Source organism: Corvus moneduloides, chromosome 6, assembly GCF_009650955.1.
Source record: "Corvus moneduloides isolate bCorMon1 chromosome 6, bCorMon1.pri, whole genome shotgun sequence".
Lineage (NCBI taxonomy): Eukaryota > Metazoa > Chordata > Aves > Passeriformes > Corvidae > Corvus > Corvus moneduloides.
This window is the reverse complement of record NC_045481.1, coordinates 15,338,425-15,410,513: the sequence shown is the minus strand read 5'-3', so window position 1 is coordinate 15,410,513 and position 72,089 is coordinate 15,338,425. Positions and strand designations below refer to the sequence as shown.

General features: G+C 42.8%; 1 protein-coding gene across 3 annotated transcripts; it reads right to left on the bottom strand.

Annotated features, from left to right (window-relative positions):
• Positions 1-18,844: 18,844 nt before the first annotated feature.
• Positions 18,845-71,709, bottom strand: PRIMA1 (proline rich membrane anchor 1). 3 transcript variants are annotated; one of them, XM_032112566.1, is made up of 6 exons: positions 71,452-71,709; positions 64,795-64,945; positions 40,579-40,708; positions 29,140-29,234; positions 26,070-26,289; positions 23,210-23,291 (listed from the first exon to the last, which is right to left on the bottom strand). In XM_032112566.1, the coding sequence occupies exons 1-5, from the start codon at positions 71,542-71,544 to the stop codon at positions 26,165-26,167; spliced, it is 594 nt and encodes a 197-aa protein (XP_031968457.1). In that variant the 5' UTR covers positions 71,545-71,709; the 3' UTR covers positions 23,210-23,291; positions 26,070-26,164. The 3 variants fall into 3 exon arrangements, with proteins under 3 accessions (XP_031968458.1, XP_031968457.1, XP_031968460.1); XM_032112567.1 differs by lacking the exons at positions 26,070-26,289; positions 29,140-29,234 and having other exon boundaries at positions 18,845-23,291; positions 71,452-71,697; XM_032112569.1 differs by lacking the exons at positions 23,210-23,291; positions 29,140-29,234 and having other exon boundaries at positions 26,184-26,289; positions 71,452-71,703.
• Between the last annotated feature and the right edge of the window lie 380 nt (positions 71,710-72,089).

Here is a 72,089-nt window from a genome sequence, read left to right as displayed (position 1 = left end):
TCTTCCTTAGTATGTTTAAGCAGCATCAACGTAGCTCAGAAAAAGTGCAGGAGTGATTCCCAAAGTGTCTTTGAAAATACCATCCTTTTTGTGCTCTGAATACTGCAGAAGCTTCTCAGAACAACTTTTTAATTAAAGCAAAAAAAGTGCTACTCACCACAGAAGTGAAGTGGCCTCCTCTTTGCCTTCTAAATAGGAATTATGATTTCAGCTCCTTCATCACCACTTCTACTAAGCAAGAATCAAAAGCAATCAAGTCTGAAGGACCATAGGAATCTCAGATTAATACAATCAGCCTGACAGTAGGGAGACTTCTTATTTTTTTGGTATCAAAATAGCAAATAATAATGCCAAGTAGGTTTTTTTTTTAATTTTTTTTTTTTATTGCCACTTGCTTCACACCATTAAATGCTTTGGAAGAAAGGTACAGTAACTGCAGCTATTATGGTTAAACTTTAGATGAATGTACTTGTCAGAATATAAATGAAATCCTATATCACTTTGCTCATTTTGTTTTGTTTTCCCCATCCTAAATGAAATTACAGGGAATTAAATTTTTGAAGCATGACCGTTGCACAGAGAATCATTCAGCTAAGAGCTGGCCACCTGCAAGAGGTTCTCTTCTCCCTCCCCTTAAGCTTGTTATTTATTGTCTCTGTTACTAATTAGGTTTCCTGACTTAAACTTAGTTTGCAGATGATGGATTTTAAAGAATATTGTAAGGGACAGGACATCAAGGTCAATATTTGAAATTGGCAGAGAAGTAACCTTCAGAGGGCTCATGCTCTGTGATAGCTCAGGAGAGGGAGAGGCTGTGAGCTGAGTGGACAGTCTTGTTAGTGGGTTTTGTAGGTTTTTTGAGGTTTTTTTTGAGTTTTCTGGGTTTTTTGGTGGGTTTTTTTTCACCCTTAAACCACAGCATGCAGCAAATAGCACTGCTGGTAGCGACACCATGGTTATGAAAGTTAAAAGCCTGACTCAGTAAAAGGAGCACCTGGTATGTGAAGGGCTTCCCCAGGCATCTGGGAAATGCCTCAGGGTGGAAAAACAATATATTTTCTTGCAATCTAAGGGTAAACTGACAAGGAGCACAGGGGAGAGGGAAGCACTATAAGCATTTTAGATAAACATTGACTGCTTTGTTGCTGACTGAGAATTCAGACAGGAGCTTTGCAGGGCTGAACCAAGAAGAGTCGTAATTGGATCCATGGCTAATTCTGCAGCAGTGAGGTGCAGTAGCAGCTTATCTTTCATATGTACAAAATGGAAAATTCCACTTCAGTCCAGTTCTGGTGCTAGATCTACTTTAAATAACTATTTTCTCCTCCATTAGACCTAATGACTTCTTTACAGTCTCTTGTGATAGAAGGCACTGCTTGGAGCAAATAGGGTGATTGGAGTATGGTTCTCCACTGGTTTCATGGTTCAGGGCACCCTCTCAGGAGCAGAGTTTCACCATTTGGCCTACGGGGGCTAAGAGGAGTATTGTCTGAGTAAGAGCCCAGGGTGAAAGGGCAACAATTATTTTAGACTACATGTACTTTTGGTGCAGTTTCTCCTTCTGAGAAATCTGAGCTGTTTGTTCAAAGAAATTGGACAGTTTCCTTCCCTGACTGATGTGGTGGTGCCAGAATTTTTCTTCTTTGACTTTTACAATACTTTTCCTTTTGACAAGACAAACTGAGGCTCTAACCTGTGATCAGCCCAGAAGTGCTCAGGTAGTTGGAATAGATTGATCATTGTAGGCCCCTTCCAACAGAAATAATATATAGTATAGTATAGTATAGTATAGTATAGTACTCCTATGCTATTCTATTCTACTCTGTTCTAAATCCAGGGTGCCATGTCCAGGGCTGGGAATCTGTGATGATTGTTACTCGAGGCTCTTTTTTCAGCATCAGCTGTGATCACAAAGATACACAAACTCTTGGCTAGATCTTCGAAGACTTATGTAAGACTTCTTCCTATGCAGTGCAGGTGGCTGGGGCTAGAGCCTTGAGAATCTTCCCTAAAAAATCAAGTAAGTTGTAATTGTTATGACTCATTCATATACAAAGCTATAGCCAGGATGACAATCTGAAACAAACTTGGAATCACCCTTCAGCTGGTTTACAGAATATTCCAGTAAATCATGCAGTACTGATGGAACAACCCAGGTATTTCAGGTGGTTTTTGCTCCATACTTTCTTGTGATATCTTGGTATTTATATATGCAAAGTCTCTATTTTTCACACTGGGATTAAGTGGAGGGAATCACTCATTTCAATCACTCTTACATTAGTAATAATTCAGCTCTCCCCAGCAGGTTGATTAGGTACACTGGGCAAGAGAGCTGTAGGATCTGCTGTGACAGGAGGGAGTGACTGTTTGCTGAAACACTGCTGTCCACGGAGGTTCATTTGGGAAATGTCAGCAGTGGGTGAGATGGAAAGGATGTGTTTGAGAGCTTAGAAGCTAATGATGGGACACGCTTCTTGCTACAAGAGGAAGCAGAGGACTTGGAGTAATTATTTCTGTTTTTATTCCAAGGCACTGCTCTTTATTGGATTAGCCAAGCTAAAATCCCTTCTAAATTAATGCTCAGGAACAAAACATTTGTAATAAAAGAAATAATATTTACGTAATTAAATTTATTTGTCCTCAAATTATCTGATCTCCTTTGCCATCACAGAGAGTCATATTTTAAAATTTGTATACTTTGATACTACATTCAATTCCAGCATATACAGCTTTAAGTTGTCACTGAAGTACTGAAACAACCATTTTATGCTTTTGTGAGGTAAACTGAATAAGGGACTTGTATAGATCTACTCTGTAATATACAAATAGGGAAAAAAATTGTTTAATCTGTGGTATTCGTTGAGATACAGTGATTACATTGACTCTAGTAATTGTCAGCAGCCAAATGACCTTCATGGGAATGCCCTGGGATAGGACATGGAGAAGAGAGGTGTGACTTCCATCTTCTTGGTCCCAGACTAGCACCAGTCTTAGACAAAGCATCTGTGTCTCAATTCCTTCATCCTTGTGCAAGGGAGGTGAGACTAACCTCCCTCAGAGCAATTTCATAAAGATGAGGTTTATATTTGTAAAGCCCTCTGAGAACTGTCAAAGGAACTTGCCCACCCCCTTGTCTCTGTGTAAAGACCTGTGCACAAAAGATGGTTCAAAAGGAATTCGAAGGGCCCAAGAGGTGGAGGTCTGAGGTAGCTATGGGGTCTCAATGGGTTAGTGGAGGAACTTCCATATGGACCAGTAACCAAAACAAATAAAGCCATTTTCACAGTTTTTAGTAGATTCCAGTACTGCTAGAGAGGAGATCACCTACTCAACAAACAGATAAACTTTTTCTGGATGTCTTACCTGACTTGGAGGGCATACCAAATGAAATGAAAAAGTAGATTAACTCACATACTACATGGGGCAGAAGGAATTTAATTTATTGAAACTTTACAGATTGCATCATGTTTTGAAATTCAGAAGTGAGCTTACAGTCCAGATTGAATCTGACTGTACTTCATGCCAAAAAGACTGATTATAGCCTAAGAAGGCAACTTGATATGTTTTCATAACAGTATTTTGTTAGCGTTAACAGGCAGCCAAATGCCAAACAGAAGATTAATTGAAGCAACAGTCAGGGAAGAGCTGAAGTTTGGTTGGGAAGTCCTTAATGAGCGTAATACAAATTGTGCATCACTGTCAGTGACCCATAAACATTTTTGAGATAAAATATTTCTTCCTGTTAAGAACCAAAGAGATGTTCTTACATTTAAACAGAGGGGGAAACACGGAAAGGGAGGTCTTAGTAAAAAAAAGGCAGAAGAAGGAAGCATGACAGACTGTGGGAGTAGCTTGCATTTTCTCTAGAGGAATGGCTTTTAGTTTTCTGAACATCTGATGCCTTCAGTGTTTTGTAACACTAAAGTTCCGGACCCTGAGCTACCAGTGGTCATTCATGACATGGTACATCTGATCCCTTTAGGGTAGTTTGTATGCCTGAAGTAGCTCCTTGGTATATGTAGGACACCCGCCTGTGACGCAGGAGGGGAACATTAAGTTGCTGCTTCTTCTCAAGGGAGCTGTAGCCCATCTTCCTCCTGAGGAAGGGACTGTGTGCAGTCCCTGTTGTGGGGCAGGATTTCCTGACTGGGGAAACTTCTGCTAAAAATCCAAACTTCTTCCCTCCTTCAAAGGCTTGAAATATAGTTACTGGCCACCCCAAAAAACCAAAAAGAGGGGAATTTCCAAATGCCAGAACAAAATCCAGAGCTATTTTTTTACAATCATCATCAGTGGTAACTCAGCTTTGGGTTGGGCAATGGAGTGGGTTCAAAGCAGGAGGGATGACAGAATCCAGCCCATGAAGGCAATCCAGTCTACATTTTTTTCTCCAGATATGTAAGAAAATTGGTTTTTTGGGGGAAAAAATATTGCTGCTTATAAAAGTAGATGTTTCAAATTCCTTAGTTTTGATGAGGTATTTTAGTTAAAGATTAAGGCTTATATAAAATTCTGACCCTACAGAAAATATTTTCTCCTCACATCCAATTTCTACTCAATTTTCCTCAGCAGAACAACTTCAGGCCTCGCATGGCAGAGGAGTAACATCTATTAAGCTTCAGTGGCAGGAAGCGATTAGCTCAGCAAAGATGTCACAGGGTACCTTGCTTGCAGGCATGTGTGTAGAGTAACAATTCAGAGACAATCACTTAAAGCCCAGAACAGGCAACTTCTTGATCAATGAAAAAACACACTCAGAAAATTAAATTGCTGAAAGTCAAGCTTGGTCATTCATCTTCTATAGAGCATGATGGAGTAAGAAAAGCAATAGAAAACAAGTCTCTAGACTCGGAAGGCCTGCTCCCTGCTGTGCTCCAGATTTTCTGCTAAGTGCCCTCTGTGCCAGCTCTTGCAGGTGTGTGAGTCTGTGTTGCAACAATTTAATTACCTATCCCAGAAACAGTGCTGGAGATGCTGTGCACTTCACCTAGGGAAAGTTCCAAGCTGGATGCAAGCACTTTCCTCTCCTGATCCTGACAGAGAGGCTAAAGCGACCCAATGCACTGCACCCACTTTTCCTGCCATGACTAGAAGAGCTTCTAAGCTTTTAATCTCAGAAACTTCCTTGGGGGAGGGAAGGAGCAGAAAAGTACTGAACAGACAGCAAAGCCTTTTGAGGTCTGGCACGGTGATGGTCTCAGGGGTGGAGACTGTGGCACCCACTGCAGTCTGCTGGCCTGCCTGCTCCTCAGCTTCCCCTCCGTCTTTATGGGATGAGGGTGTGTGACTCTGGTGCTCAGCATGGGCTGACCTCACTTGCCTGCTTGCACACCTGTGGGTGTGGTGTGGAACGGCCATCCTGGAGGACAGCTGCTTGTTTCCTTAGTGCCACATAAAGTCAGTGTCCATCGGCTTCGGGGGTGACTATGGGATGGAGAAGAGGCATGATGGATGTGCTATTCAAATATATGAATATTTATACAAAATATAGATGCATGAATGAGTTATTGCAAGGGAATGAAGTCAGGGCACGTAAGGTCCTTCTACAAATGTGTACCCATTTTTACTCTGGCATGAAAATGGGGGTGTTACTTTCAGTGATGATTCACTCAGTGCCAGCTAAGGTACCTCTGTACACTGCTGCACTCAGAGCACAGACGTGTCTTCACTCTCTAACTTAATGCTTTTCAACACACAGGGCCCCTGGGAGCCCATAGAATACTTTTTGGGAAGCTGTGAAAGCTGATGAAAACAAGCAAGCTTGTATATACCTGCAGCAATCCTTGTTTTTGATGTTTCTAGAGGAGGCTTTCTGCAAACAGGACTGACTGGCTAGCGCTTCCTTTGGGTTGTCTGTTGGATGTCTGCTGGGGGTCTGACTTTGTTTGTTGTGTCCATGTCTTAAGAGAACAACATGACAGAATGGAGATTTACACAAAAGTAAATGTATCCCTATTTAAAAAAAAAAAAAAAAAATTTCGAAAGGAAAGTTCTTTTGGAGTGAAACTAATTGTTAAGGGAGGAATAAAGGAAAGTGTTTACAAATTCTGGGTCATTAGTTCACAAGAGAAGAGAAATTGAATTTATGTAATAGGTCACATAGGTCACACTGTTCAAATGTCAGATTGTGACCATTTAGAGGAAAATTTTATCAGCAAAATGTTTGCAGAAGAATGTCCAGATATCAGGGTTTGTTTGGATAAGAAATAATGAGAAATCTTCTTGCATAAAGAATTAAAGATCCTAAATGAAGAAACAATGTCAGGTCAGAACATCAGCTGCTCAACTAATTAGCTTAATGGATTTGGCTCTCCCTAGAGAAGAAGTGGTTCTGCATCATTTTTCCTGGTGGTTTTTTGCTTGTTTGTCTTGCTGTTGTTTGGTTGTTTTTAATTCCACATTTGAGCAGTGTTAATTTTCATCTGATTTTTCTGATCCTGTGTTGTCTCACTACCTCAAAACTTCTGTAGAACATATTCATGTACAACAAAAACCAAGCCCCGCTGACATTAAACCATAAGACACAGTTTTAGTTTTATGCCTGTTGAGGCACAGTGGAAGTCTAAGAGGCTTTGCCAATTTTGCTGGATATATTCACATTTTGACCTTCCTATGCTATGAAACTGATAAATATAGCAAAATCGGTTTTCACATCTTTAGGGTAGATAATTTTCTGATCGAAATGCTTCTCTGAGGCATGTTCTTTTTTTTTTTTATGAGCTTTCTCCCCCAGCTAGAAAGAAAAATAGAAACCTTCCTGTCCTAACTGGTTTGGACAAGCAAATCAAGAAGGGCTGCAGATGTTTAGAGTGGTTACAGGAAAATGCCAGCGTATATGTTCTCCTTATCTCTAGGAAAGTTAGGGAAAGATACACAGCCTTTGAACCGTATCATCCATTGAAAAAGAAATGCACTTCTTCCAACAGGAAAAAATGCCAAGGGAAAAAGCAGCAAGAAGAGGCACTAATTTCCACCACAGACAGTGACTGTATAAGGCAAGTGCTCAGGTGATGTCAGAAGAGCAAAACAAGAATCAAGCAGTGAAACACAGCAGAGCAGATCAGAAGAGGAGGGCTGTACATCTAGTACTGCAGTGTGGAGATCCTCCATTTACTGAACATTAATCAGGCAGTGATTGATTTTTAAGGAAAGACTGGGTACTGTGGATAAAGGATCATTACTATAATAATGCAGATAAACTGGCGCCCTGGAACCTGTCTGGAGAAGTGTTCTGTATTTGCCTAAATAATGGAGATAAGGTAATGAAAAGCTTTGGGATGCTGGAACCGTCCTTGTGCTGCAGGCGGAGGGCACAAGGCTGTGAAGGAGCAACCACAGCTGCATGGACAGGGAGAGGGAACAGGGCAGATACTGGCTTGAAATGGGACCACTTTTTCTTTCCTGACAGCTTGGTGAAAGGAAAAAAAAGGATCTTTGCTTTCAGTAAAACTGAAGATCCTTTGCTCCAGTGGGAGGTGACCTTTTACAAGGTGAAGATCTCAGCTCATTTCTACGAACAGAGCAGATTTATGGCAGTTGCTCTATTTTGCATGAAGTAGCACAATTCTATGGAGGGAGAGACTGCAGCATGAAATCATTAGTGGGGCAAGACTGTGCACTATTTCTGTTCTTCGCTGACAATCAGAAACTGATAAGTTACCCATAAGACAGTTCTCTTTTCATTACCTTGGGGCTTTTTTGTGAAGAAAAAAATTGCTATAATCACGGTAGTATATATATGTAGAATATATATTTATCTATAAAACATGTAAAGTGGAAAAAAAAAGCCGCTCATGATAACAGAATCAACTAGTAAAAAATCAAAATATTGAACAAAAGAGAGAAGGGAAACCAAAAGGGAACAAAATTTTGAAGTGTGGTATCAGTTCTGTTGCTGCCATCATTTGAACTTAGTGACTGAGAAATGGGATCAGAAAAATGACCTTTTTGCCAAGTTTATCTTTTACTACAAGACCCACTGCCAGTAAATGTAAGGTACATGTCCCCATGGGGAGCTGAAGGAGCTCTGCCTGAGCAGTCACATCTGCCTTCAGGGAGGTGGTGGGGTGCATATGGAAACAATTAGTCCCCTGGGGAACTGGAAAAAAAAAATTCTTCAGACTCCAGCAAACTGTCTTTGTGGGCCCTGCATTGATGTCTCCAAAGTAGTTGCTTCAGTTTACCTCAGCTTTGAGACTCTATTCTGATGCTGGTTAAGAGAGAGAGCAGACACACTTTCTGTGACCCATGAGGGCTAATGCAAACTCAGCAAGAGGCGATTTGTCTGTTACCACTTTCATCCACATGGTCCAGGGAGAAACTAAGGCTTTGATGTTTCACGGATTTTACAGGATACCTAGAGTTGGGTCCCTTCCTCTGTCCAAAGCCTTCAAGTGCAAGCTAAATCCAGGAAACATTTATCCTTACAAGAAACAAATAAACAAACAAACAAAATGATGTCCTCTACGATATGACATCCATGTAGGCAAAGAGCAGAGAAGAAATGAATGGTTGCATGAGCTGCAGTGCTGTGTCTGAGATGAGTATCTGGGTACCTGCAGTCCATCAGAGCCTGACATCATCCACAGGCTCTTGTGCCAATAGGTAAGGACAGAATAGCAAATCTCTACAGCCTCACCCGGGTACCCTCAGCGTACCAGATGTCACAGGGAAAAGCTCCTACCACAGTCCAGAATTCCATAAATTCAGTTTCCATAGAGCTGGCAATGTCTCCTGAGGCACTGCTGGTTTGTGGATGCAGGAGGGGTCCATTGGGGTTCTCTTACATTTATTACAGCAGAGAGAGGTTTTAAGTTTGATCTGAAAATGTGGCTCTTAGCTAAAAATCTGTCTTTCTGTTGATTTATTTTGAATCATAGAGATGAAGAACCAGGAAAAAACTAACACCTTCCTTTACCAGGCTAGTTTTAGATTTCAAGGGCCCAGTGGCCTGTATCCTTTATTTTACCAGTAAAACTGATTCCCTGAAAGTTGTACCAAGAATGCACAAGCTGGCTTTGTGCTCACCATTCAACATCAACCCAGAGAGGAGGCCACGATCTGCGCCATGACTTCATCTAAACAGGACAACTTTTCCCTCCAGTGCTTTTCCAGAGCTGTGATGTTCTCAAAGGGTGGCTCCATGCAGCACAAGGGGCTGTGAAGCTGAGCCAAACTGGTAAGGTGGTGAGCAGGATGGGATGCTCATTGCTCAGCTCTCTTGAGTCAAATATTCAAATAAAAAAAATATAGGCATCTGCTGAGAAAATCACATTTAATTAGAAGGGAATAAAATGAACATGCAGAATAAAAAGGAGACCAGAGCTGCTGCAGAAAGGATGTTGAATGAATCCATCTGAGAATTCTCTGAATGATTATTATTAATAACACTGAGCACTTATGTAGCATTTTTTGGGTCAAGTTCATTGCTGTAAATCATCACGACAAATGCAGAATGTAGGTTATTCTTCAGCATCCAAATGTCACGTCTAATGTATATTTAGCTTAGTTATCACTATCATGTGATAAGGGCGTCAATTCTGTCTTTGTTACTGAAGGGCTTTTCCCCTCTATCCTGCAAATAAGAATCTCACCCCTTAGTGCATCACCTGAATCTGTTTCCTGGCAAATACAGTTTGGAATAAAATATACAGAACCTAATATGGAATAGCTATTTTCATCTCCAGTGTGTAATTTTAAAATGTGTTCCTTTATGCTAAAGGGTATTTTAGAAAACTCTTTTATACTTTGGTTTCAACAAACATTATGTTTCCTACTTCAAGCCCCAGAACCCTGTGTGAAACAGCACTCAGTCCCTTTGATCTGGAAAGCCTGAATACGAACCCAAGCTATTACACCAGCCAAGCTGTTACACCAGCCAGGTCCATGGGAAACCAGGGACTGAAATAAGTACAGTTAGAATCATAGAAAGTGTTCCTGTAAAACCCAGGAACCACACAACTCTGCTCCCCCTCCTCAATTCTTCAGGTCTGGCGGCTTCAGCAGATCCTTAATCATTAACAGCCACGATCATATGCTGGGCACCGTGCTTTCTGCAACACCTTTTATAGTTAGAATTCTCTTCTCTGATCTAACATCAAGGGTTTGCAGCCTCAGCTGGTGATCTGTTTCATTCACACACCTTATTTGCAGTCCATTGCCTTAATTCAGTTACAGTTGAAAATGAATACAGGTCAAAGCGAGACTTTACATTATGATATTTTTCGAGACATACTCTGGAGACTGATACATAATCTGACAGAGAGAAACTATCCTGAAGCAGATCTCACCCTGTATAGACAAGTTGTTTGTGTAAGCAAGAGACCAGTTAACAGGTTGGAAAAACAATTGTGAAACAGCTATTTAAAAAAAATCTGTTCATGCTGCAAATAACATCAACAGGAACATTCCTGGAATAAAGGCATATTTTCCTGGAGTAAATGTGCTTGAGAGTTTGAAATGTTTGGGAAAGGTGGGTTGGTAGCTAGTATATTTTAAATTCTCTTTTTCTTTTGATTTTTTAAAAAAATTTCTTCTGATTAAATGCAAGTCAAGGCAGAAAATCCCTGAAAACACAAAAGCAAACTGAGTGCTGGTTGTTTTCAAGCTTTCCTAAGCTGATGGAGTGTCATGTTGTTTTCAGCTGTTCGGTTCCCTTGGAGAAAGGGCACGTCTGTGCAGTGTGTGCTGAATTCAGGTGACGGTGACAGACTGCAGCCGTCAGAAAGGTTGGGTTGGCTTTTTGGGCAGCTCTGGTCATTGCTGTTGACAGCGTGTGACCAGCCAAGTTGGGCAGACGTGCAGCTCCACACCCTGAGGCAATTCAGCTCAAAGGGTGCTTGCTGCCTCGCTTACGCCTCTGAGTTATTTCCCCTCATATGAGAAACTGCTCAAAACAGGAGGAAAAAGAGATTTGAAGGGGGTGTCCTATGGCTGCTGCACTAACCTGAAAAAGAAGGATTGTAGGGAGAGTGGCTTCATGCTGTAATGTGTTTGCAACCTGCATTTCCATGTTCACTTCAACACTGGAGTGCCGGCTTTGCCAGTAAGCTGGGCTGGGACCCTGGGCTCCTCTCCCATGTGCTCTCCACACCCCCCTGAGGTCCCAGTTTGGGTTTCTGTCTCCAGAGAGAGTAGCTGAGCCTCCAAGCTGCCATGACCCCACAGCTGCTGGGAAAGCCTGTGCTGTGTGTGCTGCTGCTGGCTGGGAATGAGGGGGAAGCACCGTGGGCCCTTCGGTTGTCCCCTTCAGTGGAAGCCTGATCAGATTGTGCAAGTGACCTCAAAGGAATTGTCTGCCCAAGAATTATTATTTTCAGAACAACATTCATCTAGGCAGGCTGAACTAAATTGCATCCATGTACACACACACACACACATGCATGCACATGATGTTTTCATCAAATTTCCTAAATTGTATATTTCCTAAATTTGTATAAATACAAATTGTTTTCTTTAATTAATCTACTATGTTTTCCAGAATAAAGTTGCATTTTCTTTACAAGTTTGTATGAATACAAATTTTGGATGGACTGCTCAGGCTCTGATTATTGATTATAATCACCTAGTTTTACATTATTTTCCATTAAGATGAGTATCTGACATCACTGGACTGGATACCATCCACCCTGCCAAACTGCCTGAGTGCAGCAGCATCTTCTCTCTCAGCATCAGCAAATTCAGCCCCTGTGAGCCATGTCCTGTGTTACAGCACTTGTCCCTGTGTGACCAAAGAGAATGGGGTTGTTCAGCCCCCAAGGCACAGGTACTTTTTTCAGGGTGAGATGGGTTGCCATCTGGAGTTGCTATCTTTCCTAATTGAAAACAAGGTTCTGGAGAGCTTAGATATATTAAACACTACATTTTTTTAGTTTGGTTAAAGTTAGACGAGAGGAATCCTGCCTCAGGTGTTCAGGCTTCATAAGTCAGGCTTCATAAGTCACAGGTGTTGAAAATAAACCTCTTCTCCCCTATGACAAATTAGAATGCACTATTATTGATATTCCTCAAGGTACTGACAGCAGAAGTGGAACCAATTCAGATCACATGGTGCTGGGCAGAGAATCTGTCACCATGTTTAGACATCAGCCAGCACAGTAGAAATACCAAATGGGAATTCATCATGAGACTCATCTTGGTAAGTCAAAACTCTTTAAAAGACTCTTTAAGGGAGTGTTGAATTTAGAACATTGTTCAAATTGATGATGAATTAGTTTCCTGTTTGTACACTAAATAGCATTTCAGAAAAGGCACTTTTTTTCCCTCAGAAATGATAAATTTTAATTCTAAAATTGCTCAGCTCCATCTGGTATCTTTTCAACACAATTCCTACACAACATTACAATTACAAAAATAAACTTCTGGTCGTTTTCCCCATGCCTATTGCTATGGAGTACTTCTAATGCTTTTAGTAGGGCTGTGAAAGGTAGCATGTGACCTTGTGGGCACCATATAATCTGATGCCTGAGCTAAGGAACTGCTTGCTAAATTTTCCTTTTTTTTTTTTTTTCTTCCTCTACAACCTCCTTGAATACAGCTGTGGTTCATAAAGATCATGATCTGAAACAAATGAGTCTCTCAAATGCAACTGAAACCTAGTTTAGAGACCTGAATTCATATGGCAGGTGATGAGGCATGAGAAAAAAAAAAAACAAATAAACCAAAAGCCATAGCTGCTGAACCTGTAATTTCTCCATTTGGGTCCATTCCTCCATCCCCATACAGCCTGAGTAATTTCAGATATGCACCTTCAGTACACAAAAATATTTGGGGAAAAGGATAAACCCAGAGATATCTCCCACTCCCTTCCTCACCTCCTTCACCCAGTAATTTTCCAAAGAAGAATCAAATTATAACAATTTTGCCTCAGTGACTGGGGCAGGCAGTCTTTCTTCAAAAGATGTCCTGAAGAGTTTATGCTGCACTGTCATGGAAACTTGCAGATAGTTGCTGCTCATTCCTAGACAGGCAGTGTGTGTGTCTGTGTGCCTCCATGCAGGAGGCAGAGAGCTGTAGAACTGCACCTTTGTCCATGCAGTGCCCGAGGTATCAGGAAAGAGCAGAGCGGAGCACATTCGTGTGGTCATTCATCTGACGGATTTCTCATGCTGAGGGTCTCTACCTGCATGTATGACCAACATCACCTCTTTCAAGGTGAAATAATATCATGAGTGGAAAGAATCTCTGTTTTATTTCTGCTAAGTGGTTTTTCTATTCTGCTAAGGTCTGTTTCTACCAAGGTATCCGAAGATGAGAGCAGCTAATTCCCTTGCAGAGGAAAAGTTATCACTAATTTTGAACTAAATTTACCATGGTTTTGATCTTCCAAAACTAGTTTTAAAAATAAATGAGCAGAATTACTTTTATTTAGCTCTACCCCTGACTTTATTCACACATACTGAATTGATTGGTTCTTGAACAAGAATTGATTGAAATTCAGTATTTTAATTTTAGTTGGAATGGTAGAGATGGAGCAACCTCATCTCAGAGAGGCTTTTCAGTGGACTTACCTGTCCTGTATAAATGGCCTCTAAAGAAGGGAAACCATGAGTTTCCAGAAGCTTGTAACTGGCAATGAAAGCATTGATCTTTTCATTTGAAATTTAATCCCAACTCCAAAGAACCAAGGAATTAGAGATTCTCAATAAAACAGTCAGAAGTTACTGTTAGGTTTTGTTTTAATATTTTTTCTCCCCAAATGTCATTCTTGGAAGCAACAGGACTGTTCTGCAACTCCTGGAGAAATGCAAAGGTCAGGTTCCAGCAGAGTGTTAGCATGAAAAATTTCAGCACAAACTGTTCTCACCTTTGTAGGTTATAAACCCACTAAATGCTGGATCTTCAAATAGAATGACTCAAGGAAAATTACCATTCTATCCAGCATCCACGTGTACTGTATATACTTTTTGGACTTTTACCATCCAAACTTGGTCCTGCATAATTAAAATGAAGATGGGGTAGGGGTGATACATTCCTGGAAAGTTTTACAAGTGAGTTTTCTGCTCCAGAGATTTTCTGAAGGTCCATCGAAGGGACACCAGAGGCACATAGTCTGACAGAAGAGTTTTACTTGATGATTCCTGATGCTTTCATCACCTGCCTCTAAAAGTTACCAAAGGAATGACTTTGAGCAATCCAGATCTGTGTCTGTCAAAGCTGTCTTGTCTGCCAGCCAGATGGTCAATAGGTTAGGGTCACCTTCTGCTTCCAGGGCAGCTTCTTGGGCACAAGACAAATAGCATTTCTTCCCCTGGATCCAGAGGTCACAAGAGCCAATGCATTTAAAGTAAGCAAGGCCCTGACACATCCTTGTTTGAAATTCTGTCTGAAATTCTTGTGTTGTTATTATTATTATTATACCCAGCGTTTAACATCACTAAGCTACCACCCAAGCAGCCAAACAGCCAATATCTCCATTGGTGGGCACAGAGCCATTCACTTTGTGATTATCCTGCAGGGTTTTGGCTGCTGGTGGCCAGGGCAGGCAGGGCGAGCAGGGCAGCGGGTGCTGGGGTCGTGATGCTGGGCAAGGGACTGTGCGCTGCCTCGCTGCGCATGAAATAGGCACAGTGAGGGGCTTCCTGCTCTCCAGCTTCTCCCTGTCACCTCCGAGTGGGCCATGGGTCCAGACAGGACTTCTGCTCTGTGGGTTCACTGCTGGGACCTTGGCACAGGGTGACGATTTCAGCTACCTCAGTGTGGCTGAGTGTGGGCAGGGGCACCTGGCTTTCATAAGAAGCTGCTTACGAAAGTGCTCCCATTCTGCTCCTGAATGCCTGCCTGCCTTTCAGCTACCTCAGGAGAGGTGAGCAGATGGGTGATCAGGTGCATTTATGTTTTAATCCCTTGTTAAAAGGAACACACAGGCTTTGAAATATTCTGTTTTAAGTATATGGCTGCAAATAAGGTGTGAAGCCCATAGCCAGGGTCTACCCCTCACTCTGCCCTTTGTACTTGTCTCACCCTCTGGTGCCTCCTGCGCAGCTGCCTCCTCTCCCCACTGCACACTCCCTACCCCCCCATTTATTTTTTTAATTTTCCAGTAGGCATATCAATTAGATGAGGGCTTTTCCTTTTAAACATTGGGATTTTCACTTGGCCTGATAAGGCTGTCAGGTCTCGTTTGCTGCTCAACAGTTTATGCTTTGGTGCTGGACAATGCATAAATGTTTAAATTGCCTGAAATGTCTAATTGAATTATCCTCAAATTACAAATCAAAATAGGGGAGGCTGTCCCTGGCTCACAGGCTCGTTCACTGGGATGTATCTGTCATGCTGCTGCTTTTCTTTATATTTTCTTTTCTGCTTCCGACTAGGCCTGTGTTAAATGAAACTTAAATACTGAAAGCATTTCTGTTTGCGTGTGCAGGGGGAAGTGATGCCGAATGTAAAGGGAAATTTATTCACATTCCAGCTCTGAGTTCTTTTTGTGCTGCACAAAAATGAATTCATGAAATTTATATCAATGCATAGGAAAGGAAAACAGCCAGCTGCTATTTACAAAGAAACTTCCTTTCTTTTTCAGCCACAGTGATATATCATATAAAATACTTTCAGGCAGATATATATAAATACCATTTAACTATTTTTTTATGACAGCTCACAGATTAAGGAAACCAACTGCCATAAAAAAGATTTGATATATCTAGCCAGCATACATGATAAAATCAGCTTCTTAAAGCCTTGCCATTAATACAACAAGGGAGAAATTTAAACCCATAGGACTTTCTTTTCTAAGTTGTTAAGGGAGGCAGAGCTGGGTCTCCATGCATCACATCTGCCCTGTTCTGCACCCTCCCCAGCACCACTGGAGGCTGATAAGGAGTCTAGTCAGTGCAATAATGCTTCTTTCATGGATGCAATATTTTTTATAGAATTTATTAATATATGATACAGGGAGTTTAACTACCTACATCCAACCTCAATCATTTTGTTACTGAACCTTAACTTGTCCAGTGACTGCCTGAACCAAGGGCTCAAAGTGGGTGTTGGTGCTGCACACTGTGTCCAGCACTTGCACCATCCCTCCTCTCCCCAGAAAATACCCCTTGAAGGGCTGCAGACTTCATCAAGGCATTGGTGCCTCCCTCTGTGGCTCCCAGGACACCCCATGTGCTCTGTGTTTGCTGCTCAGGTAAGGAGCCCTTGCCAGGGCTCACAGCACTGCCTGGATGCTCACACCCAGGAGGGCTGGGCTGGCAGGACACTCTGTCTAATCAGGAGAATTGCCAATCCCCATGGATATATCAAACTGTGCCATGGTGCAAGACAGGAGCAGCAGGACAAGTGTTTACATGTTGCAGTGAGTGCTTTTGTTTTAACTAAAGCCAAAAGTAAAACAAGTTCAGAACATGCCAGGTATCTTGGTATTAATATTCTCAGTATTTTTTCCTGAATACTAAAATTAGTTTCAGGCCATTTTCAAGGACAACTTCTCTGTAAATTCATAATTAGACAACTATTTCTGTGCTATAAATGTGGTTGAAGACATAACAATTATGAAAGAACCTTAAGGAAATGTCTTAGATAAAATCTTTATCAGTGGAAGATCAGCTCTGAAGGGATATTTTTGATAAGAAAGAAACATGTATTAATATTTAAAATGTTAACACTTCAGTAATTGGAGACTAATACATACTATAACATCAGTTGTCAGTTGTTTTCTGTTGGTTTTTTTTTTTTTAACATTTGATTGCTTTGTGGGCAAAGATTACACATGCATGAATCAAGCACACTCAAATAAAAGCATCCTTCAGAAATGCAGAAAGTTCTAATTTGTAACTAATTGTACTGGGCATCTTTTAAAATGATGTAGACCTTGGCAACATGTGCCCAGATGAAACCAGTGAAAAGCACTTCATGATTTTATATTACCAAAATCACAGAACACAGATCTCCCTCATTACAATTTCTTGCTCCTTCTTCAAATAATATCAAAGCCCAGTAATCTAATTTCTCTGGGTATTGTAACACTGGTTCCCAGTGATGGGACAGTGAAGGAAGAGCACATCAGGCAACACCAGGCTCTTCAGCATGGTGAAATTGCTGCACCTCATATTATTTAGCAAGGTTTTCAGCTATGCTCAAGACATAGCCCTGGTTTCAGGTTTGGAGCTCTTTTACTGTGCTCTAGTCTAATCAGATTTGCACCCAATCCTCCCATTGCTTGTTGTGGCTATCTCATCATGACTAAAGCATGACAAGAGCTCAGCCAAACAGCAGTGATTTTGGGGCTGATAATGTTAGTAGGACTTGAGGGACCTCGCCAGAATTTCACCAGCGAGTGCCCTACTCTCCAAAGTGACGTCCTTCCTCTGCAGACTGGAGGTGGGGATGTTGGTGCAGCAGTTTTGATGCCTGAAGCAGGGATCAAAGCCTTCCAGAGGCACTTTCTTTCTCAGTGGTCACAGAGAGATTTTAACCTGGAAGTTTTCTTCTGTGAAATGTGTCTAATATTTAAACCTGCTGGATATCATAGTCTATGGCATAATGGTTATTACTGTAATTTCATTAAATTGCTCCCCAATCACTCTGCATCATAGAATCATAGAATTGTTTATGTTGGAAAAGACCTCTAGGATCATCAAGTCCAACTGCATTCACCACTAAACCATGTCCCCAAGTGCCACATCTACATGTCTTTTAAATAGGTCCAGGGTTGCTGACTCTACCACTTCCCTGGGCAGCCTCTTCCAATTTGTGACAACAATTTCAATGAAGTTTTTCCTAATATCCAATCAAAAACTCCCCTGGTGCAACTTGAGGCCATCTCCTTTTGTCCTATCACTTGTTATCAGAAGAAACTGAACTCCATCTTGCTGGAACCTCCTTTCAGGTAGTTGCAGAGAGAGAGAAGGTTTTTCCCTTCCCTGAGCTTCTCTTTCTCCAAACAAAACATTCTCAGCTCCCTCAGCTGTGCCTCATAAGACTTGTGCTTCAGACCCTTCATGTTCTCACCATACTAGATGATTATTTTTGCTCTGCCTTATCTAAGATTTTTTTCCAAACTGGGATATGAAATAATTCCTAAGGGACCAGCAAAAACTGTTAGGGAATAATCTCTTGGGAACTAAAGACAACCAAAATGCTTCCCTGTTTAAATAAAATCCTCCTATCCCATGGCAGGCATTAGCTGACCTCACGCAGGTACCTGGCAGTCACTGGGGAATTACTTCAGCTTCCTCCTCTGGCTGGGGCAGGAGGAGCCCTGCTGTGAAGGAGGAGTGCAGGTTGTGGCAGCCCCTTGGCTTCAGGGGGCCTAACACAGGCTGTGCTCTTCATCTCTGTCTGGTAAAGGCAAAGAACTTGGAAGGGGGAGCCCCAGCCAAAGGACCCAGGTTTAGCTACTGTGTGTCTGTGTTGATCTGCTGAAGGACTGGTCCATGAATTGCTTTTGTTCTTGAGTGGATTAGGAGTGTGAAGCCCATCCAGGGAGTCAGAATATAAATGGTGAACATTATGTCTTGCACCAAAATAAATAAGGATATGTAGTATTATGTGAAAGATGAAGAGATCACTCTAAAACTAGACTATGAAGCTTCCAGCCCCTCAGCATAAGAGAAAGGGTTTCATCAGCTTTGGGGGATGCAGGAATGCATGAGTGTGATCCCTTTGTTAATGCACCACCAGCAGTGCACGTATCTGGGACAGGAACAGCAGGGCTAGGTGAAACAGAACCAGGACCTACCTGGACACATGTACAAGCAGCAGCCATGAGCTTCTCCAAAACCACAGTAGAAAGTGTTCAAGGAAGTCTGGTAAATTTGGGCAATATGTGCCTGAAGAGGCACTGCAGCCATTCCCCCCCTTCAGTGCTCTCAGCTACATAATCAACAGGACACAGGAAGTTTTTACAAGTACATTTTTATTTAAAATAAAAATTAATTGTGGTGCCTTTTTAAAATAGGGTACTGCACAATCTGTATATGCAACACAGTTTTTGGTACAGAACATACTTATTGAGCAATATCCTTAAATACTAAATATACATTAATGGCTTGTTTGAGAAACATGACAACATTAATTCTGATATTTTTTTTCTCTTTAGTCATTTAACCACTGATACAGATTTCCTATAAACAGTATTTGTTTTCATCTGTACATGTGGTACACTGTCAAGAAGGCAGATCTTAGAATATTTACATTCATGCATTGATTTAAACACACTATTTTGCAGTTTAAAATAATATATTTTTCTTTGTACAGGTGCAGGGAGTATTGTAATACATATCTACCATAGGCCTGATTCTCCATTGCTTGGCAGCATCTATGGTCATGACCTGGTTGGAGCAGGGCTCCCACACTTTCTCCACATGCTGTGACCAGACGGCATGCAAGACTGGACAATTAGGTCTCTGTATAGATATATATCAATATATTTATATTTCATACTTAGTAGAACTTTCCCCTTTCTTTCCATGTCTGTTTTTGCAGCATCTGTCCAAGGCAGAAATGCTTTCCTGGGCACACTGCTGTGTCAGGTGTGGGACAGGAAGGGCAGCAGGGCTGAGGCTTCAGCTCCACTTTCCTGTCTTCTCAGGAACGAGGAAACTCAACACTTGGCAGCTCAGGCCCTTAAGGTGCATTCCCTGCTAGTGGTGATCCTTGAGAAGAGATTTGGAGCTGCTGCTCTCCCTCAGACTGAGTGCAGCAGTTTGCTGAGTCTGGCCAGTGGTGGTCAGAGCACAGCAAGTACCTCCTGTGTAGAAACTGGCCACCTTTGCATCTGCTGGGGATCTGGCTATTTTGTGAATGGAGCTATGCAGGTCCTTTCTACCCCTGATATTTTAGTGGCTAAAAAGGAACTCAAAATGCTTGTAAAGCTGCATTTTGGGTTGCCAGTTTCCCAGATCCAGGATCACTGCTTAGTGAAGCATTTATGTATCTGGCCTGTTCCTTTCCCTTAGAATTTAATTATAGTACAAAAAGGAAGCACAGAAGCCTCTCTTACAAAAGCTTTGCAAGTAGTCTGTAGAGTGTTAAACACAACCTTAAACCACATCAGCCCCTCAGAAGTCACCTCTCAGTGACATCTCCTGTCTAGCCTCCCTTTTCTGAAGAGTTACATCGGATTCCAGTATACTTTTCCAAGCGCCTTCCTCAAGATCACTTTCAATTTCAGTGCAATGCAGTCAAGTGTACTTGGGCAGGAATCTACAGGCAAAACTACCCCATGCAAGATTTCCCACCTCTCCCTGCCATGCCGCGATGAGAGCAAAGGGTCTGGGCAAGCAGAGGAGCAGCTCTCAGCCCATCTGCTGCTGCTTTTCTGTGGCCAATGCATTATAAAAGCACACAGGGAATGTTTGCTCAAGAATTATGCTGGCGATTATGTGCCCGATACATTTATCAGCATGTTGCATGTAACGACGCTGTATATCCACCTACGCAAATAAGCTACAAGTATTTCTCTCAAAATACTGCCACAGAGCTCGTACCTACTTTTGTCTTGATTATACAGATGGGTAAACTGAGGCACAGAGAGCCAAAATCACTTGCTAGTAAACAGCAGATCACTGGCAGAGTTGAAAATAGATCCTAGGTGGCATATGCTGTGTCTTGCAATGCCCTGCCTCTCCATTCTCCATGAAGTTTTTAAAGTTTATGTTCTCCTGAGGAGTCCTCATGGTGCCTGGGCAGGATTTGCTTGTGGGTTGTGTCATGCACCGGGGTCTTCTCTAGTGAGGACATTTTACCACTGATATCACTGAAAATCAGACAGTGTTTGGTGACCAACTCTTTCTACTCTTTTTTGCAAAAACAGACGTATTTTGATGGACATAATGACCTACAAATCCCTTTTGTGATTTTGACCTTAGAAAACATGCCTTTAAAGCTGTATTAGGAAACAAATAAAATCAACAACCTTTAGGAGAAAGTTCTAATCCTGAGCCCATATTATGCTAAACTTATCTGCATTCATACTTTATACTCTCAGATAAACATGCAACCAGTCTCAAACTATGCCACGTTTCCACATTTAGGCTGAAACAAGTGGAGTAAAAAAAGAAAGGCAAACATAGGTAACTACACCTAAATAAATGTTATACCTTAAAAATATTCTAGAAATATACTTGCAATATTTTTATTGCAGTATTTAGGGGCTAAGTGCTTTAGGCAATCAACATTTGGGATACTAGACCCAAAGTGTAAATTCTGTCATTTTAATCCCACTTTGGATCTAAGAACATATCACTGTGTCTTGCGTGAGCACACAACATGAATGTGGCTGAGAATGATCATACTCTTGGGCAAAGGATTACTTGCCTCCTTTCGCTTCTGCAATTGCATTCACTTCCTAAGAAAGTCTAGCTTTAAAAAATAATTTTATGCAGTTAAACTTCTACACAGTGATGACAGACTAAAAAGCTAAATGAATAACTACATAAATTTCCCAAGAGCAATATATAGCAGCATTTCATTTTATAATTGAAAAGGTACTTATATTTACATACACACTATTGTTCGATAGGTAACAGATGGGCCTGAGCTGAGACTGCTGATTTGAACATTCCAGAGCTTTTTTTTGGGAAGATCTGCAGAACATCATCTTCCTCTACCATCATGCCACACTCTGCATCCCAGCAGTAGATGACCCACAGGCCGGAATGCGCTCAAAATCAAAGTCTGATTTCTGCAGTTCAGGCACATCCTTAGGTAAAACTGGAAGTATTGTGTTGCAGTACTGAGGGACAATACAGCCGGGGTACAGCCAGGTCCTGGAGCGAGACTGCATTGGTGCCTGGGAGTTACTCACAGATACGGAGACCAAGTGGTACCAAAGTTTTATGCCCAGACAAGAAGCCAGGGTGTAAATTTGTCTTTGACTGCATCACTACTTTCAGCACAGAGGTAAATGGAGACATACATGTGGAAATGTGACACAAAGAAAAGTTTTCAGGAGGTAGGGAAATACCAGCATCTGAATTAGTCTCACCACCTTTATTCGGAGGGCTGCTTACTGAGTCTAACCCGAGATCCCACATGAAATGAATTTGGGTAGATTCAGCTTTGCTTTAAATAGTCTGTAATCCACATCACGGAAAGTATACTGAACTGTACGCTGAACTTGGCACCACCATCAGTGTCAGCTCAGGAGAGGCAGAGGCCGAGTTAATGTGGGCACAACCAGCTTACCAGACCCTCAGAAGGGGTCCTACAAGCCAGATCTGCAATGTCCTCAGTGGGTCAGTTCAGGAGACTCCAGACTTTCAGGGAACAACACTAAACAGTGAATGAAGACAACTTCAAAGGGCTGCTAGTTCTTTCAACACAATCCCACCCAAACACGCCAAGATGTAAACAGCGTCTTTCCTGTAGGAGTTTTCTCTGGGGAATCAGTGTGATGCAAACTCAGAGAAACATGTGGAATTTCACAAAGAAAGAACAATTTTAAAGATAAAATAAAAGTGTGGTGCAAAAAAAGGAGGTTGATTATGAATAACATTTAAAGCACATCTTAATAACATCTCTCTTTCAATAGCAATGCTAATTGCTAAAATCTTACATCTTGATTTCTTTTGCCTGAAAAGCCTTCAGCCATGAAAACTGCATAGTCACCAGACCACAGATAAATTTCCTGGGATAGGTCACAAGTTCAGACTAATTTTGCTTGATTGCTTAACAGAAACCTTTGTTCCCTTTTTAATAACGAAATAATAAGAATGATAAGAATGAAGCATCAGCGTATGAAACTGCACAGGCTGGAGAAGCACACAGGTGACACCTTTCACCATTTAGAGTGAAGTGTCCTCCCACTTAGAGGGAGACACCTCCCTCTGACCCACCCATGATAAACTACTGCCACTCTGGCATTACCCTCTCCTCAGAAGATCTTAACTTCAGAAGCTTTTTGTGGACACTCAGTTCCAACATAAAAGTAGGGGAAGAAGGAGGAAGAAGAAGCTGGAGGCATCACGACATCGCTTTCGTGGGATGCAGCATGCAATGCTCATGCCTTTGTGAGGCCTTTTCTCTGGGCAGCCCAGGTGGGTGAGTTTATCTTCCCTTGGAGTAGCAGCAAGCCCGGAGAGCAGCCTGCTTTTCCCTTCTGGATCACTGATGCATGCGCTGTTTCTGAAATGAAGTCCTTGGCCGCACAGCTCCCTTCGTTGCCTCATTTCACCCACCTTGCATACTCCGTGTGTGTGCTTCAAAAGTTTACCACCTCCTGCGCCTTGGTGGGGTTCGGGGATTATACGACTGCATTGTTATCAACTGTCTTGTTGTTTTGGGAGGAGGTCATTGCATATTCGGACCGACTGGTTCCGTTCTCTTCTTTCCTCATTGGTTTCCTTGGGTGATCCCAGGTTCAGTGATGTACAGGCAGGGTGGGGAGAGAAGAAAGAACAGAGATAAACATCTTCTTTGTCAATACAGACTCAAAGCGAGGAAATGTAAGGTACTTAATAATACTGAACTTTTCCTGTTTATTTTTTCCTTTTTGAACACAGGCCAAACCAGCAGCTAAATTTTGTCAAGCATCATAGTCCACCTGGAAGGTGAGAGATCTGATCCTAAGGTCTCATGATGTGCTATTGGTGTCCCCATGTTAGTCTGTTAATGGATACAGGTGTACCTGTTGCATGAGATGAAGGCTGCTGGAAGGAGCACCCTCCACTGCCACCTTCATCTCTGGAACACAGGCTGGGATGCTGGGCTGGGTGCTGGGCTGGGCTCTGCCTTGGGGTGGTCATGACCTCTCTCCTCAGAGTGTCACATCATTCAAACTGGGATGATGACCAGTCATAACCACCAAAGACCCAACTGCCTCACCAGTAATCATGAAACCACTGTGTTCGGTCACTAGCAGTGGACTCATCTGACCAGTGCAGATGTGTACACCTGTGGTGACCACCCCAGACAATCTCCACAGCCAATGGAGAGAAACAGGCACTTATAAAACACGGCTCAGAACAGCTTAAAGTGGATGTCCAAAATACGTCAGATGCTTTGTGCCCAAGGCATCTGTGCTTCCCTGCACTGTCTGTAAAGGCAGGCTAGTCTGCTAGCCCACATACAGGTGTCTGTGCTCTGGGTGCCTGAGTTAGTGACTGAAACATGGTGCCTGCTGTGACCTACCAGACTTTGAGCACCAGTTGCCCTTCTTGTTTTGTTTAGTGGCCACTCTTACTATTTGGTAAGACAGACCAGGATCACCAGTGTTAATTGTGAGACAATTCAGGAAATGCTCAACAAGTGCAGAAAACTATCAAGCATCTGTACATGACAGAGCCAAATCATTAATTTAGGATTTTATAGTTACTCTGAAAAGGGAGACCTCAGATTAAGTTCTGCAACAGACCATGTTCCATCTTGTAACTTGGCCCCACAACTTCCCTTCTCAAAAGAGGCTTAATTGAAGCTTTAAACATAACAGGAAGAAAAAGCTTTGTGCTTTCCACATAGATATTACAGACATGAATGTCTTGAGATTAAAATGTTGCTGAGGGCAAAAAGAGGACCAGATACATGTATTACAACAGTCAGTCTGTGCAACTGTTCTTGTCAATGTTTAACAAAACAAACAACAATTAATAAAAAATGGTTAATGACATTTAATTTCAGCAAAGTATTAATGAAAGATTTATGGAGAGTTATTACAGGTAGGCAAATTTGTTTGCTTGTAATCTCAAAGAAAATACTTCTGATTGTGATATTTTGTGCCTCTCTACCTGGTAAGAGTTAAAGCTTGTTAATATTCCATGATTTCAGCTGTTAGAGAATGGAAATGGAAGGGGAGACTAAGAGTTGTTGAGACCAAGGGATTTGATGAACTGTTTTTCAGTGCTCAACATGCAGTGCCTGTCTGCATCTGACACAAGGTCATGTTGGTTTTTCTTCTGTGACACTGCAAAGCACCCATCCACTGTGCCACATCCCTGGCAGGAGGAATGGAGAATCTGATGGCAATGCTTATTTTTTTTTCAGGGCAGGAAAAATGGCGTGGCTGTCTAAACTTCTCTGCTGCTTTCAAAAACTCTTCTATTTTTCTTTTCTCCCAGTTCCAAACCTACCAATGGTTAAAAAATGAAGACATTTTTGCCACTTCTACTTGCAGTTTTTCTCCTATTTACCTGTTCTTTCTTTGGTCTCCTATGTTTCTGCACCTCTCCAGTTCCATTTTCTTTCCCTGTCTAGATTTCCTCTTCTTTCTTTATGTTAAAAAATGCCTTCCTCTCATTTTTATCTACATTTTTATGTTTTCTAGTAGCGATTTTAAGATGGACTGCTTCAGTTGTCCTGAAATTTGCACTTTCCCCTCCCCAGGCTGTTGTCCCAGCACAGACCTGGGTGGATTGGACGCTCTCCTTTGGTGGTGAGATCACTCTGCAGACCCTGCTGGACAGGTTGCCAGGGATATCACACCACTGGCACTTGCAGGCAGTGGAAGGGGATTTTTTCAGAGCCTGCAAACAGGGGAATGGAGATTTTATCAAGGTTTTGCTTCTGCCTTATCAATTGTGCAGGGTTAGTGCTAGCAAAACAGAGCAGTTATTTTCTTGAATCTCAATGAAAAGACTGTTGTCAGATGCAAAAGTTCAGGCTTGGAGACTGCTCTGTTTAACTCCTTCACTCAATTGTTTTCAAAAGCACAACAGGCAGGGATTTGGGGTCAAACTTGCCCCAGTTACACCATTTAAATCACTGGCTTGGCACACTGGTATGCACTTGTCACTGTGATTAATCTGACCCATGTATTTAGATATACCAGGTCATGTTGGCTTGTTGTGATTTTTCAAGTGCCCTCTTGCATTAGGGCATTGGCTCTCTGTGTGCCACCAGCTCTGTGCCACTAACTTTTTACTCCAATTTTTGTTGACTGTTGAGATCCAGGCATGCAAATTTTCCTCTTGCACACCAAGGGGAACCTTTTTATCCTATTTTCTGCCTAATAAGCTGAATTATGCATGATCTTCCAAAGTGTGATACTCCAAGCCCCCTTTCAGATGATAAGCTATGGCCACGCATTTATGCATTTCCATTCCAGGGCTGCTCTTCGTTGGTTAAAAGGATGTTTCAAATTAGTGAGGAAATGAGTAGGGAACTATTAATATCCATGACATACTCACTTGGTGGCAGGCGAAACAGGCTTTTCACTAATAAGTGGTTTGCATTGTTTTACAGTATAATTTGCTATACATTGTTTAGCAAACAAATTGGGTCTTCATGCCAAACATCTGTGAATGAAACTCTGGCCATGCAACTCTGTACAGCTTAGCACACGCCTGAAATGATGCCTCAGAGTCCATAATGACCTCTCCACCATGCATGCATTAACTTGCTCGAGTCCTAAAATTAAGAAAGCATCAAACAGCCATTTAATAGTGTATTTCACGTGCCAAGCTTAAATTTCAGATGAGGATCTGATCACATTTTAAATCTCACTTATCAAAGAATTTCATATTGGCTCATCATATTGGCTTGTACCAATCCTCTGCAAAGTCCTGGGTAAAGGTCAGTGTACTGATGCACATTCAAACATAATCTGTATGTTCTGTGTTGAGAAAATTTTTTAGAGGAAACATAGTTTTTGGCCCTTTATCATGTCTAGTCACAAAACTTAGTTGGTATATTTGACAAAACCCTCCTTGCCAGCTTTGGCTACTGTGTAAATTTGGCACAGACCTACTGTTTGTAAGGCAATTGTGTGGTAGAGTACTAGGAGAGAGCTACACCTCGTGTCCCACTTGTACACACTTCAGAAAATCTCTATCTATGACTACTCAGACAAGATCAAGTAAAACCAGGGCAGACTATTTATTTAATAATGACTTTATCACGCCTCATTATAGGCTTAAAGAAGTGTTGAGAAGAGTTAAGATCACTTAGACATGGAAATAGAAGTTTTGTCCAGAACAGTAAACTGCAATAGTTTAAAACTCACAGTGCAAACGACATTTCATACACTTATGGGTGCTTCATGCTTGAAAAGGATGAGAATTTAGAATAAAAACTGATTTTGTAAGACATCCTGAGTGTTGTAAACCTGTTTCTACTGCCTACCTCCATAGCAATGTCTCAACAGTGCCAGTGCATCAAGTCCAGCATCTGGGAAGGCTGGGTTCCAAGGAAATCCAATCAAGCTACGAAGGGATGACCTTGGGCTGGCAGTAGAGACATGACAGGATCTCAAATTCACCTCCTTCTGGGGTTCCCATACTCGACTCAGCACTGCCAGGAGATACCTGTCTCCACTTGGGGATTTGCTGCCCTAGATTATTCTCTGGGGAAATACATATCCTATTTCTTCCCAAACAGGAATAGAGTGTCATTATTATTTTCAAATATAGTTAGAGGAAGAAAGACTGTTTTTTTGGTGTCCATTGTGGGAGGGAATGACCAGTGCTCAGAAGACCAAGCGGTGGTACAAAATTGTAAATTGTAAAAGCCACCTGCAAAAATCTCTCTATATATACATATATACATGAAAGATTGCAGTGTATGGGTATCAGTATCAAATGACAAAGATTTTACCAAAGCTGAAAGCTATGAGGCATCTCTGTACTGTCATTGCACAGCTGTACCTGTGCGAATGCACAAGGTACCCATGCCAAAAATCCCTGCGTGTTTTCAGTTCTTCTCAGGAAGGTGATTTCAGTAGCACGTAAAGAACTTGTCTCTCTCCTCACTGCTGTTTCACCCCTGAACAAAGCTCTCTGGACAGCCCCATTTGGCAGCCCCACTGCTGGTGCTGGCATATGCCGGGTTGAGCGTGTGCCTGCTGATCCCTGGGGAAAAGTGGCTGAGGGGAGGTGGCAAATCAGTGAGCTGTTCCACTTATATGCGCAATGATTTCAAAGCTCTTCTCCATAATGATATTTCATTAGCTATCAACACATAAAAGATAATGATTTTCAATAAAATTTGGTCTCATACAACTCATCCGTTTCCTTCATAGGCTTTGTCTAGCCTCAGGGGACGTATAAATAGAAATACCCAGAAATATCCAAGCTACCTACATACCAGCAGAGATCAAGCTGCAGTGGCATCTTCCTGGGTTACAAAAAGTTGTCCAAGAATCAGGGTAAATATCTGTGTAGTTTATTTTCACTCAGTTTTATCTCCAGGACTAGGATGCTAGCAGTACCTGTTTAGAGCTCTTGGCTAGACTTCACTGCTGGAAGCCCAGATAAGATGATGTGTGGGCTGTAGTCACACTTCAAATACATCCTTATTTAGCAGACAGGAATGGAAGAATAAATTTTGTAATGTTATTCAATTACTAGACCATCAATCTACATAATCTGAATGTTTATAAGAACATAAAGAACATGAATGGAGGCTGTTTACATCTCAGTACTGGGGCACTCATCCAAAAACTGTTTGGTTCATGCTGGCCATCAGTTATCAGAGGTGAATCACTTTCCACAAGAGCAACTGGTGGGAGAAGAAAAGTTGCTTTCTAAGACTGGTTTGTGAAGAGGACTCCTGCTAGAGGAGCTCAGTGCACTGACAACAGTTGCTTTCAGGGACACAGCCATTACATTTGTGTGCAGCCACACACAAGGAGCCTTGCTGGTGCTGGCTGGTGGCCAGCCTGGTGCTATGGCTCAGACATATGGGGCTCAGGTTGGAGGAGGACATTTCTCTGGTCAAAGTCTTCAGAATCATGGAAGGAGTCACATTCTGACTTCTACCTTTAACTGCCTCAGAGAGACAAGAAAAAATCAGTCTGGATATATTTTATTTGATAATGTAAAGACAGAAGTCAAAGAAAAAACCTTAATGATGAAAATTCTCTGGAACCTTAGTTTTTCTCTATTAAATTAGTTAACGGCCATATGTGGACCATCTCTCTGTCCAGAAAACAGGCAGTACACTATTCATTACTCGTAGGAAGAGGTTACAGGCTCTCCTACCTCCCACATACAAAGCAAATGTTTTACAGTTATAATAAAAAGCAGCTCCATCTGGACAACTTTTAGCAGCTCACACACTACTGCTCAGTGTTTGTCTCCCAAGGCTTTTACATGTATCCCCCATATTCCCATCTCCACTCAGGTAAGTTAGATAGTCCAGCATCTAAAAGACCAACAAACAGTCTTGCCCCTGTGTTTATTACTTTTTATCACAATATATAATATTTTTAACTTACTCTTCCAAACTAGAAAGTGTTTCATGTATCTTGGATGATATTACCTGCAGCATTTGGAAGGACTGTGTATACAGGGTGTTTTTCAGTTTTAGATATTTGATGGAGTTCTCCTTCCTCAAGCTGCATTGCCCCTTTGCTCCTTATGAAAACAAATAAAAAGTCTTTTGTGAATTAGAAAAGGCCATTCTTTCCCTAGAGACCTTTGAGTAATTCAGTCTTAGCCAAACTGAACCAGTGGTCAGATGATAAATAATATTTACAAGAGCAAGTACCCATACAATTTTTAACATCTTCAGACCTTTTCTGTGCAAGTGCTCTGCATAGTGCTAGGACAATCATGCAAAAGGAAAAAGTCTCTTTCACAGCTCTGGAAATCACGTTGCAGGATAGCTTAACGTAACTCCAAGATACCATCTCCCAGGGAGAGCTTCTTTTCTGACTGTTCACAAAAGCACTTTGAAGCCTGCGATTTACAGCGAACTCGGCTCTGCCTCAAAGCCAATTTTAGCTGACCAGTTTCTGGAGTATATTTAAGCAAGCCCTGCTGGCATGTGGGCGATTTCTGTTTTGGGATGGTTCACACTGAAATTCCCCTCTCTGTTCATGGATTGAGCCTTGCTGAGTGTTTCTCCCAGGGAAAAAAAAAATCCATACTGCTCTGCAGCCATTCATCAGCACTTAGAGATTCCCTGAGCTGGTGCACTCAGGCTGCAGAGCATTGGGGGCAGATCTCTTTCTGCAGAACTGCACCTCTCTCAGCCTGCTGAAGTCACTCTGGGTATGTCTAAAGGGAGGGTTTGGACTGTTCAGATTGCAAGTAATTGCAGTATATTGCTGAGCCGCATGTGAAATTTAAGAAGTGGAGTTTAGTCTTCATTTATTTTCAGCAGTGCAAAGTCAGAGTAATTCCACAGACTTTGTTGGACTTGAGGAGGATTTGTTCTGATGTTACACAGGAAGAAGATCTGTCCCTGCGAGACAAAGGGGATGGATGCAATCCCATTTCCTACTAAGTCTTCAATTAAGCTAACTTCAGAATTATGCTCCTACACGAAACCAATCTTAAGGAAGAGAAGCAGCTTTATTATTAGGATACTGGACAATTAACCAACATAATTGATAAAAGTACTTTCAGTGACCCCTCACATAATAACCCATTCTTTGCATTCCCTCTAATGATCTTTAAAAGGTTTTATTGACTGGAGGGATATTACAGCTGACATTATCTGCTCTCAGTGTAGAATACACTGTCAATATGTTTTGATTATAAAAGCAGAAAAATGAATGGGACTACTGCAAAAAAATGAACTCACGATGCCAGCTTCTTAGCCTGGCAAAAAGCTACTAAACAAAATAAAAATATTTAAAAAAACCCAACCCACCTCCCCCCCCCCAAAAAAAAAAAAAAAAAAAAAAGACACATTAAATGCATGGAATGAATGCACCTTCAAACAAAGCCAAGACATGTCTGGAAGATGGTCATGGCCATGGCCATGCCTGGCAGTGGACTATGGGGATGAGCTGGGCACACTCCTGCTCCTCAAAGGCCTGTCTTGTGCAGAGCAGTGCAGGCAGCTAAGGCACAGTCATGGAACTCAGTTCATGGGGCACCACGCTCTGCTAAGCAACACAGAAGCAGCCTGGCATTGGAAATATTTATGCTCCACCCAGAAAAATGGGCTTATTTGTAACTCTACTGCATTAGGCATGATCTGTCCCCGCAAAACTGAGGCATGCATGTTCTCACAGGTGCTGGCATGAGGGCAACAAACTTATCTGCCACTCTGTAATACAAAAACACCAGTGGAATCCCAAACCTACATATCTCAGTTCTTTAAAATTCTCTAGACCTTCTGGAACAGATTGAACAACTATTCAATGCTTGCTATCTTCCAAGTGCTTAACAAACATTAACTAGGAAAACTGGAGAAACATTAGAAGGTGTCCTTACAAAAAGATATCCATACTGGAAGGAAAAGTGGAGGAGGAAAAAGGAACAGGAATCCCCTACCATGTTTGCAAAATGAATGGCTGTTGGTGCCTGTGCTCTGGGTCAGGGAGGGCATCATTACTAAAAAAATGTGGGGTTGGAATAACAAGGGACAGAAAGAGGAGATGAGCAAGGGCTGATCTTCACGGCTCTCTTGCTCTCTCTCAAGGACAGTATGTCTCTCACCAATCAAGTGACTGTAGATACTGCCATTTTAGGCAATGGACTTTTCCATCCCCCAAATTATGCTACTTTGTGTCCAGATTTTTTGCCAAATGCAGATAGCTACCTTGCCATTTAATCACTGTCAAACATAGGCAACAACTTAAATGATGGACTTGATCCATACAGAAGAATGAGGCTACTGCTATTTCACAGAACCATTTAAATATAATTTCACAATATTATTTAAATAGTATGATTAATTTCTGTGCAGATGTACAAAAATTCTCTACAGATTTTCTGTTACAGAAATGTCTTTGAAAGAAGAGTGTCTGCAACACAAATAAATGCAAGGAGCTGAGAAGAAAATTAAAACTTGTAAAATTAACTGACCTTTGCAGCTATCTAGATCACTTTGCATTTGAGGCAATCTGTCTCTGCCTTCAACCAGACTGAGACCACTGATTTTCATGCAGCTGCTTCTGGCTTTCTCCACTCACAATGAAGAGTCTGCACAGCCAGACCTTGCTCTTTCAAGGATAAATGCAAACCCAACGTCCATGGATTGCACAGCATGGTCCCAGCCTTCCCAAGTTCCAGGTGTGCCGTGGGGCAAGTCTATGAAGAGGTAAGTCCTGCTCACCATGATGTCTATGCAAAGATTTGGTTTTGTGCAATTTTAGACAATTGTAACTGGGGACAATTTCTGAGGAAGAATTTGAGTTTAGCCAGTCTCCACACTGGCTTCTCAGGGCTCAGAGCAAGTGAAGGGAAGAACCTACAGTTCCAGCTGCTTGAGAGTATTAACATTTTTCATAAGGTTTCATGCCACTGCCTCAAAAAGCAGACACCAAAGGCAACGCAATTTCTCCATGTGGGTCCTCTTTTCAGGGTCTCTTTCAAAGGCCGGAATGAGGAATGATCCTATTTTCCCACTCTTACCTTGCACACAGCTGGGATGAGACTCTTTACATACACACATCACACCCCTCTGTCAGTGCTTCGCTCCATCACCTGGCGTTAGCCTGGGGAATGGGGCCTGTGGTGCTCCCCCCGACAAACACTCTCTGACATGGCTAATTAACCAGCAGCTCTCCAAGAAGGACAAACCAGTAGCATTGTTCTCCAGCCCAGCCACACCAGCAAGGCTGGCCATATGCCTGCTGAGTGAGGGGATGCTGGAGGGAGAGTGAGGGAAGGGTGTGGTGGAGCAGGATCACCCCAGCAGATGCCATCTTCTCCTATTCCCAGCTTTGCCCACGCTGACCTACTGCATGTCTCGCCTTCATGGCAAGGCTCTCCGAGCAGGGAGCTGTGTGCTGCTTAGCAACCCCGCAGCACGATACATACTGAGCAGTCAGTACAGGGGTTGCAGAGAAGGAAGGACAGATATAGCAGAAATCAGACCGTGCAGCCCCTCCAGCAGCGGCAGCACAGGTCCAAAAAGCTCAGGTGTGGCTGTGATTGATGTGCACCCCATGAGTGTCACAGATATGCAGAGGGGGACCCTGTCTGTACCTTTTCCCTCTGGACAATGTGGTTGTAGGGCAGCGAACAAGGCAGCACAGCAAGGTGAGGGGGTGTGAGATGTGCTGTCCCTTCAGCTGGGACCCTCAAAACCAGCTCCACTCAGCAGGACCTGCAGTTGCTCAGCCAGTGGAGAAATCAGGCTTTACTGCTTTTACTCAAAATGCACTGCAAATCCTTTGCAGAAAGCAAAAGGCAGCAATAAGGCCACCAAGAAGGTTTCTATGGGATTCTTTTTGTGCAGAGGAAATTTCTGGGTGATAAGGAGCTGGAGTACAGATCTACACCCTCACCCTACTACCATGGGTGCAATTTTCTCTGAGTCATAAAAATATTGACCCAGGAACTGCAGGCTTCTGCTGCTGGGTTCTTGCAGGTTGTAAAAACACAGTCCTGAGCTCAGATACTCCAGATAATCAAGAGAAAAAGTTTCTTCAAATGTCTCAGCACACTGTGCTGGCTATGCCTCAGCCACAGCTGTGGCTGTTCACTAACAGGGTCAGCCACAAGCACCCTCACATCAGCTTGCAAAAACTATGACTGGCTTAAAAACTAAATGAATGCCTAAGAAAATTTTATTTCTTTGTCTTTAGGAAAAAATGTAATAAAAACATCATGGTGAACCTGGCACCTCTCCTATATGTTTCAAAGCTCTAGTATTAACTTTTATCTTCTGTTTGTGTTGGGTTAAATCCAAAATGCTGCAACCAATATAATTACACCAGCCATGAGCATTATATTCTGTCACAAGTGTGTAAAATCCACCCATGAATATCAGAGTTGCACTGAGGCAGTAACTCTCAACAATACTTGGCTGTATGGGTCGACTTCTGCCCATTTGATGTGGCACTCTCACCTGCAGTAGAAAACAAGAAATGGCAAGTTTGTTTCTGGTGATAATGAAAAATTAATTTGTCACAGGACAGACCATAATTCTCTACAGATTTCTCTTGGCATCTTTGTCAATATATCACAAATTAGGAGTGAACAAGTGCCAAATGATCCATAAGAGAGTATTCTGTGAAACACTTGGACCACTTGTTTTATGCTAAAGACTAAAGCCTCCTGGAGGCTTTCAGTGTTCCTGGCTATGAGAAACAGTGGGGCATTTTATCCATTTATGACCACAAACTTTCTCCCTAGCAGAATTTGTGAGTTTGTATAACTTAGAAGAGACAACGAAATCCTGCCCTACAACAGTTACAAACACATGTAGTACTTATAAAAGTCCCAGACTGACAGCACTGGAGAGCAGATCCTTCTGCTTTTCTGACCAACACATTCTGCACAGACAACTGCAAAACAAACTGTTCTGCACAGCAGTGCCCATGTGGCTTGGCTCAGCCATCTCTCCAAGTAAAAGGCTATTTTATCTACTTCAGTCATCAGCCTTGAGCTGTCCAGGGAGCCTAACAAATAGTTGCAATACTTTTGCTATTCTACTTAAAAAATGACGCCAATCCTCCTTCATCTTGATGCACCTAAAAAGCATCAGGCAGCACCAGCTATTAGCCCCCTGTCCAAAACCCCCAGTGATGCCACTGAATGAGCAGAATAAATACAGCAGAGCTCTGGCATCTCCAGTGGGCTTGGATCAAGCTGTAAAGCTCTTCAACAGCTTGTCTCATAAACACCACCCTGGAAATTGCTGCACAACCAACATCCAGACTTCAATACTGTTTGGGAGAATAACTGATTTTCCTTATATTAGCCCTCAGTTTTCATCAAGCAAGGCTACATTTAGTTTAGTAAATAGTGATAAATTTGAAAGAACACAAGAAAACCAACAAAAACTCTCCATCCATGAAGATACTTAAAACCCAGCAGGATACAAACATAAGCAAGCTGCTCTAGTTGACTCTGCTAGAGCAGAAGTTTGGATTGGATGCTTTCAAGTGGTCCCTGCCAACCTCAACCATCCTGTGATTCTAAAAGCTCATTTCTTGATGATTAGAAAATGGGATCTCCTGCAGGAAGATTGGTTGCCCAGGGTATTTAAATTGTCTTTAGTAGGTCATCTGCAGCCTTGTTCCAAGGACGGGAGTCAATTCACTACTGGGAGATGATTAGGCATACAGGCTAAGCAACACATGGGGATGTTGGGCTTTGGTTAGAGGTGACAGAAGACCTGGACAGTGATGGTCAGGGGTAGATACTAATCCTGTTGTTGATAAACATCAACATTCAGACAGGGGAATCAGGCCACAATGCAAAGGTCTCTTCCTTACTTTTCCAAAATGTTCAAGTCTGCCTTTCTCTCAGCTGCCCTCAGTAACTTTCCCAAGGTCTTTCAATGAAGACTCTATTCCCTTTTCAATGGCGCTTCTTAGGGATTGATCCCTTTTGCAGAGCTGAACTGGTCTGACATCAATGAATTGCATCAAAGACACAGAGATCTGCCCCCACAGATCATCTTCTTCCCTTTGGGTGTCTCCCACTCAAACAGTACTTCTAAACACATCTTTTCCACCAACTATCTCACTCTATCTTCTGAGTGATTACTGTCTTTCCCTGCACCTGCTGAGAATTAAGGCACCATTTCAGTACAAACTCCTCTAATGTGTCAGGGAGAATAGGAGACATTAACAATTTCAATTCACCTTGACCTGTCATCAGTCATGCTGTGAATTGCTCTTCAAAGCAATTAAGCACGTTTAGGATTCTGTCTTCTCTGCTCAGGTTAAACAGCACTGTTTTGTTGCAATTAATATTGATTTTGGACTACATCATGCTTGGCCTCAGTGGCTCATAGGAGATGACCATGTAGAGGACTACACAGTTCTTGCTCTTTGGGGGAGTGAGTGGTACAAAATTGGCTGGGGGAGAAGTGCAGGGCCATGGCCTGTTTAGTGGGACACAAACCCCTGCTCCATGGGACACCTTCACCACAGCTCCCACTGCCAGTTCTTGGCCTCTTTAAGAAGGTCTCAGTGTCCTCCCTTCACAAGTATATTGTTAAACAAAGCCAAATTTCAGATCTTTGCTCCCGCTTCTGAAACTAGACTTTGCAGTATACAGGGACCATAAATCATACACAAATGATAAGCACCCTAAAAATACCTGAGCAATGAATTTTAAGACAGTTTAAATATGACCTGTCATTTTATTTCAGTACAATATTTTCTTTCATTTAATTATTATTTGAAGGTGAACTCAGCACCTATGTAAGGAAGTGCCTATGTAGGCATTTATAGTACCTTTCTCTCAGGCTATGAGACATATAAAACAGTGGCTTCACAAAGTTAGAAGAGTGAATAAAAGGTGTATCATGTAAAACTTGGCTATCATCAACCCACTTTCCCTGCTGACTTAGCAGGAGAGCTTTTTTGGCAGCAAACCCTGCAGTACATCTGAGAACAGATGTATCCATCCTATCTGAAATCCAGCAGAACCAAGGAGCCACATCACTAAGCACAATGAACTGCTCATGGGTCATCTCAGACTGCAGGGGAGTTCCAGAGACACTGAGTAGATGTTTTTCGCATGTTGGAAAGCCATCTGAAACACTCCCTGACAGGTTGAATAGCTGGCACATCATTTGTCATAAAGACCAGGATGCTCAGCCTTGCTTTCTCCTTCGAGCTTTGACAGATGGCTCCGTTATCTTAATTTCATACAGGGAGCCAGGGATTTATTTTTTCCTCTTATGTAAATATCTTACTCCCCTCACAGACAGTGACACACCAGTGAGCTGCAGAAATAGGATTACACACTGCATGTCCTGCTCTCCCCCATCTCAGTTGCTTATTTACCAAACAACTCTCATTAATCCTCTTTACTGTGTTTACTTCCCACTTCCCTCTAGTCTTACTGTCTTACTATTATTCAGGTACTTGCAGATGTTAAAAAAAGCTTAAGAAACAGTCACCTCCAGAGCTGATTAAAATTGAATTCCATTGATTGTTTTTTAATTCACACCAGATGAAGGTTTGTTAGAGCTGCTGGCATTCACGGTGCACTTGCCCAACCCAAAAATCACATAATACTGAAATGATCCAGCCTTCTCCACCCTGTGTTAGTTTATGAATCGTCTTTGGACTTCCTGCTTTTACTTCTTGATTACAGTTTTTCGGGGAAAGAGTGAGAATGGCAGGTTTTTACAGACAAAGACATGGTAGAGAATTACTTGGACATATCTAGATTTTGAAGCAGTTATTCATCTGCTCTTTTTATGTGTTACAGAAATCCCTGGTAGTGGGATCACTTTTTTTATCCATGAAATGTATGGAAAAGTCCCACTGCTTACACTGAGGCTGAGTCCCAGCCAGTGATCAGGCCTGTCCCAGAAATCTATGAATGTCACAGATGGTGCTAACTGACTATTGCTATTTTTTTTCTGATGTGCTATGGAAAAGATTCTTAAGAGAAAATTCACATTTTTTTAAAAAGTGGAAATACCCCTCTAACACAAAGACCATAGAAAATAGCTGGTTTTCCACTGCCAAACTGAGTGTGCTATCATCACATAACCATGCTCCAGCACAACATAATATCACCTGGGGTCTCCTCTGGTGCTTGATCTATTCAGCAACACACATCTGTACCTGGTGTGCCAGTCATGTGTCCAATGCTGCAGTCACCAGCAACACAAAGATGAAACTTAGAAGTTGCTTGAAGCACCTTTGAAGTATCACTCCATAGGTATCTTCCCAGAGTTCAACCCATCTGAGTATTAACGCTGATGGATGCAATTTGGTGAAAGTTCCCTCATAGACCAGAGAGGTCAAATCCAATCACTGGAATGGATTTCAGCATTTCTTGTGACCATTTTATATTGGGAGAACCTGAGTATTTCCAGGGTAGATGCAGGGATGGAGGTAGTAGCGTACTTGCTTGGTTCAGGTAGTTATTATATACAAAGAAGCACCAATCCACTAGGTTGTATTTTATTACAAATCGCCTTAGTGCCTAAAATTGGTGGTACGCTGAAGTTTTAGCTTTTATGAGGGAAAACTAACTACCCCAGGAGACACAGTTTATATATAGATTGAATAAAAACACAGTTGAGTTATGATACCTCGAGGACAGTCACTACCTCTCTTCCTGCTACAGAAAAGCAGACATAAGAGAGTTTGACTGGGTCTGGCCCTTTGAAACAGTAAATGAGATTTCAACTTAAGCACAATAGGATTTTTCTTTTTCTTTTTGCTTCAAATTTGATTCTTATGAAAGTGAGGGATTAATACAACAGATCCAGACTTAATGCAAATAAATCCCTGCCTGCACTTTCCTACTGGAGCATTTAACCCTTGTTACACCCTACAACCAGATGACTGCTGTTACTTCATTCTTTGGCACCTCTTCAGTGGTGGTAGGAGACAGATTTGTCAGAGGTGCTGCAGTGACAGAAATACCAGTTCCAGGAGATATGCAGGAAGAAGGGCCCAGGAGGAGCATAGAGGAGAGCTGGTGGGATGAGGGTGTGAGAAAGGACTGGGAAGAGCATGGTTATGGAGCTTAAAGCTGGGAACACAGTGGAAGAACTCTTGGCTTCAGCATCACCCGTATTAATCCCCTTACTCTTTCTCTAGTCACTTCTACCTTCCAGCAAAAAACAAAATGAAGGATTTCTCACACTAGCTAAAGCCAATTCAGCTCAACAATACGTGATAATACTGTGTTGAAGGCAGAGATGCTTTTCTTGTGAACCACCTGATCTTATTTCCCAGCATTTATTGACAGATATCTTTTACAGTGGATCAAGAAACCTGAACTACTGGGGAATGCTGCCAGGCCCTTTAGGGATTCTTTTAGCAGAGCTGTTTTAGGAAGGACTCATTGATGAAAAGAAATGCTCTAGTTACCCTGTAAAATTATAATTAATAAGATTTTCTTTCATAGCTGTCCATCCCACATCTGAGCAGTTTTTAGCTTAGCATTTGTCAGCAGTGTGAATGTCAAAAATAAGAAGATCTAAGAGGAATTTTCCCTCTTCTCTGAGCCTAATGCCTGTTCAAGCAGCTGACTTGTAGGTTGATATTCATGCGGTTGACAAATAATGGGTGTCTTCATCAAGTATCAGTATTACCCTTTACTGACACGAAGCATGGGACTGTTATGTGAATTCCTCAAACCTTTGCAAGGCAGCTCTAAATCTGTCACTTTAAATTTAATTTCTATTCCTCCCATCTATTTCTCCCATCTACCAGCATCACAGCGGACTCGAAAAGCAATTCCTCACGAGGCACAAATTGCACTGGAGAGTTCCTGCTCTCATACATATATTTTGCAGCTTTGACACAAATCATTCACAGTTTGGCAGTAGGCAGACAACTACAAATGAGCAGCAATGGTAGATCAGCAACTACAAGTACAAGATTTCACACTGTGCTACCGATTCAACTGGATGCCAATCTCAGTCCTCCAGAGACAATTTTTCAAAAGTGCAGTAGCTAGAGTGAAAGCTTTCCAGATCTCCCAAAATAATAAACATTCACTTTAGCTAAACTAGAATAGCAAAGATATTTACGTAAATTTAATAAGAAATAAAATAGAGAATTTCTCTTGCTGGAATTCTCCCTTTTTGATGCCCTTTCAAATCCTGCATAAATTTTTCAACAACCACCAAACATGTCCAGTGCACCACCACTGTGATAGCCTTGCTGAGGCTCAACAAAAATCTTGCAATCACTTTGCACGCAGATAACATTTGTCATAAAAACTATTTTCATTTATTTTCCTTTCTGCCTCACTCCAAAATATTATCACTCAGAAAGCATGAAGTTGAAAAAAACTGTCATTTAATCCAAGCTGAGATGCAGATGTCACTGCAGTGTCTCATGAGAGCTATGGATGAGCATCCTGCATTCTCTACTGCAGGCTGGGTCACCTGGATATACCAACAGCTCCCAGCCAAGATACTCAGAGTATGAAACAGTGACACCATGAACACACAGCTGTGGGGTGTCGTTAGAGCCATACTAAAAACAAAAGAGAAATGAACCTTATGCATCTGGCCTACAATTCCCACAAGTTACTTTCTCTTCTAAATCAACCCTTTGGACTTGCATTTGGAACTTTCACATGGAAATGTTAAAATTTTGACCTTTTCCACTAGAAATATGAAATGTTATTCAAGTGAAGAAATTATTTTTGCTCATATTTTTCTGTGTAACTGAAGTCAATACTTCCTAACTACTCGAGGCCTAGGCAAGTGCAGCTATTGCAAAGACAGTGAGCTGAAATGGCTACTTCACACTGTTGTACATAGGCTTCACAGAGGCTTTTACATTAAAAGAGAAAGGTTTTGAATTTTGTTCTGTAGGTTATAATTTTGAAGCAAGAATAAATTAGAAGTATGGTCTCCAAATGAAAACTACACATATTACTCAAGGCTTTGAGTTAGAAGACTTTGCATTCATTTGAAATGTCAAAATTAGTAATGGGCCTGGGCCAAGAATCTCACATCCCACATATAAATTTTGAACACTATCAGAAGTAGTGTTCAAATACAAGTAGTACAGTGTTTCCTACCTCTACACTTGGCCAAGCCAAAGCTCTCCACTTTCACCGGCAACCTGCAGTAATTTGACTTTGGGCAAGTTCTTATTAATCTGAGCACCATAACTCTATCCCATTTCTACTTTTTCTCTTCCTCATGCCCATGACTACATTGAACTACATCCTTTACACATGCAGGGTAAGGTACATGAAGTGACTTTCCAGTGAAAACTCACATTGGCTACAGGACGCCTTTTGCCTTTTGAATGTCTTTAAACTGAACAACATATTGTAAGACAAGTCTTGGGTCAGCCTGTGTGGGGCTGCATTGCCCTAAGTGCAGTAAAAGCATCTGGAGTCTTACCTTTTTATGGCTTTGTAGCAAATGATGACAACTACAAAGAGGAACACTAGTGTGGTGCAGCATACTGCAATGATAATAACCAGGCCTGGCCACCAGGTCTCTTCAGTGGGACAAAAGGTAGACTTGGGAGCTGTAAAAAGAGAGTGGAAAAATACATGAGCTCTCCCAAATCAACAGGGTATAATCAGATATGCTTCAGTCACTCACACAGTAGCACTATACCAGGACCACAGACACATGCAAAGATGTTATTTCACATTTAGGACCTGTTTCTTTCTTTTCCCCAGGCAATCAATTTTTCTTATTGGTACTAGATATTTCTTGTCATGGTCCCTAGATGACCAAGTTCTCAGTGTCAGTGTTGTCTACAACCTGGTACTCAGCACAAAGGAGAAAGGCTCATCTCTGCTACCAGTGGGAAACATCTTCTTCCTCTGCATTGGCCATCTCCCGCTGCACCAGAATTAATTTTAGAGAGGGGTATTATGCTGATAAGAGCACGTTTTCAAACCCCATTAGGAGAGGTTTGTTGGGAGACAAAGCAGTGGCTCCCAATCTGTATTGTAGTTAATATTACTGTAACCTTGGAGTGAGGAAGGGGGATTTGTTTTAAAAGAATGTGAGTTCTATTACATTTACTGATTGCTTTCAGAATATTATAGTTGACAAGCTTCTTCTCCATTAAACTACCTTTGAATTCTAAGTCACATAGTCAAGAAATGTTAACATTAAGAAATGTAAACTTGTGGAAATATAAGCTACTATTATTACATTTTTCTTATTGCATTTAGGGATAGAATTGTCCATTTAAGTACCACTCAAAACAAGAAATATTTTGTATCTGGTGACATTTAGTTATAATATTTCCTTCAGGGCTAAGTTCTTTTTCCCATGCTTTGAGGGGACACATTTCTGGAAGGATGGTGAGTAACAGCCAATGCCATGAGCAGTACCAGTGTATTGCAGAGGGGAGAGAGAGCCTTAATGCAGCCTGTGCAGACACATAAATTCCATGAGAATTTTGGTCACCTTAAGTGACATTTAATAATGATTCAGTTGATGGGACTGTCTGTATCTACATTCTCAGCTAAGTAAGTGAGAGAATGAAATACAGAAAAAGGCTCTTTTTTGAGTCTAATTGTTAAATTTGATATTCTGAACTTCCAGTTATACACATCATAAATAGCTGAACAAGTTAAAATATGTCATCGGTCCAGTATCATTTATTGTGATTTGACATCTCCTCTGTCTCCTGTGTTTGATTAAGAAAATACATGCACATACCCTTAGATTAACATTTAATAGATTAAATAATGAATAACATGATTACTGAGAAAATTTGCTTTTTCCAGTTGCAAGATGTATAGAGGAATTGGCAACATTCACCCTGAGGAATCTGCAGGAGAGCCTTAGGAAAGGACTAGGTAAAGAACTATAAGAAGCATTAAAAATAATAAACCCAACAGCCTGACAGCCAGTGGTTCCCAGCTCCTCCTTTGACTATGTTCACTTCTAGACTGCCCCAGGAACTGAATTTCTACTTCATTATTATGTCAGTTGCAGAAGTCTGTTTTCAGGGGATAGTGGAACTCTTTATTGTGTTTTGATAAAGCTAATGATTTTAATATTCTCTGAAAGTTTTCAATTTTTTAAGATTCCAGAACAGAATGCATTTCAAAGATGACAAAATGTTTGCATGAAGGAGCAGGCAGTGTCAAGGTCAACTCTACCCTCCTAGTGCTGTCCTGAAAAACACAAAATGTTGCAGTGAAGTCAAAGGAAAAATATTGATCAGCAGGTGCCATGTAAAATTTGATGAGATCACAGAAGATGGGAGGAGTGGGGCTATCCATCTCAAGCCCTTGTTCTTCTTCAAAGGCAGGATCGACCAAACTAGTCATAAAGCAAAATGGTGGTGAGACTGGGCTGCTCCTCAGCACAATAAATGAGACTGACTAATGGCAGAGACAGGGTATAAAGCCAGGCTTGTCACATGCCTGTATACCATGTGCTCCTTGATGGTTTATCACGGTATTTTTACATGGAGAATAAACAGATACATGTGGGATTCAATAGTAAACATTACTCCTATATGCAGTCATTAATGACAGGAAAATAATGCTAACGGGGAGGTGACTCCTAATCCACCCGGCTCAGTTCCTTTCCCCACTGGTCCAGACTGGGCACTCAAAAAGAAGCACAAGAAATCACACTGGAAGCTACCAAAGCCTGTTTCTTAGTGGCTCATGTTTTCATACAGATTTAAAAATTATTTTCTATTTCTACTCCTTATTAATGCAGTGCTAATCTTATTTTCCTTTGAAATATCCATTTCTTTTTTAATAAGTGCCTAGTTACATGTGCTTTTCTGCCTTTCTCAGTATGTGTTCACAGAGCCCTCATACCCTGGCACTTCTATGTCCTTAATGCATTTCTCCTCACAATTATTCTCTGAGGAAGAGCAGAACTGCATTTCATCCCCTTATGATGATGGGAAGGCTGAGCCTGGCCTGCATGGATGACTCCTCTGTGTGCAGCCAGAAATGTCAGCTGAGAGAGGAACTTCCCAAAGAGCCAGCAAGATGACTGGGAAGCACCATGTCTTCAGAGAGCCTCTTAGTGAGTCCCACACTGAGCTCCTGATGCTAGGGAGGTGTTGATGTCCCAGTTCCCTTGGGCTGGAGCTCACAGCTTTTCCCTGGGGCTGGGGAGGCTCTCCATCCTGTGCTTGACTCTCAGATCCCAACTTATCACCCACACTTGGCAAGGGCTGAGCCTGCAGGTGTCAATGATCTCTCAGTGATGAGAAATTATCCTGGGTGAGGGCAGCTGCAGCACCCTCTTGCAACTGTGCCATTTTGCATGGAATAGCAATGTATTTCTCAGGCACTCCCTGAAAGAGCAAAGATGTGGGTCCCAAAGCCTCCTCTAAGGAGATACTGAAATCATTACAAAACACACTGAGCAGAAGATGTCCCACACTACCTATAACAATGTCAATGTCCAGTTGTTTCGCCATCTTCACCTTTGATGAAGAGCAAGAAAGTAATTCTCCTGGTTGCTTCCTTCTTTGTACCACCTCTTTCAAACACATTATAAAACCCCAAAAGCTGCATAGTTTCAGAACCAAATTGTGCCCTTTCCCATGAGTAAAGAAACAACAACCCACATACTGCTGTCATTCAGAGAGGTGTAGCTGGGGAGTGGAGGACATCCCTGGATGCCTGAAGTCCCTTTGTCATCACCACTGGGCTACTGAGAACTGAGGGCTGGCCAGCCTGGCCACAGTGGATGTTCCCTCGGCACCCATCACCATCTCATGTGCAGCTTCAGATGCTCAGAGCATGATTGCTTCTTGGTTTGACTCATTCCTGGCTGTTCTTCACTGCTCTCAAAGTCAGCTGAATGGAGAAAATTATTTTCACAGTACAAAACAACTCAAGGAAAATTTGCTTTTTCTGCTAAACCTTGAAGTGTCGTTCTGCACATTGAAAACGCTGCTGAGTGGAAAGTGGTAGGAAAGTGATGACATTTTAAAGAAGATAAGAAGGTTGAGTGAAGTAATCACAGCCTGACATCCTGACAGAAATCCTGCAAAAATAATGAAGATCTCATTCAATTAATAAAATATTAAAATAAATAATTGATGATAAACAGCATAGATTTAGGAAGACATCTTGTCATACTAACTAGATATTTTCTGAGGAGATTACTAGTTGATATATAGATGTATTAGTGCTAGTGTGATAACTTTAGACTTTGATATGACATCCAACTTAATTCCACATGCTGCTGAGGTTATAAAACTATAAAGCTACACACAGAGTAAGTGTGGCACACATAAATTGAGTTAAAAGCCAGAGAACCAGTATGTCTCAAAATCTAACTATAAACAGAAAGTTACTGCTGGAAGAATGTGGTTTTTAATAGTGACCTCCCTCTTCCCCCCCAAAATAGGGTGATGAATACTGATACAGTTTGCAAATGACTCAGGAATGTACTCAACTACACATGGATACAAACACAGTTAGATTAGAAATAGGGTAATTTTAGCCATTAAGGATAATTAATCATTACCATAGTCTATCAGTTCTGGTTGAGTATTTAAATGAAAAGCTTAGTTTAAGGTAGACTTTTTATTTTACCTTTAAGAGGTCTAAATTCAGCTAACGAGATTGGACTCAGAATAAGAATTGAGTATGTGAAGAAAATGCTCTGGCTCTGGAAAGTCCACATGAGTACAATGGCATTTATCTATTGGCCTTAAAATTTATGAAATACAAATGTTAGTTAGGTTTACTTTTAGAGGGCCATCACCTTCTCCTATTCCCAACAGCACCAGGCCTAAATAAATACAATGAGCAAATAACCCATTTCAGGCCTGTAGTGGTTAGATGGCTCCAACTAATTGAAAACAAATTAATGAAAAGGAGCTTTCAGAGCAAACTGTTTCAGCCCCACAAAAATCTTACACCTGCTTTTTTTTACTAAGTTTGTTTTGAAGGCTCAGCATAAAGGCACAGCTCCAATTCTAATGTTAGAAGGTATCTGTACACAGCTGGTTCTAGCCAGAAATGTGCATACCAGAAAAGATTAGCTCAGCTATTGAGGGTTTCCCTCAATGTCCAGGCACAAAAATAGAGGTTCTATCATTGGAAAGAATGTTTCCATGAAATTCCCAAGAAGTTCTCCGATTTCTTTTTATCAGATCTCAGTGGGTCATTCTCAAAATTGCTCTGAGCTTCCAACAAAAAATTGTGATGAAGCTGTTTTAATCTTCTGGGTTAAGTATTAAATAGTTTTGTGTATGTTATAAAAGCAATACATGTACTGCCTGAGACAGAATCTAGAAACAGGACTTGGACTTAGACACACCATCAGGTTATCTTTAGTGGTCATGGCTGTAGTTTATAAAGCTCATAATTTCAGAAGCCAGTGCTCCTGCCATTTATTTTGATTAGGGTTATTATTTTCCATTACCATATGGGTTTTAGGCTAATTGCTCTTTGCATGGGAATGCTGGGACATTAACAAGTAACACAACCAAGTCTGTCAGGAGACAGAAAGTGCTCTCTGAGGAGGCCATGCTGAGCTGGTGCCCCTGTGCAGCTCTTGGCAGCGATGCTGAGGCAGGGAGCCTGCACCAGGGCACCCCTTCCCACTGCTGATCCCACAGCAGCCAGCCCCGCAAAGCAAAGCAAAAAAATAGACTAAATCAAAACAAAGCAAGAAAACCCAGAACAAAACAAAATCAAACTCAGGACTGAGCTGGAAAATAGCGAAGCGAGGCAGTGACCCATGCTCCCCACATGCAATCCCAGGGGAGGTGTCTCCAGTGGAGGTTTGTCAATTTGCTCACAGCTTGGGTCACCAGCTGGTGAGTGCCCATTGATGTGATGTGGAAGGGTGACAGTGACCCCTATCACTTCCACAACAGCAACTTCATGCCTAAAAAAGGAAGAGAGCTTTCAAGATAAATCAAAAGTTGATTATTGTTTTTCTTTTGCTTTTATTCCTGTTCTTGCAAAAAGGTCAAGAGTGCTGTCGTAATCATCTTTATGAGACATCTGCCTGTTTTTAATATTGTATACTCACAACAGGCTAAACCCTGCCATTTCTATGCCTGCAGCATTTCTCTTGCTATTGTAGGGCTGCCTGAATCAGCCATGCACTTTTAATTAGCATGCTAGGAAGCAGGATTGGATTTTATTTTGAAAGCAGGCTCATATTCCAAGGGCCTCAAGTGTTTTATCAGTCTTGGTTGGAAATTAAAAGGAATTGAAGATGCAGGCAGTGTGTTTTCAGCAATCTCTAAGTATGTCACATATTCTAGAGACCTGTTAATCTGCTGGCTGAAGCAGGGTTTGGGGTCCTAGCCTCATCTTCACTCATTTATTATTTTGATATTCATGTAAGTTGAATGTTGACATCTCCATTTGCAAGACAGAAAAGACACTAGTTCCTACAGCCATTATCACACTGGGATACAGGGACAAGCCCAGAAAACATGGAGAAGTTTAAATCTGATTTCAAATGTCAAGGTACATGAAAAAACTCCCAGGACACTCTGGTGTCCACTCTGATCTCCCAGTTAAATATGGAGAAGGATTTTGAATCTGTTACAGTTTGGGTCTCTTCACATCAAGATGTCTTATCCAAGCTCCTGTGGAATAGAGGAATGCAATGAATGCCCTGATTAGTATGAAATAATTTGGGTTCTGTGAGGAGAAACTCTACAGAGAAACAGTTACACAAACACCAGGGCTCAAACATTTACTCTATAAGCATTGCTCTGTGTAAAACGTGAGAAACAAGGAGAGCCTCCATCACATGTTCCTATCCTTTTTGAAAAAGCTGATTTCAGTCCTGAGCCTGAGGCCTCTTGTCTACTTTTGCATAAGGCCCTTCACTCCCCCAGCAGCATAGATTCACCCTAAAGTGAGTGCTGATTAACTTAATGTTGATTAATTTCATTGTGTGACAGAATGAAGCCTTAGGCAGCTAAGAGAAAAGGTCCAAGGGCTCAAATGATGTAAAATAGCAGAAGTCCACCCAGCTGTGAGACCGGTGCCAACTGAGGACCTTGTCGCAGAATCTGCATGATGACGCTCAGAAGAGAAATGTAGCCGAAGGTCAGGATCTCGGTCTCCAGAGCCCTGGAGGCTGTGGGCTCTCCGGGAACAAGATTGGTTACCTAACCCAGGGCCATGGGGAGAGATCTGTGAGTCAGTGTCAGCTCAAGCATCCCCTCTGTTTGCTGTATTTCATCACGTAGGGACTGCTACAGATGTGTTTGGATAACGCATGTGGTAGGAACGTGCTGTGTGAACCCAGGGCTGCTCAAAGTCAGAGCATGGAAAAGCAGTCATGGGAAAAACAAATCCTTTAACAGAGCCTGCTAGTAGAGTTTGTGGTGCTGCTAGACTTGATACAAATATAGATCTTCAGCTGTTATTCTAAAAGGCATTTTGGGAACAGGCAAAGTATATGTTTCCTTCCACACTCTTGGATTTAAGTAGAAAATTTCCTGGGAGGATGGGGGGAGAGGAGGCTGACTAGGAAATGGGCAACCTTGGTGTCTGTTCCTGGGGCAGAAAGCCATGCCTGCAGATGTGACCTGCATCCTCACGCTGTCCCAGTGCCCAGGTCCTGGGGCTGTGCGTGGCCAGAGGGAACCCTGAGCTCGCCTTCACGTGGCAGCCACAGCTGCCTGCAGAAGGCAGCACTGGTGATCACGGACAGACAGGCTTGCCAAAGGAAGGAAGGAACGACATTTTCCAGACTAATGGAGAAGTGGCTGGTCTAGCCCTGCCAGGTTTCCTCATGCTGTGAGAGGAACTCCCTGGTGTTTGCATATACATATATACACACACAAAATAGATGCACACACATACATGTATGTGTATTTGTGTAAAACCACACATATGTAGAAAGGAGAAATATACCATATATTTTTAATGTATGTCTATAAAGAGGTATACATATGCACCCATATAAATGAAACTGCTGCTAATAATTTTGTTAAACATGTTTGCATTCTGAGTGGTTCCTCAGGATTTATTAGTAACTGTTGGTGAGAGAATATATGAGAAAATCTACCAACTCCTTTTTTTCTTCTCCCTCTTTCATGCAATTGAGATTACTTTTATCAGCTGAACATATAAAGGCAAATGTTCACATTTGGGGCACCTCTGTATGTATTTGAAATTATTAACTTTGAAGATATAGAAGCTATTAAATATGAATAGATGCACTTTACTATCTCCCTGGCAGGTCCAAAAAGCAGCCTGTCAGCCTCCTTTCACAGCGTTGCCCTCAGACAACACACCTAGCCATGCTTGAACTGATGGAGGGGAGATGCAGGAGCACAACACATGAAATGCCAAAAGGCAGGTATCAACAGGAGCCCCAGGGCTGGGCCCGGCCCCTCCTGGTCTGGTTGGCCACAGACTCAGCCTGCAAGAGGCCATAATCCCCCTCTGCAATGTCTTCAGACCCCACAGCAAAAGCAGAGCAAAGTCTGTGAGCAGACTCTGGGAGGGAAGTGTGGAGGCATTGACAGAATTCAGCTGTGGTAGAGCCAAGACAGGAGGAATCTGAGTAGGTGTGGCCTCAACCACAACAGCTGGTGGTGGAACCAGGTACTGTCACCACCAGTATGTACAAACAATTAAACGCTGAAGAAAGATAAATTGGATTTGGCCATCACTGCAATGATGCAACATCTTTGCCTCATAGTAAGACATGGTCATGAAGAAAGACATTTAGCTGCTGACTGGGGGGCTTTGGGCTTTTGCCCTGCTCCTGGCACCCCAGTGGCAGCTACAGTTGGTCCCCTGGGAGATGTGAAATGATGTAGAGGACTGGGAGCAGACCACCCTAGAGAAGCAAGATGGTGTCACATACGCTGCCATACCCTTGCATACGTCTGCTCAGAGAAGCTGTGCATACCCCATCTGTAATTTTCCCTTCCAACCCAAACCATTCAGTGGTTCTACGATGTTTAAATATCCAGCATGGAGGTGCTCTGTCATTGCAGGTTCTTGGCACAGCAGCTGGGACGAGGCCCCAGCCCTGCTGCTGCTTTGCCATTCCTTCCCTCTGAAAAGCAGAAACAAAGCAAGCTCCAAAGGACAGCTGCAAACACTACAGCAGCATCGGGTGGCTTAACTCCAGGAAATAGAATAAAATATGAGATTCCCACAGCACTGTGGCTACTCAAAGTGATGAACACACTGTTTCCTGTTTAAAGAGTCGGGGGAGAAAGGGCAGAGGATGGACACCACAGAAAGCCAGGTCTATTAACAGCCATCATTACCACAAGGGACCAGGCCAATGCAGCAGGAATGTAAAGCAGGAATAGACAACAGCTTCAATAATAGACAAAGTCTACTTGGGGCAAATTCACCTCCAGTAAATTCGAACATGATTGAAAGAATTTGGATTATCACAGTCTCCAATTAGCAGTGACCCAGAAAGCTGTTTTGCTGGACCTGTTCCCTCAGATCCTGCCACAGAGAACAGGCACAGGAGGAAGGCACTACCCAGCAAGGAAAAACTGAAGAACAACAATATCCTGTGCCACCACAGTCATCTTTGGAGCATGGCTGTAACTGTACATGATGTGCAATAGACTGGCTTAAACAAACCAGGAATCACCTAATTTTGGAGCAAATTTTATTCCAGAAAAAGAATTTGTTTGTTTGTTTGTTTACTCCCTTATAAATTTCTGCCCTTCCTGTTGCCTGTAGGCTTAGGGCCGTTTCCAGAGTGCCATGAGCCAGTCTGGTAAACAGCCAGGCAATAGCGGTGCGCTCAGCAGCAAGCCTGTCCTGATTTACGGCCTCCCTGGAGTAGCTAGGTTAAATAACACTGGTAGAAAACAGCTATTCCTGTAGCAGATGATACTTCTGTTTATCGCACTTTGTTGCAGACAAGTTTATACCATGCAGCTGCTCCGTGCATATGTTCCTACTACACTTTTAAGGGGGATACTGCAATCACTACGCAGCGGGAACTTCTGCTATAATAAAAACATGTGTGGGAATGATGCTGGAGAAATTCCCTCCCCCGCAGCTCTTACACCGTAGTTGCTGTTATTCTACACTCTCAGTTGCTTCATCTCCTTAGTTTTCTCCTCCTTTCTAAAAACACTTCCCTTCTGAAACAAGAAACATACTCAGTTTTGTGCTTCGTTTTGGAGACTAGAGTGTGCAGGAGGTGAAGGACAGGGGTAGGTCTGCAGGAATTTTCTGAAGGTCACAGGCACTAGAGGAATGCATTGCTCATTGCAAGAAACAGAACTGGAACTGCAGGTGAAAATGCCTGAGCATGGATACAGTCAGTGGGGAAGAGAGCAGCTGGGTGGGGGAGGCTAAGAGTGATGTTCAAGATCTAAGCTTTAGGAGTTACTGAACCTGCACACATTTAGGTTTGGGTTTTGCAGTGGATTTCACTAAAGCCCCATGTTACTGTGCTTTCTTGGTAGGTGTCAGGCAGCTGCTTTTCCTTGGCAGATCTGAGATTCCCATAGAAAATGAACATATCGTAAGGACCAAAATAAAGTAATAGCAGGTGAAAATACTGGTCAGCCAGACATAAGTGAAGCACATTGTGGGGAAGCGGCTTGTGCAAAGTCACTGCACCTCAGTGAGAAAGCCAGGAAAACAAAATGTCTTTTGACTCCTGGCCAGTCCTCTCCTCTGGATCGTGTTGCCTCTTCTTTGGGAGTAAACACAAACAACTGACTTGGCCAAAACTACATTACAGGGGTGGAAACAGCAAACTCCCTTTTTGACTTCCCAGGCAGGCGCCAGATCTCTGCCCCAGGCCAGCACAGCGACACCATGCCCAGGAGCTCTGTGTGGCCGAGCCCTATAGAAACAAGGTAGGATCCCACAAGGTGCCCTGGAATGGCTCACACTAAGCTTGTGGGATAACCTGTCTTGGTTTTGTACAACTGCAGAGGTAAACTAGAGAACAGTTCAGAGCTCTACGTACATATGGAAATATGCTGATCCATAGAGCAGAGCAGTCCAGGGATTGTCAAACAAAGTAGAAAGGGAAAGTCTGTGCTCCAAACGACTGACAAGCTGAGGGCCAGACCTGCCAGCCTTAATCCTATCCGATTGTTGGTGAAGCTGATGAGACCTATCAGAACTGAGGTACCCCTCAAATAGGGGCAAAACATGCTTTCAGCTGCTGAGGTCTTTTGAAGGAGAGCAGGGTTAGAGAGCACAGAGGGAGACCTCTAAAGCATGATCTGGAGAAGCAGTAGCATTTATAGACCTTGTGGAAAAAAGGCTTTTAAGGAGATTAGATCATTGCTAGCTTCTGTGTTAATACTCAGCTCTGGCATTTATCTTTACAGTGCATGCTCACATCAGCCACTGCCCTCTGATCTGACTTTGTCCTGTGTTTTTCTAACCAGCAGTCTCCCGATGAGATGCTGCTTTTCACTCACCATCTGGTTCTCTCTCAACATAAAGGACTGAATTGTTTTTACCCCGATTAAATCACACCCCGTCACTTTCTGTCCCAAGCAAATGAGAGCTGAAGCCTGTGCCTTGCAAGGCAACCTCCTCCTTGCAGCAACACAAGCATTTAGGAGAGCCTCACGGGCATCGTCACACTGTCTGCTCTTCACAACCTGGATCACTGCCAGGAGGGGCAGCACCAAGACAGTCCTAAGGACACCCCCAAGTAGTCCTAAGTGCTGCCTCTCCATGGGAGCCATAGCTCAGGTGAGCCCTGCCAGACTTGGTGGCCTGTTTTCTGAAATGCAGATGTCGATCAGATTAGTGGGTATCTGGTGCCTCTAAGAAACAGGTCACCAGTGCCAAAGCATTTGCTGTTAAATTAGTACCCTGGAATTTATTTTAGAAGGTAACCTGGTTTCCAGAGGTTCTTAGCACTCTGAGAACCAAGATGCTTAAAGTTGGATATGAAGATATACAACCTTAAGTTTAATCTTCCTGAGTTTCATGATACAGGCCTTAACCTCTCTGTACCTAGGCAGCATGTCATAGTGGAAGACAGAAATTCCCCTCGGGATGTGGGTTCCAGGCTCAGTTCTCCCCCTTTTTTTGTTTGCTGGGTGATTTTGGGACAATCTCCACTTCAGTTTTGTTTCTCCTTCTCCGGGATGGGAACAGTAGCCCCAGCTTTCCAAATGGTTGCAAAGTGTAGGGATAAAATGTACAATGTAAGGCTGCATGTCAGCGTTGTTGCTGATTCTTTCCTAATTCTTTAATAGAACAGACAAGCACATTTATAAGTACTTCACCTATATTTCTACAAGAACTAGCTGTATTTCCCTGACCTTTCTGTCAACCACCAATTCAAGGAAACACAGCAGCAAGGCCATGGTCTGTGACAGAACAGCAGAGCACAGTGCTGACCTGGGGACAGTAATTCTCAGTTCTTTTGAACAGAGGCACCACTGAGAGACACAGAGATGTGCCAGCACAGTACCATCCACTTCATTGCACAAACACACAGTCTAACTCTCCAGTGGTGAGTGATGTGCACAGGCACGTTATGAGCACTGGCAATTCTTCAGTGGGGAAAAATCAGTGCTGAACATCATCTGCTTGTCCTGCCAAACTGTGGGACCTCATCATATTACAGGGATGAACATGAAAAAGAATCCAGAAAAAAAGAGGCCTCAAAACACTGAACCTTCATACTAAGTCTGCCTTTGCCATTTCAGAACACTTGGGCTTATTTCCATCAACAAGCACACACACACAGACATGCATACAGATATCTGGGTTTGTTTAGCCTGGAGAAAAGGAAGCTCATGGGAGATATTAATACTCTCTACAACTGCCTGAGAGGAGTTGTAGCCAGCTGAGGGTCAGTCTCTTCCCTCAGGCAACCAGCAACAGGACAGGGGGACATAATCTTAAGCTGAACCAGGGGAGGTTTAGGTTGGACATTAGGAAGAAGTTCTTCACAGAAAGTGTTATTGGGTATCGGAATGGACCGGCCGGGGAGGTGGTGGAGTCACCAGCCTTGGAGGTGTTTAAGGAAAGACTGGATGTGGCTCTTAGTGCCATGGTCTGGTTGACAAGGCGGTGTTAGGTCACAGGCTGGACTTGATGATCTCAGAGGTCTCTTCCAACATAAATGATTCTGTGATTCTGTGAATAACTTCAACACAGGCAGGAAGAGGTTTGCTGCTGGGAATCAGATATGTGGAGACTTCTTCAAGCTGCCTGGGAAAAGGGCTATCTTTGCTTGCAGGCTTATGCCGCTGTGCCCTGAGCCATTTGACAACAAACGAAAGTAGGGACCAGTGAAAGAAATAAAGGGCTGCTTCCAAGCTGGAACTCACTAGGTACAGGACACGGATTTTCCCACCTCAATCCCATAGCCAATATCACCTCTCAGGTCCACTGCAGTAAAATAGGTATAAAAATAAATGAGTCTTCTGGACAGTTTCTCCCCCAGTCAACCTGTCTTGCTTTCAGGCTGTTTCAGAGGCTGTTTTAGGGCAGAAGATGGGCTCGTCATCAGAACCAGGTATTTCTGAGAGAGATAGGCTCCTTTGTGGGGCAGTGCAGCTGCAGAGGGCAACTCACGGAGGAGCAACTGCCAAGAGCAAAGACATTAAGTAGAAAACTTGCCTCATCCTCCCTTGTGACCTGCTGGCCACCATTCACCTCAGATCAACAGTGAGGAAATGATTAGTAAACAGCACATGGAAAACATCTGTCCAAAATAAGGCGGAGTGGGCCATGGCTTAGGACACTTCCTGAGTGCTAAGTGGTTTGGAGAGCTCATTCAGCATCTATCTGCATTTTTAGGTGATAAAAAGCCCTTAAAAAACTAGGCCTTGCTTCCACTGAGCCTCAGGTACCCTTGGATGAAGGCACCCAAAAGGTGCCATGAAGGCAGGTTCTGGTGAGCCTGTTATGGTCCTGTGGTAGTGGCAGTTGTATGGACACTGTAAGCACACATAGTGATAGCCTTTCCAGGTTGTTCATTCCCTTATCTGCTGATATACTCTCCTTTACCAGGGCTTTGCTGAAGCTGTATCATCATTGACAGAGTAATAACACAAGCCATAGTGCTGTTTTTAACTGTGTGCTCATGTCCAGCCCCTCAGGCTGTCTCCTTTCATTCCTTACTGGATGGTGATGGTGTGGCTGTAGGTGCTGCATCTCACTCCTGGCACAGTCCTCGCTGTGTGATGGTACAGCCTCCTATTCGATGAGACAGGACACATCTGATCAATTCTATAACAATTACTATTACTTTTGAGCCTAATAATAATAATAATAATAATCTTCAATGCTTGAGATCCACTAGTCTCAAATACAAAGTTTACAGAGATGAAAACATATCTCTGTTTCAGATATGGTAACTCTGGGTGTCTGATATCGTAGTTGACTCTCTTGAGATCTCCCAGCAGGTTGGTGCAGAGGGAGAAGCAGTGCCCTGGATACTCTTTCCACCATTCCCTGGAAGGTGGGCAAGATGCCTCCTTTTTGAGAGGCCCAGTATGTGACCATCAAGCCTTCTGAAAGCTTATCAATCTTTCAGCTCTTACAGTGAACAGACCTTCCAAGGAGGGATGATATAGGCTGAAATTCAAACAGCTGAAACATGGTTTCAGGAGTCTACACTCTTACAGTGATGACCAGTTTTTCACCAGCAAATGATTAATAAGATACCTGAGGGCTGGCAGATTCAATCTCATAGAAAGAGGACATATTTTCTTGGTATAATGTTTTATACTCAGATTGAATTAAAGTCCAGATTTGCACAACTTCTTAGAGTTCAACAGTATTCACATGAGCGGTGTCATCAGTCACAAGCTAAGCAAAGTGAATAAAATTCTGTGCTACTGGTATTAAGACATGATCTTGTAGATCATTAACAGCTTTTTTAAGAGCTTAGGAACCTCTAGGTAATAGCAAAGATTGGACAAGTCTCACATCTCAGCGCTGACTCTTTCTCAAAATTAGTGCCTTCAGGCAAGTCTGAGACAAAACCAACTGCAGACTGAATTTCCTAAAACAGATTGTGGAAGACTTGGAAACACTCTGCATATTTTCCTAATGTGTTAATAGGACAGCTTCTAAGGTACTGGTTTGTGTCCATCTCTGAAAAATCAATGGTTTGCCTCTTGGGCACTCCACTTTATGAAGAGAGTGACTATAATAGACATACATTTTAGATTGGTAAGTGCAGATGGCTCTAAAGGGTTCACTTTACAAAGAAAGCCATATTGCAAGTCATGTGTATAAGTTTTAGGGAACAGCCGGCTGACTATGTAGCTGATACTTGATGTATAGCATCTATATAAACATAATCTTCCTGCTTGATATTATGTGTATTTTTTCACACTTGTATCACTCCAACAATTCAGTTATTGCTGGAATTAAGGGCTACAGTGATCACTTAAAAATGACCCTGAGCAGATCAATTAATAATTCCCATACCTAGTGCTTTTAAGTTACTTTTCCAAATTTTATTCAGATTCAACTTAAGGGAAATTAAATTGATGACCCACCCGGAGTAAAATGAAACTGAAATGTGAAAGACCTTCCAAACCAGGTGTAAATTTAATTCTAATATAAGTAAAATTACATTTATCAACTAATAATTTTTCATGCAGTTTCCATAAAATACAGAACACTTAAAAAGGCAATTACATCACATTAACAGATCGAGGTATTTCACCATGCCAAATGCCTTATGTGAAGTCCTCAATCACCACTCAGTATATCTGGAACTCCCAGAAAGCTAAAAGACAAGGCACAGCTTATTTTACAATCACAAATGCAAGCAAATTGGTTACAGGTTGCTATCTGCACCGCCCCCAGGCTTTACACAGACCATGACTCCCTACTGAACCTCCAGCAGTGGGCAGCCCGCACGTACAATGATGCCCTGAAAAGCTGAGGCAGAGCACCTGCCCCTTGCCAGACTAAAACAAGGGCTAAACCAAACCCTCCCTGTGCTCCACTGACAGTCATTTCCTTTGATGGTGGCTATGAAATAAGAATATGCATCGCTTCCAGAAGGATAGGAAAATGTCCAGGGATGATTCAAGAGAATCTGCTCCATTGGTAAAAGTCCAGTTTAATAGCAGCATTTGTCAAGGAACAGATCTTTGTCTAAAAATATTTCTAACCAATGAACTGATGAAATACCAGCTTCATTTAAAAGACACTTCAAAATTATAAAATAATTCATTTAAATAGGCATTAGGGAATGGCAATTTGCTGCTATATTTATGTAGTTATAATGCAATATGATTTACTAGTGGAAGGGTTAAATTAACTTGCATAATTATTAATGACAGATTTTGGCAGCAGCATCAGTTATTAGCCTATATTCACGCTATATTAAGGTACACTATGTCCTCACTTTGGGTTAACATCCCAAATTTCCAGACTGCTTCCTTGACCTGCTGCATTGACTTAAATATTACCCTTAAGTTGCAATTACACAAGCAGGGCAACACCTTTACATCATGTTCACAACAATACAATGCACAAAACCCTTACAAGAACATATTCTGAGGTCAGCTGCTTAGCCCTCCCTGCTGGAACAGCTTTTGCCAATTAAGCATTTACTTCTGGCTTGTCAAGATGAGGCACAACTCCTTCTGCCAGGAGCAGGTGAACCTGCAATTACTTGTAAATCAGCAGCCTCTGACTCATCAGTAACTTCACTGAAGATTTGTTATCTTCTTAATCAGTGAAATGGTAGGCATGTACAAATGGACTGCCATCCACAGAAGGAATTAATGTCTTCAGCTTAGCCAACTCCTTCTGCTTAAAACAAAAAAAAAAAAAAAAATCAAGCTGTTGGAGTATGCATCTCAGAGTAGAAAGGACTGTTCTATTGCAGAACCAGTTTAAGATGTGATGGTTCTTTTTAAAAATTAGACAATGGTTTTAATCTATAGACAACAGAACTCCCACTGATTCCTGCACTGCAAAATCTGGCCTGAGGCTCTTGCTTTTAAATACTTCAAAATGCATTTTCAAGAGAGAGGATTTTTCCATTATATAGATTTATTACTGTATGAAAAATTCAAAACAAATATGCAAGGTCCCAGAGCAGGGGAAATATTCATCACTTGCCTAAATAAAAATTAGACTTGACAAAACATTTCAGAATTTATTGTGATGAAAAACTCTGAAATGGGAAAGCACTGGAAGCTGTGATTGACCATCTGATCTTACCAGTGTTCCAAACAGAAAGACAGAGATTTTAAAACAGCTCAATATGAGGAGATGTTAGGTGAAAGAGTGACAGCAGAATCCTATCAAGAAAGTATGAGCATGAACCTTTCCAGTCTTACCTGCTTTCTAGTCACTAATCCAGCTCTTCAGACTTAATATAACATCTTAGATGCTCAAACTATTCAAATTTCCTATTTGATTGCTGCTTAAGAAATCTCCTCACCATAAATAATTTTCTTATTTTGACTGAGAGGTGAGGACTTGTAACTTTTACTCCTACCCCAGAAATAACTGAGCTAAATGGAAAAAAATAGCAGCATTTTGAAGTCTTTATGTCTTTGGTGATAAAATCAGAGTGCCTGCAGTTTGAGGCAGAAAATCCAATCATTGCATTTCTGATTTAGATGGGTGAATTCTGCTTAATCCAGTCTTGAATGCTTAATGATTTGGTTCACTGTACTAAGAGAGAAGGTACTGTCTGTGATGTGAAAACAACACGATGGGGACCTGGACTAGACTCTACTTCTGCCATCAGCCATGGCTCCAGGCTGTGGGGTTGGAGTTCAATTTAGATTTGAAAGCCTCAAAATCCTACACCAGTTCTGAGAGTCACATTCCTCCAGTAACACAAAAATGTATGTGGGAGATGACAAGAATTGAATTTTGGTTTTGCTTTGTAAATTATGAACAATGCTCTCATACAAGACTGCAATTCACAGTATGACAGCTGTGTTACCAAAACTGGAAGGGCTTCCCTGTTTCAGCATTCTGTTTGCATTTAAAAAAGTCACTGTCTAGACCAGACTTGCTCTCACAGTAGCAGTCTCTACTGTATTTGTCTTCATGCAGGAGACAATGTGTGCCCTGCCATTTTGGGGCTACTGTAGTTCTCAGCTGTTCAGTTTTGGTAGTCACTATGTTGTATGCAGTATGGAGGGAAATGTCTTCCCCGTATTATAAAACAAACCCAGCCCCACCTGTTTGCTAACAATTCCTTTGGGCATCACTTGGGAGAAATCCACCCAAGATTCCTCAAACATGTCCAAATATCTCAAAACTACTTTGAACAAGTCTTTCAGGCAGAAGGGCAGTAGGTGAAGGCTGGTCCTGCCAGCTGAGACCTTATGGCCAGCAGCTTTGCAGTGGCTGATTGTAAAGATAGAAAGCCCTCACAAAATGAAGTGCCTAACCAAAGGGAAACTTAAAGTCAGAGCTGCCTGAGATGCTCAACTCCTACTGCTGCAGCCTACATCAGACTGACCTGAGCTGATTATCGGGCATGCCATATTTGAAGACACATTGTGGCCTCCAGGAAGATTTCAATTCATTTTGCAATCACAACTTCCCCTCAACTCCTGGGGGACAATCAGACGTCTGCCAATGACACAAGTCCTTTAGGCATTGAGTAGGCAAACACATCAGCATTCAAGTACAAGAAACGTATTGGTGAGCATCAGGACCATGCTCAGCTTTCCTGCTGGAATAGCGACGTAGAGACAGTACTCAGCATGAGGTTCAAACTCATTCTTTGAATCCACACTGGGTCACCTGTGCATCCTACCACCAGGATTTAGGACCCAGAAAAACCCATTTCTTATTCTTTTATGTCCTAGAGCTATACAATGTCTATTTCTATAACAAGTTCTTGCTATGAAAGGCTATTTTAACAATTAGCAAGACAAATCGGAAAACTCTGGTTACTTTAAAACCCACACAAAGTTTAAGAAGTTCCAGACTATTCCTGTTCCTCAGATTCCTGCCTAATAGATATACATTGTGGCAGTCCAGAGATGTGTGGCATTCCTCAGCAGTTGGTATTAGGACTGGTGCTGTGTGACATCTCTGTCAGCAACACGGACAGTGGGATTGAGCACATCCTCAGCAAGTTTGCTGACAAGACCAAGATGTGTCATGCAGTCAACATGCTGGAGGGAATGGATGCCACCCAGAGGGAGCAGATGCCATCCAGAGGGAAGGGATGCCATCCAGAGGGGACAGGTTTGAGCAGTGGGCCTGTGCAAACCTCATGAAGTTCAACAAGGTCCTTCACCCACGTCAGGGCCATCCCAAGTACAAATAAAATCCGTGAAGAGAATAGATTAAGAGCAGCCCTCAAGTGAAAGACTTAGGGGTGCTGGTGGACAAGAAGCTTGACATGACCCAGCAATGTGTGCTCAGCCCAGAAAGCCAAGTGTATCCTGGGTGCATCAACAAAAGCGTGACCAGCAGGTTGAAGGAGGGGATTCTCCCCTCTACTCCACTCTCATGAGACCCCATCTGCAGTTCTGTGATCAGCTCTGGGCCCAATATAAGGAGGATGGGGACCTCTTGGAGTGAGTCCAGAGGGGGGCATGAAGATGATCAGAGGGCTGGAGCATCTCTTCTATGAGACAGGCTGAGAGAGTTCAAGAAAACTCCAGGGAGACCTTATAGCACCATTCAGTACCTGAAGGGAGCCTACAAGAAAGCTGGAGAGGGACATTTTACAAGGGCATGTATGGCTGAGGACAAGGGGTAATGGATTTAAACTGAAAGAGCGTAAGCTTAGATTAGATACCAGGAAGAAATTCTTTAGTGTGCGGGTGGTGAGCCACTGGAACAGGCTGCCCAGGGAAACTGTGGATTCCCCATCCCTGAAAGTGTTCAAGGCCAGCTTGGATGGGGCTTTGAGGAACCTGGTCTAGGGGAAGGCATCCCTGCCCATGGCAGGGGGTGGAGCTAGATGATCTTTAAGGTCCCTTTTAACCTGAACCATTCCATGAATCTATGATCTGTCCCAAAAGATCTGAATGTCTTTAGCTTTCCTACTTGCACTGAAGGGACCCTGCATGCTTTCTGAAATTAAGCTGTACATCTGAGCTTATATAGTTGCCAAAAGGTTTCACCCTTCTTGTAGTTGGTCATTTTTATTTTGGCATTTTCATCAGTCCAAATAATTAGTTAATTAGATGCTCTGTCTCCAAAGATAAAGATTTCATCTTGAAAAACAAAATGATACAATTACTGCATGGAGATTAGAGTCCTCTGTGGTGATGTCATTCACTTTGGCTTTGCACTGACATGATCGTGCTTGATCTCAACTGACAGCTCAGGGCAAACTTCTACTAAGGTCAGGAGCTGTAAAGACTTCACTTTGTATGTATGTGCAAGCATCCAAATGTTAGAGACTGGTTCGTGTATCCAGACTCAGCTTAAGTTTCCTCCTCTAAATTTTGACTGAACCAATGTTTGACTGAACACTTCCATCATCCAGAGAGCAGATGGCAATACCATGGACTCCTCACCCAGTATGGGAGAAGGGCAGAGCAGAGACAGCAAATGCTGCTCACCAAAAAGTGAGGGGTACATGCAAGGACATCCTTTCTCTTCCTCATACCATTTTAAAGAAGTCACGTCTGAATTTGTTTTTTCCTAAGACCTTACACAGATTAAAACTGATGCTGACTACAGCATATGTCTAGCTCTACCCCCTTCCCCCTTTCCTGGTTTGAAAGCCTGGCTTTTACTTCCAGAAAAAGTCCTTTCTTCTTTGCAATGCCCCTGGAGAAACCTGCATGCTCACGGAGTATTTAAGGGTTGACAACAGCTGTTTTTCAGATTTTCAGGGGTCAACATGACTTGAACTAGCTTAATCTCACGGGTCTGTGAAGCTGGGTTAGAAATGCTGCCTAAACAAGTATTCCATCCACCTTGTCTTAGTCTTGGCTGAAATCCAGAGACAAGGAGGAAAGCAGATGGAGAGAAAAAGACACAGTTAATTAAAGGCCAGGTTCTGAGCATCTCTATTGCCTTCAGGTCATTACAGCCACATCTAGGGAACACACTCAATTTCATTGAAAGTTCCTTCTTCCTTTGCTGTCAGCATCTAAGTTCAGTTGGCCTTAGGCCTCTTAGAGCCTCATGAGCTTTCCTTTCACTTCATCAATGAGCAGTTTTCTAGGCATGGGTTAAAGAGCAGGCTGCTGCTTGCATAAGGGGAGTTACTCCGGAAACATCAATGTGCCAAACTGTCTGGAGGAACTGCCACGGACTCAGGGACCATGTCTCCTGACAGTCCTCACCACTTCATCACACAGTCCCCACCATCCCAGCTACTTCTAACACAGGCTAGAGCCCCTCTCCTTGGAGCCCCTCAGTAAGGTACACATCTGTACTGAACCAGACAGCAGTATCTCCATGGGATGACAAAAAACTCCATCTGAAATGAAGCTCAGGAAAGTCAAAACTTAAATACTCCATGTGTCCCACTTTGCAAAAAAAGATAAGGGTGAACCAGCAATTCTGAGAGAACCAGCATGCACAGGAAGCAGCATGGCTGACGGCAGCCTTCATCTAGATACTGTAAGGCGGACGAATTCCCAGGAGGAGGCACAGGGTTATGCTGCCATGATGGAATCGGCTGCAGAGTGGAGGCACTGGAGGCAAGAGCAGCAGTTGGATGGGGCACCAGAAACACCAGTGGTCTGTGTGAAGGAGTTAGAAACATGGGGAAAGGAGAGCTGGGGTCATCTCTGAAGGAGGACAAAAGCATTCCATTAAATTTCCCATATTCATGTAGCTTCATTCATTTATTCAGTGCCTCCTCAGGGTGTGCTGAAACACTCCCCACACATTCTTGATGTAAATACACAACTGCAACAGGGAAGTGTCTCCTAAACCATGGAAAGCTGGTGCTCCTAACACTACTTGTGCTTTTAGACTGCCTGCTAAGCTGTGTGTGATTCTACCCATTTTCTGCAGAGGGAATTAGGTTATTTCCCCTCAGAGTAAACACAGCATTTGCCAGCTATTATATGTGAATTCCAGGATTCTCTGCATTTAACAGATTTTGTATAAATCTATCTGCAGGAAGCAGAGCTAAAGATTTGTTGCTGGATCAACCTGTCAATATTGAAATGTCTAAAGAGACACTAAATGTACTGTAATTGTTCCTAAAAGTCCTCAAGCACAACAAAAGCCTTTCAGGGAGTGATTCAGCTGTTCACAAACAGTTATGCAGTGCCATCCCATACAACCAAGTAGGGTTTGTAAAACAATCAGGTGGGACTAATAGGACACACAGAAGGTTCCCTGCTTTTTCACAGCAGCAGCTGGAGGCCACGTCAAAGAGCACAAGATGCTTCATACAGCAGATAACTGAACTGTTAGTGTCTGTAGTGACTGGATAGACAGGATTTTTGCATCTATTGGCTTTAATCACCCAGCCCAAACCATGGTAACTGCTTTAAAGTTGATCTAAATCTCCACCAATATTCAGTTTGTTTGCAGAGAGAGCTTTTAAGGACGGTGCCTAGCAGACTGCAGCCTTTTGCACCTGACAAAGCCCTGAAAGCAATTCCAGCATCTTTATGTAGTACCTCATGGCACAGACACTGTACCTTGTAAAGGTAAAAATCTTGCAGCTCCTGGACTGCTGTTTTTTTGCAGAGGTCTTTTCAGTACTAAACTTTATTCACTTAGAAAGTGCAAAGTGCAAGTCTAGCATCAACCACTTCACGACAGCTTTTGGCTCTTTACTTCCCTCTCCTCTGAATACCATTTAAAAGCACTATCTGTAACATCAATATTTAACCACGAGGCTTGTTCTTTCTCCCAAGGAAGGGGATTGCTGTACACATGGACTAACCACAGTGCCTAGACAGCTGATGATAATGAAAGCATCTTTCAAGATGAGACACTTGATTGCTACTCTAAAGCGTACCAGTAAAAGAAATGTGGAATCTCTTTTTTTCATTGTATTTGAAATGAAGTCACTTGCTTAAATATTAGTCATCTGGATTTATACAGCTCATTTTTAGAACTGTGTTAGCACCTGGCAATCCAGCCTGAGAAAGCATCAGGCTATCCTAGTCACAGGCCCATTTGGTTTCTTGTTCTTCTTTTTGCAGTGTGTGACAGACTTCCTTTTTTCTGACATGATTTCCTTCCCACTTGACAGGGGACATATTCATGCACTCAGAGCAGCTGCCTGATGGAGAGGAAGCAGCCTGGCAGTGGTGCTCCCTTCCCAGCGCAGCTGGTCAGCAGGGCTGGTCCCTGTGACAACCCTCCGCCACATCTCATCCCCCTCAGGGCAACGGGGTACCCCAGGTACAAGAAAAGAGAGTGACAAAGTACCTTATTTTGTGTCTGTGATACAAAGATCAAGGTAATTTTCAATATTACTGTCCATGACATTTTCCTGAACACTGAAAGAGATTTTTCCTGCTATAAAAACCATCCCTCTCTGCTTTCCCAGCTGTCTTTGTACTTCCTTTCCCAAGTGTTCCACTGTTGGTTTTTCTCTGCCTTTGCCTTAATTTTCTGCAGTGTAGCACAAGTACAAAGCATGCTCCTGGCAGAAAAGACACTGAAAAATTCTGCCTGTCCTCTGCCTGACTAAAAGCTGCGCAGAAGCCCTCTTCATGTCTTCTGCACATCTGGAGATGGCGCTGATAAACAGCCAGATGATGATACCTAATGATTTATTTTTCCTTGGGGGAAGTGCTGAGGATACTGGATACACTAAGCAACACTGCTCTCATGAGAGTTTATATAAGCAGGGAGAAGAACTAATAGGCAGCCTTATTGGGAAAGATGAATTTATGAAAATGCATAAGCTTTAAGGAGATTTACTGGAATACCAAACACCCAGGACCCAGCCTGTGTCCCTGAACCCAGTGGGTGCATACAGAACTGGGAAGCTCTGTCCCACTGTGCAGGGACCATGGGGACAGCTATCACTCTCCAGAAATTATCTGTATGTCAGGGATCACAGGAACACTGATGTGGAAAGCAGCTGCAGAGGTAGCCAGCAGGAATTGAAGGCACCAGGTGTGCTGGTCATGGGGATGCATGGCTGGAAATTAGGAGAAGCTTGGATGCGCTGGGTAAGGCTCAGTAAGCACTGATTTGTATGAAGAGAAATAAATGAGTCTTAGCCTGTATGTGCATTAGTTGGAAAACTTCTCCCTTGCCACTGACTCCTGACATGCCTCCTATTTTTGTAACAGTTGTAAGCAATTTAAAACCAGTGAGCCTGACTCACTGCTATGGTAAACTGTAGTGCTCCAGTGTCTTGACAACAGTCAAACGTACTGAATGGTCTAGACAGAGTGTTTGGATTTTTGTCTGCTTATAAATTAATTTGCCTTGGAGCACCCAGACCTTCAAGCTGCAAACCTGGCTAAAAAGGAGGTCATGCAACTCAAGGGGCAGCACAGCACTATGTCTCCGTAGGAAAGCATTTCCCAGGGCTAGGGGATTAGGGAACCATTTAAAACCAGAAAGTCATATATAACACAATGAAAGGAGGGAATTTCTCTGGCTTTCCTCCAAAAGCCAAGAATTATTCACTGATCAGAAAACAGATCTCCATCTCTACTGAGAACATTTCTTCTTCCATTTGCTAAGTGGAAAATGACAAATGAGCTAGCTGTGCCCTTTCCCACATCCTTTCTCCTGTATGTCCAGGTGTCCCCATCACTTTGTCCTTCTTCAGCACAGCACAACTGTACCAGTAGCTACTTACTTGGCACCGCTAGCAACCTCGGGGGCGGTGGAGGCGGAGGAGGCGGTGGTAACAGTGGAGGTGGCCTGCACTGGCAAATTTCCTGGCAGCTCTCTGTAAATTTCTCTGCTACAGGCTTGGAGCATGACTTCTGGGGCTCACCCTGAGTGATCTGTGAAGAAACAAGTCATTGCATGAGCAGCAGAACAGTGAAAACTGATGAATCTGTTTCTTAGACTTGAGTACTTGAGTGGCACCTCAGATCTGTAGTGAGAACTGAGCTAATGTTCCTAAGATGTCTCTTCCCTATGTGGTCCCCATTTTAAATTTTTTTTATTTAACACAATATCTTCAAGACCTCTTTCCCTCTGTCAAATTTGGTTGAAATTGGGCAGCTGGTTTTTGAGTTATTATGGGGTAAGGAGAAGGCAGGCAGTGGCAGACAATATGATTGCATAAGCCTTCTTTCCTTAGGAAAGCCATCTAGCAGCATGCATTATTCACAGGGTCATTGCTGCAAGCCAAAGAGAGCTAATAAAAATTACAAGACAGTTAGGGTCAGGATTATGTTCATTTTCCTTATGGCAGAACTGAAAGCCAGAGGACATCTCTCCTCTGCTTTGCCAGCCTCACTTGGAAGTTCACAGAGGATTTCACGGGGTGTTTCACTTCCTGCCAAGAGGAGAGGCTACCCGCATTTTAATCATCTGTGGACCACAGCAATAACATGGTTAAAATAAAAACGCCACTTTGTAGCCTCTGCAAGATGCAGTGCTGGCTAATAATAAAAGTGAAGATGAGGCATTGCAGAACCCAAGTATAAACATCACTTGGCCATGGACAATGATTTAGCCAGTACTGGTATATGATACATTCAGTAGCTTCATCTGGTCATGACAAGGACCATTTATTAACAGCATGTTTTTCTTATCATCAGTAGTATTTACATAACTATGGATTCAAGGAATAGTCACTAAAATTCAGTAAAATATAATGCTACAAAATGGAGTCAGTCCCCAATGAAAAGGAAATTTGCTGAGCATCACAGAAGCTTCTGAGTGGTGTTAACTTCAGAGGTCTCTAAGCCAGCTCTTCTTGAATGACTTATACTGGATACAATTTTGAAGAGACAAAGCGAAGCCTGAAAGATTAATAAGCATGTTATCTAACAAGCACTTTGAATGTAAGTATTAGGAGACCGCCTGGGACAGACTTGTGTCCTGCTGAAGCTAAGCAGAGTTATGCTAGCATATTGTCTTGTACAGTCTGGTCTCAGGCGGGTTATTGTCCTAATAGTTTTGGCCTAACATCACCTTCTTTAATGAGCTTTTTTCCACAACATGTTGGTCATTACAACGAGGATGTCTCACGCCATGCTTTCTGATCTGTTTTAGGCAGGCTTCTTCTGCCTCTCTGCCAGGGTCACCCAGGGTTGCCTTCTCCCCACTTCTCTCTCCTGCCCAAGCTTTGGTTCCCTTCCCCTGCCAGCTCTGAGCACACAGTCTTTCTCCTCTCCTCGCTCAAGCCTGGCCCCCAGCACAGCCAGCGTGCCTCTCCCACTACCCACAGCTGGGCACCAAGAGGGCTGCACTGCCTCTTGGCTGCAGGAAAGCTGTACACAGTCATTTTATATATTTCTGGCCAAAAAGAGAGACGTGGCTAATTAAAACTACATCACTGCACAAAGGACGTGTTCACATGCGTAGGAGGTTTCTAAATGCAGAAAGACGCATTACTCTGGCCTCAGGGAAATGGAGGGAGGGCTTTGTTGATTAAATATTATAGGGAGGGAGAAAAGAATAGAAAAGGCTACATGTAGCTGAGTTGGAAGGACAGCTCAGCACAGCATAAAGCAGAAGGCTCAGTTCTTTAAACAGCTTGTCTAAATCTATTACCAGACATAGGGAAAAACAAATTCAGCACAAGTGCTTTCCAACTTTCCCCTTCACCATCAGGTAACAGTAAGAGGATGGTTTAAGACCATCCCAGAACAGCTTCCAGGAACTTACACAAACTCTCTCAACACTCTAATGAATCAAAGTGACTTGGCTGCGTAATCCCTCATGACTAGTAATAAATCTGTCTGCTAAGAAGGTTTACTTGTTTTTAAAGTAAGGGATCCCAGGCAGCAGAATATCCTCCATGCTGTTTCAGCTCTTCCAACACTGCTCACGTGAGGGGCTGGGGTCCAGGCACACTCCCAAAGAGAGCCCTGTGAGAGAAGTGTCCTTCCCATGCAGTGTTGGGGGCACACCTGGAGTACCTCCTCGTTCAACAGGTGTGACAAGATTTACTGTGCTGGCAGAAGGAGGAGGGCAACACCTCTACACTGGTCTCAGCAACTGATTAGGAAGCAACTATTAACTCCTAGCTACAACTACTGTCCCCTGCCTAGGCCCTTGGTTATTGAATCCTGTGAGCTCACTCCAGTCTTGCAGGATGCAGTGTGATGGGAGAGGATGGACACAGGGAAGAATAACATTGAGCAGACTTAGAGCCAGCTTTGTTTGCAGACCAGAAGCAGCTTTGCATATGTAAGTCTGAAGACAGTGCTGGTATAGCAAAGCTACATTGACTTATTGCTCTAACTTAATATCAACCAGAACCAAAGGCTTGCTCTGTCTTTTTTTAGAGCTATTGACTGTTTTTAAATCCCTGGAGGCTCTCCTACCTTAGGCTGGTAATAGTGTCCTCAGAAAACTGTGGATAATTTTCTCAATTACTTTGCAGACAAGATTAACCCCATACATGACCAGTCACTTGCTGCTCCTGCTCACTTTAAAAATATTATTTTAGGGGGAAAAAAGAAAGAAAGAAAGAAAGAAAGAAAGAAAGAAAGAAAGAAAGAAAGAAAGAAAGAAAGAAAGAAAGAAAGAAAGAAAGAAAGAAAGAAAGAAAGAAAGAAAGAAAGAAAGAAAGAAAGAAAGAAAGAAAGAAAGAAAGAAAGAAAGAAAGAAAGAAAGAAAGAAAGAAAGAAAGAAAGAAAGAGAAAGAAAGAAAGAAAGAAAGAAAGAAAGAAAGAAAGAAAGAAAGAAAGAAAGAAAGAAAGAAAGAAAGAAAGAAAGAAAGAAAGAAAGAAAGAAAGAAAGAAAGAAGTTGCTCTGTTTCTCAATACTTTAGCCTGAACCTCTATAAAAATTTCCCATGATCATTTTTAAATAGTCGGGAAAGAACTGACATTTAAAAGTATGGGCTTTATCACCTATTTGTTTCCCTTTTCCTGTCACTGGGTAAAATGTGTGGCTGTTAGAAAACAGAAGTGGGAACATAAATATTACCTTGACAGGGGTTTGTCTTAAAGGTTTAGTTTTAAAAACAAAGATATTTTAAGGCGGTTGAAATCTGCCAGGAAAAGGAAAGACCCAAATCGAGGTTGAGGGCCTCAAGGAGAGAAATAGTCAAGGACTGCAGCAAGAAGATAGAACAGTAACAGTAACATAAAGCAGCAGATAACAGTAGCAAGAGAGAAGCAGGGCAAAAAGAAAGGCATTTGGCTCCTTTTCAAGGAAAAAAATCTTCCTGTTGATGTCTATTAGTCTTCTTATGAAAGAAATGAAGGCTATTACTTGTGTCTTCTTAAGGTAATCAGAAAAAATCACTAGAAAATATGCTTTAGGGAACAATCTTGCTCTGGCAGAAGATGATGAAATAATACTCCGTGTTTCTTTCTTACTGTCTGCAATTCAAGGTAAGCTGCCTTTACAGCATGTGGCTGGAAAAGAAAAGCATTTTGAAAGAGCCACACCTTTCTATGGCCAGGTCATCTAAATGAACCTGGCCTCAAACTTCACTGCTTATTTGTTCTGCTGGACTCTTCCATGGCCCCAGAATGGCTCTGGAATACCCTCGCAGGTAAGGTGTAACTAGAAACCCACCAGGCACCCACCAGGCTGCCAGGCAGTTTGTGGCACAGAGGTTGCCTTGGCAAAGGGATCACCTTTGGAGACGGATCCACAGGGTTTGCTCCCTAGCTCTTCCAGACATTCCTTCAGGTGCTGGAGGTGCCATGAACACCTTTTCTTGGCCTGTCTGAAACTTTTGCTTGTTTGGCATGAGGCTTTCTTAACACACTGAGCAGTTGGCCAGTCTAGACATATGCTGCCTGCACTTCAAGCTGATGAATTTTTTCCCTGCTCTGAAAATATGTAGAGTTGACTTTATGGATTTGTGCATTTGATGTGAACATGTTTTGCAAAAAAGGACAAATGTTTTAAAATACTTATGGAAATGAAAATCTGATCCACAAATATCCAGGGAAGAAAAAACAATGTGATAACTGGAGGTTTCCTTTTGCAGTCTCTGTTGAAGTTTGTGCCTGTGGCATATTTCTCTTTAATTCAAGATTTCTTTTAGAAACAGTGATCCTCGTCCTGCTTTGCATACAGTGGAAGAATAAATCTGCATGTGGAACTGTTTAGTATTTCAGTAGAGTCCCATGGGGTTGCAGCAGTCCACAAGTACATTCCACGGAGTGGGATAGGAAAAGAGGATTAATACAGTCCCTGGAGGGTGGCCTTCTTGTGACTTTTTTAATCAGGTAAAAGGAGGAAAGCTTTAAAAGAAAAGTACAGTTGACTGAAAAGGCACAGAGACCTCTAAAAGCCTGCTGATGTGGCAAGAGCTTTGTCTCTTGGAAGCAGTCTACAGAGATGAGATGAGATGAGATGAGACGAGATGAGATCTCTACACCACTGCATAAATCCCAGGACAGCTCTGTGCAATTCACATCAGAGTTAATCCAGATCCATGTTTACAAAACCAGAAAAAATGTCACCCTGCTATTTATCATGACCCTTTCTGCTCTTTTTTAAATTATGTCAAAAGCCTCTGACAGAATCATCCCTTCCTTCTTGTCACAGAACTGGCTACCACGCTAATAAGGAAAGATTGTGGGTTTTGTCTTGGTTTTGTTTTTAGTAAAATAAATGCTTCTCCTTTGATTAGCATCTGGCTGATTCTCTTAAGTGTCTCACGGCAGGGCATAAGGAGGCAATGCAGAGGTGGGAGGGAAGGCTATGCCACACTAAGTCCTTGTGGGGACAAATGAGTGAAGAGGAGCTGGAAGATGTGAGAAAACATGACTGTTGCTATAGATGGAGCAGGGCAGAGGAGCGACTGCAACACTACAGAATTAGTCAAGGAGAGAATGGCTTGTGAGACTGAAGATAAGAGCAAGGATTATGACTCAACACGGGGAAGGGAATCATGGGAGGGGTTCAAGGATGAAGGAGCTTCAGTCACAGGAAGGATGGAAGGCTGGCATGCCAGTGAGCATTCCATACCTGCCCTTCCCTTTGGAACCTGCTGATGGGAGCCCTGGACATAGCCTAGTTTTGGGAAAACTGAAAAAAAGTTTGAGAGTGACCAGGCTTATTGCTTGTTCTTCAACACAGCAGCAAGTAATAGCACAAGCACAGTTGATGAACGGGACACGCATCCAAATTCCAAAGTATTGCAAAGAAAGGCTGGTGGACTCCTTGGCTTTTGTATTTCTCAGAGCCTGTTTCAATTTTTATAAATGTAATTATTTTCGAAAATTTGCTTTAGATCATGTAAATAGTTTGCCAGAAAGATGTTTATCCAAGGTTTTTTTTTTGTCTGCTCAATTGACTGATCAGAGAGAGGCTGCAGGAGGCATCTCTTTTCACCCAACTGCGCTTCCCTGAAAAATGCACTTATAGTTTAACTTTAGATTAGCTACCTGAATACTTGAGGAGGACAGCAGGAAGGTAGAGTTGGCAGAAATTTTTATGATGGGGATATTGGTTTAAAGGCGGTTGTTTTTGTTGTATTTCTGTTCATTTTAATCCATAAGGAGCACAAATCCTCTTTGTCATTCATGGCAAGAGAAAAGATGCTAAAACAAACAACATCTCTCTTTAATCTCTTGGGAGTCACTAAGTTTAGATCAGGGAGTAAAAGATGCGGACTCTCCACTTTGTTTTTCCAAGAAAGAAACTGTAATTGGTCTGTTCTTGAACGGCACTTGGCTGGCTCATCAATCACTTCTCTGAAGACATATATTATAAATAAACTTTAAAATATTGAAGTGACGCATTTGAGTTGAGCTTTGCTGCTGTTCTGATTCTCCAAACTGGATGGGCGCTCTCCCTCACTGTATACCAATTTCTCCCAGTCTCTCTTGCTGGCCGCCCACATTACAATCAAGGTCACACAACACCACAGCGTCGGAGTTGGCAAAAGCTGATTCAGCCCTTTACCCAGAAAATCCTCAATTTAATTCGCAATCAACACCGAAAACCCACGGCAAGGCATGATCGCCGGGGCTCCGCTCCGCCGCTGCCTCTTTCCGTGCATCTTTGCCACCTACAGCAAAATGCGCTTCCCAACCCTCTGACCGCCGGCGCGCCGAAGAAAGTCAACTCCATCCTGCCGGGACCGAACACGCTCGGACCGAGTTCAGCGCTCCGGGGCTGGCACCGGCCGCCCGTCCCGCACACCCACCGTCCCGCAGCACCCAGCGAGGGGGGCCCTCACCGGGGACCGCAACAGCTCTCCCGGCTCGGGGGCCGCCCGCGCGACCACCGCCCCACCACGGCCTCCTCCCCGCAGTGCCGGGGGTGCCGGAGGGGCTCTGCCCGCGCCCCCGCTTTTCCCCCGCCCAGGCCCCGCCGCCCCCCGCGCCCCGCAGCTGCGAGCGGGCTCGGGCGGCCCTACCTGGAGGGACCCCCAGAGCGGGTGGAGGGCACAGTGCAGCAGCAGGGAGGGCCAGCAGTAGCGGAGCAGCCCCAGCAGCTGCCGGAGCAGCATCCCTCCTGGGCGGGCGGGCGGGGGCGCGGGCTCCGGGCGACCTGGGGAGGGAGCAGAGCGAGCCGGCAGCAGAGGCGTTGGCTCGCACCCATCCCCGGAGCGCGACTGTCCCAACTTTAATTCTGGAGGGGAGGGAGGGAAGGCGGGAGGGAAGGAGGGGGGAGGGAGGCAGGGAGATGGGCGGGTGGGGAGGGGAAAGAGTGGTCGGGAAAACCCAGAGCCCTGCAAGTCCCGGCTCCCTCAGCAGGGAGACGCGCCTCCACCCCCGCCCTGCCCGCCTCTCTCCTCGCCCGCCCCGCCGGCTTCCCCTCCCCGGGATACTCCGGCTGTCGCCGCTAGCAGCCTCTCCGTGCCGGGGGCTTCCCGGCCGGCGCTCACCGCTGAGCTCGCGGCTCCCTCACACACGGGAGGAGAGCGGGCGGCGGGAAAAGTTTAGAGCCGGGCACGGGGGAAAAGAGGCAGGGCCAGCGCCGGGGCCGGAGCCGGAGGGGAGAGGCGGGGAGAGCGGCGCGGCCGCGCAGCCCGGGCACTGCATCTCCCCCTAG

Bases quoted from the DNA above. Each gene is read 5' to 3' on its own strand.
- PRIMA1 (XM_032112566.1), bottom strand. From the start codon at position 71,544: ATGCTGCTCCGGCAGCTGCTGGGGCTGCTCCGCTACTGCTGGCCCTCC. The intron at 40,709-64,794 runs GTAAGTAGCTAC...CTCTTTTTACAG, and splicing joins GAGGTTGCTAGCGGTGCCAA to CTCCCAAGTCTACCTTTTGT. The intron at 29,235-40,578 runs GTAAGACTCCAG...TGTTTTCATAAG, and splicing joins TGCTACAAAGCCATAAAAAG to GAGCAAAGGGGCAATGCAGC.